Genomic DNA, 61,512 nt, shown 5'->3' on the forward strand with positions numbered 1-61,512 from the left:
CTCGCACTTCAAAACATGTAAAAACCTCAACTTAACCCTCTTCCCGATGCAAACGTGAAGCAGCAAACTTTTCTAATGGGTAAAGGCATTAAATCCCACTCAAAACAACACCCAGGCTTAGACTCTGAACATTCAGACAGACAAACAAGGAGAAATCGAAGCCAGAAAAGAAAAGTTATCTCCCCTGGATTTTATGAAAATCAGAAAACAACTAAGGCAAAGGAAAAGCCAAGCATATATCAATGAACATCTCACCTCATTCAGGGGTGAACTTGCCTTCCAATGCAGACTCCTGAAAAAGAATCCCAAATCCCCTGTACTTGACACTTGGACCTATGATGGTAACATCTACATCAAAACAGAGGTGAAAGGCAACATGATCAGAGTCAACACCCACAATGACCTGGTTCAGTTTGGTTATAACCCAAACCAATCTATAAACTGAGAAGTGCCAGTGTTGGTCCTTCAGACATGAAGTGCAACCATTTGAGTCTTAATTAATCTTAAAGTGTTATGTCATTTGTCAATATTAATTTCTGCATTAGAAAGCGTGCAGATTTGTATACATATTAAAGGCACATTCTAATTCGTACTGCTCGATTAGAGTCGTGGCTAGTCAAGCGGTAAATAATACCATTGACTGATGAATTATACTAATCGAATATTCTTATTTTATCTACCTCATTTTTGATTTGGTTGCAATACTACGGTATCAAACATATACACGATCAGATTATTTTGAATGTTATAAAAGACACTTTTTTGCAATTACATGTAAACTTAGAATACCAGCTACATACATTGAGCACAACTTTTATTCTCACCATACGCTTAAATATGAAATTACACTTACCCTAACACTTCTTTTAAACAGGGAACTCATCACATTTATTTTCTTGTAAAATGTATTCTTACTTCTATTCACTAACTTACCTTTCACTCTATTCTTTCTTCTTTCTATCCCATGGCGGTACTAGTCAGACGGTTTGTGGATACCCCTCATTCCTAGCACCGTTTGATCCTGGAATCACTTTTATCCATGTCTATTGAATTAGGTACATTTCGAATGAGGGTAGGTTTGTTCTGTTACTATCAATCTCGTGCTAAGGGAATCAAATGCCTCACTCACTTTGAACTTATTTGCTGGCTAGCAATGCTCCTACTCTGTTCTGGAGACGTTCATGAAAATCCTGGCCCTGCACATTCTCTATCCTCTTCCTCTGAAATCCCAGTTGACGTTACTGGATGTCTTAATGTCGTCCACTATAATGTTCAAAGCTTCAGTAGTAAAAAGGATATCTTGTTCGCTGACTTACGCAACTTTGACATACTAGCCTTCACCGAAACATGGCTCTCTTCTAATTCAGTAACCTCCGATTTGATATTTCCGAACTTCCATGTTCCGTACAGAAGAGATAGACTATCCGATGCACATGGGGGTATTATTGTATATATTAAGTCAGATGTTTTTGTATTAGAAAGACATGACCTCGAAATAAATGACCTTGAATGTATTTGGCTTGAACTGCGAATTAAAAATAGACGCATTCTACTTGGAACATTCTATAGATCTCCTAACTCCAATCCATATGTCCTTGAATGTATTACCAACTCAATTTCATTGGCTGTTGATACAGGTATCAAAGACATTCTTATCACAGGGGATTTTAACCTAGATATGAATAAACCCTCAACCCGTCAAAAGATTGATTCTATCTGTCAACAGTTCAACTTGACCCAAGTAATTCGAGACCCTACCCATTTTACCGAATCCTCTGAGTCTCTTATTGACCTATTTCTCGTTTCTTCAAAAGATATTGTTCTCGACTGTGGAGTAGGTGAACCATTCCTCGAACAGTTAGTCCGATATCATTGTCCAGTCTATTGCGTCCTACGCTTCGATAAAACTGTCGGTTCATCATTTAAACGAAAGGTCTGGAAATTCGTTCAAGGTGATTATGCCAAACTAAGGAACCTTATCTCTAATTTTGACTGGCAGTCCTGTGTGCACACAGATATCAATATATATACCGATAATTTCACTAACCACTTCATGACTATGTGTGAGACATGCATACCTACTAAGACTGTTGTAATTCGCAATAGGGACCCCCCCTTGGTTTCACAACGAAATCCGAAAATCTCTTCGACAAAGACGGCGCGCTTATAGAACGGCGAAACGTATAAATTCCAAACACCAATGGTGTATATACAACCAAATACGAAATCGCGTTACCAACCTTGTTCGAACTGCCAAGCAGTCACATTATGACAAACTAGCTACACGACTTAAGGAAAAAAACATTGCCACCTCCGATTTTTGGAAAACCATAAAGAACTTCGCTATCTCAACAATTTCATCTAAAGAAATCCCTCCACTTAGCAATAACGGTACTATCTACGAATCAGATACGGACAAAGCGAACCTATTAAATAACTTCTTCCAATCCCAGACTCTATTAAATATACCAAACAGGCCCCTCCCTTCCTCCACTGACAGTGATAATCCAAAACTTCAAGACTTTGTTATTTCACTTCAAGATGTAATCGATTCAATAATGGCTCTTAAAACCGGCAAAGCAACTGGACCAGACTTAATAAATAGCTATGTACTGCGCGAAGTAGCAATTGAAATTTCTTACCCACTTCGTGATCTTTTTAATACCTCACTTCGTCTCGGTAAAGTACCATGTAAGTGGAAGTTGGCTCATGTCTGTGCTATTTATAAGAAGTCTGACCCTCAAGATGTTGGAAATTATCGACCAATTTCACTTTTAAGTGTTGTCAGTAAGGTTCTTGAAAGAATTTTGCATAAGTACATGTTTAATTTCTTGCGTCAACACGACCGTCTATCATCATTTCAATCTGGTTTTGTTCCTAAAGACTCCACTGTCAACCAGCTCGTATCGATCTATCATTCTTTTTGCCTCGCTCTAGATGAAGGTAAAAAAGTAAGAGCAGTATTTTGTGATATTTCGAAAGCCTTTGATCGAGTATGGCATGACGGTCTTATCCATAAACTTAGTGAAAGTGGCATTACCGGTTCTTTATTGTTATGGCTTCGTGATTATCTCAGTGAACGTAAACAACGTGTTGTTCTTTCTGGTTCTATGTCTGATACAGTTACAATATCAGCTGGAGTTCCTCAAGGCTCAATTCTTGGGCCGCTGCTCTTTCTTATCTACATTAACGACATTGTTGATGATATACAATCACATATTCGACTCTTCGCAGATGATACAACCTTATATATAATTGTCGAAGACCCCGTGTCTGCTGCACAGCAACTTACTAATGACCTAGACAAAATTCATATGTGGGCTGAGAAATGGCTTGTTACATTCAATCCTGCAAAAACCAAATCGCTATTATTCACTAGAAAGTCTAATAGGCATATGCACCCCTCAATATTCATGAATAATACAGAAATATCTGAAGTTACAACTCATAAACACTTGGGCGTCACACTTTCTAGCACCTGCTCCTGGCACGATCATATTCAATCCGTCAAACAGAAGGCTTGGCAGCGAATTCACTTCATGCGATCATTCAAATACGTTCTTGATCGTAAATCGCTTGAGGTTCTGTATTTTACATTCATTAGGCCTTTGTTGGAATATGGCGATGTTGTCTGGAATAATCTGACGCAAGCTGACGAGGATGACTTAGAAAAAGTCCAACATGAGGCGGCCAGAATTATATCCGGTGCAACTCGTTTAGTATCTTTGACAAATCTTTATGTTGAAACTGGAATCGAGCCACTCAAAGAAAGGCGACGTAAACATAAACTTATCCTATTTTACAAGATGTTTCACTCTCTTGCACCAGCATATCTAACTACTCTGATTCCAACAAGAGTTGGCGACACTACTTCGTATAACCTTCGAAATGCAGCTAACCTTCGAAACATTTCATGCAAATCACAGTTGTTGACGAGTTCATTTCTGCCATCAACTATATCCGCATGGAACGCACTCCCGGAAGAAGTTCGTACATCGCCATCCGTGCCCTCTTTCAAATACAAACTTAATAAGAACAAAAAACAAGTTCCTGACTTCTACTACGAAGGTGACCGCAAATCTTGTGTCAATCACGCGAGGTTGCGTATGCACTGCAGCAACCTTAACGAGCATCTATTCTCAAAAAATATTGTCAACAGCCCTAATTGTCAATGCGGTGAAATTGAGGACACTTTCCACTTTTTCTTCACCTGTCCATTGTATAACGTCCAACGAAATTATCTCATTGTTCAGTTATCCACCGTTGGTCATTTTTCTCTTCCACTATTACTCTTTGGATCGAAGGAAGCTTCATATCAAACGAACAAACTTATCTTTGACCACGTCCAGAACTATATACGCCAATCTAAACGTTTTTGAGTGCAAGCTCCAACAAACCTTATCCCGATCCCGATCTGACCAGTCCCTGTATCACCTTGCTTATCACACCTTCCTTTTCTTCAACCTTTATCCTTTCTTGCTTCTAACTAATTGATTACAAACTAAAACAACTTGTTTTTACACAGCACAGTTTGCACCATTCGACTATAAGATTATATTTATTCGAGTCACTGCAACTTGCGCACCAGCCTAGCAGCGTGAATGACATACAGAAGAGAGACATAGTATAAGCCTCAAGGCTTTCTTCTCAATTCTGTGTACACTATTGTTTTGTGCATAATTTACATGTTCTTCTCTTTCAATGCATTACGTATTTGGTCTTTGTGAATTTGGATTATGCTCAAATTTGTTAAACTAAACTAATTGTAAATATTATATCGAAATAAATATTGTTTAAACCAAATCTTTTAGCACTCAGAAATCATTTAATATTTCTGCGTGTTCAGCTAGTAAATACACGGTTTTGATCTTGTTATCAATAATTGATATTTTCCATAAATGCATTATTTGGTAAGTTGTTAAAGGTTTATCACTCAAATTGTTTGTTATTCATGTGTATATATTGATTTTGAATAAGAGTATCACTTTAATGTCCGTGTAATTTACCGCAAGTAAACCAGAAAGTCCTGCCGTAGGATAGAGAGTTCAACAGTCAAAGCCGTTTTCTTAAAAAAAGGCTGTACTATCTGTTGAACAAACAATAGTCCGAGGGAAAATAAACTGTTGAAATAAAAACTAACATTTTACACAATAAAAATATAAACAATTAATTACATAGCTATTATTTTGATCATAGGAATGTTTTGGTATAAATGGTGTTAGAAAAGACGCCGTAGTAGTTAAAACATCCACATGTCACTTAAACGCATCGTCAACAATTGTCATTTTACTAGCATATAATTTGTGAAGAGTACAATGTGTTGAAAATCAAACGAATGCTGCCAAACTCATATTTTAATAGGAGTACGAAAAATAAACGTATACATTTGGACGAAGTATTGTTAGAACGTGTGTAAAAATACAGTATCTAGACAAAATGAGACATTACCGGTTTTTTTAGGATTATTGAATAATAGTAACTATATATGGCTACTTAAAAAGTTAATGCATTTGTAGGGAGTCTTTGATGTTTTGTGACGTTTCCCTTTTGCTTTTTCGTTTTTTTAGGATTTAGGATTAAATAATGTCTGTTTGGTCATTTACCCTGTGGACCTCACAAAATTTGATTACCCCAGGCTTTTTCCAGTAGTTAAATACTGCTGAGTGATTTACCATCGCTCTAATTGTATTAATAACTGGGAGTAAACATTTTAATACCATTAAATTTCACCATTTTATAGATAAACGACACACAATACATTCAGAAGAAGAAGAAGAAGTAAAAGAAGAAGAGGGTGAACGGATATACACGGATATTGACGTAGCTGAACTTGATGTAAGTTTAACAGTATTCTCTTAAGTTATGGCGGGATAAATGATCAACTTTTGGTGGCGTGGAGGTTTCGTCGTCTAAAATCCCGTGTATCTTACTCAAAACACGCTTTTTGCGATTTAAACGAGAATCAAGCCATCGCCAAGCAGGCCAGAAAGACACACTTAACAATGGATGGGTGAAATAACACATCGTAAAATGGCCAAGTTTTATGAATGCGCAAAAACCTTTTTGGACAAAACGAAAATTGAACGATTGATATAAATTGGTTAAGAGTGTCCCCTGGCCTGTTATTTGCGCCGCTGTGAAGTATGCGTCTCTTTAAAACGAGAATTGGTTTTGCAAATGGTAAGAACTGTATTATTACTTAAATGTAATTTCTTTTCATGATTTTTATGTTATTTATTCGCTATTTTATTTTTCCGTATTGCATGGAAAACATATTCATATATCGCATTATCCCACTGATGTATCATATTTATATTTAACTACTGTCTATACACAAGAAACTATTACGGATATAGTAATTACATACAAAATGGAGGGAGATTTGTATTTGTCTCCGCCGATTGCTCAACGTAGTATTTCCGAATGCATATGATTATCGATCTTGATTTGTTTTCGCCTCGAAGACTCAACGTTTGACCATTAGTTCATATAGCCACTTCTCGCAGTTTCGATGACAATTCTATCCAACAAAATGACTGAATGTGCTGTGAATGCAACTCAGATTCCTTCTTACAGGAGGGGCGTAATCTGGTTGCATGTTTAGAGAAATATTCACACTAGCACATAGTGAGGCGGACCTCTCAACTATAACACTAAGCGAACTTTCATACGTGTTAAAGTTCATTTAGAGTCGGCACTTGTATGGTATGTAGAGCCGATTTATATACCGTCGGTGTAATTGGAGTTGTATAACCCCTACCCTATGTCCAACCGGTGTCTCCTTTATGTAAAAATATGTGCTCCTGAAATTTCTACTGCTACCACAGACTGGAAACCGTAGAGTGAAAAAACAAAATTTGCTCTGAATCCCGCACTGCCATTTCCAGTGACTCCCCCTAACACAAACCTGCTCTGTTTATCCCCATCCCTCACACCCTCTTACTGAGCATGCAGTCTTCAATTCTTTAGCTATTTTCAGTTTACTTTTAATACGTTCCTCACAGTTTGTTTAGATCGGGCGTGAGTTTCATGTACTTTTTTGGAATGTCCCTTAGAATTAATTACGTACTATTGCGTTCCCAGGACTAAGTTTCCTGGCTACGACTTCCTAACGCGTTCACACAACTTAGTATATCGTTGACACCACATACTACCTTGTGCCAACGACATAATTATCTTTTGGCCCAAACATAACTCATTCATGACCAGGAGATAACTTTGTCGTTGGAACGATTAAGAAAGTAGTGGCCATGACATAACTAAGTCATGGGAACGAGAGCGTAAGTCGTGGCCACGAGATAAAAAAATAACTCTTGTCACCTCTATGCCATTGAATGTTTAGTTAACTATTTGTTGGAACATATGCTTTAAAGAACGCAAGAAATAAGGTTCTTACCTAAACAAACGCCGAGATTAAGTCGTAAACGTTTAAGTTGACTCTAAACTGTATTTTCATATTCAGAAAACCCGACAATTTATTTACGGTTCGATTACATATTTTCGGAAAGTTGATTCGAAATGTCCTAAAAGGATGAAGTATGAACATCGATTAAACTACTTTCAATCTCTTTAAGAAAATTTTTTGTGCTGCTCATTTTTATAAGTACAAATGACGCTTTGTGTTGATCTTTATCATAGTAATAATGAGTGTAATGGATACATTTGGGAGTCAAATGCTCATTCACATTCCATTGTACTGGCTTAGAACAACGTGAATTCAAAGAGACATTCAAGTATAAGGAAAATTATTGTGGGTATATCCATGTTCTCATATTAAAAGATGAAGCATCGTTATCCCTTTTTAATAACAACGTTTACCTGTTTGTTTGTTTTCTGTTGCGAAAACGGTTACGTCATTTTCAACCATATTACTAGTGTACTGTTTCTTGTTGCAGCAGAAAACAATTTCTTAATTTGTACGGTTATGACTGTCCGCCCTACTGAAAATAAATCTAGTTATTTCTTAAAAAATAAGAGAAGAAGACACTTACAATAATCCGATATATTAACAAAGCCCTTTTTGTTTTCCAGAGGCTTGAGGCAAACATATATTCAAATAAACCTGTGCTGATGAGGAAAATGCGCGATGAGGTAATTTATTTAAATATTAATGTATAAAGAATGATCACAAAGTGGTTGAATTTTACCGCGAGGTCTTACGCTGTGACTTACTCTATTCAGCGTTTACTTAATTTAATTTTTAATTTGATGATATATTTCAATTAATAAAGTTCAGCTTGAACAGTTGTCTCAAACTGAAGTACTGCATATCTTAAGGTTTTCTATGAAACTATACTCAATTATTGCAAATAAAGAACTAATTTTCAAAATTTATATTGCTATAAAATTTATATATTTAAATCCAGTTTTTTTACGTGGTGGCAGAGATCATTCCTATCGTCAAGGAGGATCACCTCGTAGGTGATTGGCGTTGTGAGTCACGATTGGTGATTAGAACACTCGGGTCAAGTTTAAAACTTTCAGTTTTATAGACTTGTTTTCATCTAGCTTTTGGGCTGCAATATAACTACTTAAAATTTGCCAAGGGGTTAACAAGCTCTTGAGAAGTTCATAACATGTACTACTCGAGGTTGTACAAAACCCAATATTGCACTTTGTCCGATATGTATTGTGCATATCTACCTCGATATTGTGAAATTAGCAATTGTTAACTAACCTTTAACATTTTAATGTGCGGTTGTTAAAAGTTTGAAAAACAGACCTTATGCAGTTATCTTTCCGTTTTAACGTTGGTCATTAATGTTAATTCAAATAGCCTAAAGATTTGTAATTATTTCTACTCTTAATTTACAATATCGAAAAACAACCCCTCAGAACAACATGCAATAAGGGAAATACGGAGAAGTTTATATTGCGATACGAATTTGTGATCAAAGGTAGCAATAACAGCGTGAAGTAATATTTTCCGCTAGCCGAATCTGCACAATGTTAATACCACCCATCAGTCCAATTGGTGTTACTCCAGCAAACATTTATACTTACTGCAGAAAATGGTTCCAAAATAATCATGCATTTTCTAGCTACTGTTGTACTGGTTTTATTTAATTTTGTGAAACAAAATAAAATGAGCTAGTTTTAGAATTGTTTTGTCAATGACTTTATTAAAATACATGAACGTCTCCAGTCCTGCGTCGCTGGGTATGACTTTAATAAGCTATTCAGTAGTTTCGCTGAGTGTGTGTTTGCACAAACTAAAACAGGGGATAAAACATGTTGATTTATATGTCCAAATTGAAAGATCACACCAATGCAACAATTTTAAACATTCAATCATTTCTCACACAATTTAACCATTCATTTGATTCAGAAATCCATCGTTTTATCCGCAAAGGCTCTTTATAAACACATTGTTCATGAAAGTGGCCTAAATCTTGAACAATTTGGTGACTCATAACGCATGTAACCTTTAAAGAAGAAAGTATCCGAATAAAACAGGAAATAATGTGTGTTTACTTAAAATGTCAACTTCTGTAAATAGTTAATTATTTGTAGTAAACATTCAGGTAGGTTGGTTTTATGCTATCAATATTGCTATTTATTACGGTTCGCCCAATCCTTTGCATGAAATTTGTTTAAATGTTTTAAAATGATTAGACGTTAGATTAATTAGTGTAAAAGTTAGCAACACGAGCGTGTGTTCCATAACTGTTGATGAGACAAAACAACGGCACTACGTCACAGCTGTAGAGGGCAGCTTCACTTCTGTGTCTTGGGCAACAACAACAAAAAGATGCAATATACGCCCTAACTTTTATTCCATCTAAATTGGAGCGTAGACTATACTAGCAAAGTGGTTATCTGAAAGTTAAACATTTATACTCTCAGTTTAACATACAATACAAAACAAAATGTATACAAATTCATTCGTGCATATGAAAATTAACAAAACACAATAGATGGTGTGTTAACAAAGAATTGTGGGACTCCTGCAGCTAGTGATCGAGATACAGTTTTATTTACCTTAACAATGAAATGTAATTGCATTTTATCTTAACAATAAGAAATGTAATTATTTTAGAACAAAATTATTTAAACAAATGATTCCTACGAACGAAGGCAAATAAAACAAAAGTAAACTTACTAAACAATGATATATGTGCCAAAAACGTAGTGAGATCGATTTAAAAATTCGTACTTAACCTTCCGAAATCTTAACTTCAACTGCCCTTGCAAGGCGGCAAATCTTGCATTTGCATATAATTATTATTCCAAGGGACAGTTCTGACCAACCAAAATGCAGGAAGCGCCCTCTGACAAAATAAATTTAAACGTTCTTTTTCTACATATGGAAGAGTGACCCCTACGTTTTGGCAGGAACCAAAACGCACTGAACTAACACTGCGCTGGACAGTTGACATGATGTATTGCAATCAAAACACAGTAAACCCCGATAACTAAAAACAAGCTCAAACATTCGGAGTCTGGAACAATTAGTATTTTATATTGTATTTAAGCACCAACAACACAATGGTCAAGGACACATGTAGTGATCAGACTTGCAATTCATGATTTTGGATCAGCTGATCTGTTACAGTACGTCTAGTTGTTCTGGTGTCCTGGTTCTCTGTGCTCATAAGCGTGACCCCAGAGTTTCCCGGCAGCCAATCAGGAGTATCCTAACACTGGATCACATTTCGGTCACTTGATCATAAAACTCCCCCCCCCCATTTTATTTATTAGCACCCCGGCGTCTTTTAAACACTTTGACCACAGCCTAATCACAGGTTACAACCGACCTTGGACTACAGGGTTAAAACTCTATTAAGAAACGGCAATAACCACAGGAACCCATTGCCCTATCTCGACAGTCCAACAACTACACCAAAGGAAGATTGATGACCGGAACTCCAAACCACATTATAATTAATTATATACGTACAGTACCGCTTACTTGAGCGTGTGATTGCAAGTATTGGAATTCCATTGACAACAAGACTCCACAGCATGGGAAAATCAAACAATAAGGAAAAATACAAAAGGACCACGACTGTAACTTAAAAAAGGTTTCTATGACAAGTTATACCGTGATGGCAACTAAACGAGTGAATGAATTATGAATGTAATACTCCCGTTAAAATTTGGTTATTGTCTCTCATGGTCCTACCAAACCGCCTCAAAGGCTCATATGGACGCTCTCCTACATCCCTGATCCAAAACCCTCTGATGACCATACCCTAATAACCCCCATTGATGACCGACCCCTCCTAACCCATGGATGACCGACCCTTCCCGGAAAATGGAGACGTACATGTTTGAGCACCTGGGGACATTTTTTTTATCCTTTTGTACATTTGGTCAGACATAATGGTAATTTATGTCGCTGTATCGGTTATGGTAGAAACTTCCCACCCGACTTAACCTAAACTAAGCTGAGGACGGTCAACCTGACCCTTAGAACAATAGGTTCAAATAACAAAGATGAGAAGGAATTAGGTCCTGCCAGGGAACCTCCCGAAATAGGGACATTTTACACCCTCTGGGTGGAACACGTTTACTTTACCGACTAGGGAACTAATTGGAGAAAAGCCAAGTCTTCACATACTCAAGTATGCTCTCACAGTAAACTTATGACGGAAGAACTTCTAAAGCAGGGTTTCAGATATCATAAATGAAGCAAAACTTTCTCTAAATTTGTCTTAAATCGCTGATTGCTAACAGTATTGCTCATCCCGATTTTGATGGTGATGTTATAAAGAAAATTCGTAAAATAAAAATGTTTCAGCAGCTAGTTGGGCAGATAGACTCAATGAATTGCTTGGATTTTATCTAAACCTTTGATATAACCGCAATACTTTGAAGACTACTTGCCTTCCTGTTTTCGATGATGAATTCCTCATTCAAAATTTAAGTTGAATATGGCGTCCTTACATAACTAACTTTCAGTGCATTGATTTTATGAAAAATTTGCAGATTCATGTTATCTTTAAAACATTTTTTGGCTGGCTAAGAATATTCCGGCGTGTGAAGACTCTTTCTTTTAAAATTTTACTGAGGTAATCATTTGGAAGAAAGGTTTAGCTAATACATATCGTTTTTATTTTTAAAAATGTTTTCTTTATTTGTTCCCAGTTTAAGTACAATGCTGCTTTTTTATATGAAACTCAATGATCACACAGTTTTAAACCTTTTAACTTAAAAGGCAGACTGTGTGTGATGCTCATAGTTTCAAACAATGACTGCATCGTATCTTTGAAAAGTTTTTGCAGTAAGTGCTCTGAATTGTATCCCTCCGTCTGCAGATAGGGTTGAGATATCTAATCATAGAAGTACTTGGAGTTTACCTATAAGTTTATTATTATTTGTTTTATTGTTAAGTTTCCTCAAGTTAAAGCATACTTTGATAAGATTTATCTTTTGCGTTTTTTCTTTATTTTGGATTGTTGGGATAAGAGTGAGGTTTTTGCACTTACACTGGTTTTAAACCCCCAGTAAATTTACATTTTACTGACCGTTCCAAGGCGGTACCTAACAATCCTTGATAAACATACCTAGTTATTTATATTTAGTATGTATGTATGTGCTGTTTGTGGAGTTTTGTGCTGTTCTTCCATGTTTCTTGTTTGTGATTTTTTGTTTTTATGTTCTATGTCTTTGGCGTTTGCCCAGTGCCATTAAACCGGGTTTATGTTTAAACTATTTGCTACCAAACTTGTTTCTGTAGTTTTTGATAAATATTCGGAGAATTGTATAGCCGCTTTGGTTGTCACCAATAGAATTTGTGCTATCGTATCTAAGATCATTGTCCTTTTCGTGTTTAGTTGGCTTTTATTTCGACAAGGCCACTTCGAGGGCATTTGAATCGTTCCTACCATTCCTTCTTGTTTATATTTTGACAGGTGGCCCCTCCTTTTCCAGATGACGATGTGGACATTTATGAAGGTATTTGTACGTATTGGATGTATCTTCCATTATAGAATGGTCACTAACAGACTTTAATTTAGTTTTGTGCTAGCTTATTAAGTATGTGTAGTATGTTTTTAACGAATGTGTGGTCTGTCTGTGTTATATTGTATGGTTTGTAAGGCCGTATTTCTTATTCCTCTGACCAGGTTCTTCTGTTTTCCTACTGCATAATGTTTACAGATATACTGATTGTATGACCTTAATTGTCGGAAAAAGCATTTGAATTTTGCATGAATTGCTACCATATAATCAGTTAAGCGGCACATACGAGATCTTACATGGTGTGTTTATTTTTCGGTAATACATTTGAGAAAACATGTTCTTAACAATTGCTATTTTAAGTTTATTCGTAGTTTAGCAAATTTTATTTATTTGATATAACATAAGTTTGGAATATGATTAACATAATATATATTCCAGGATTTGTTTATATGCAAGTCGTTAAGAAATACAATCCGAAATATGTAAGTATTTAAAGGAACGCGCTTACAGATTTAATTTTGGCAACACTTTTTTCAAAAGTTGTTTAATTACAGATGTTCTTATATGCTTATAAACAAACAGCAACCGGCAGATACTCTTTTTCTAGAATTGTGTCATGGAAGCATTAAATTGTCCATAGCACATTTTCTGTCCCATTTTAACCCTATACCTAACATTAAAACTCTGATTTGAACATTTGACGATAACTTATCATTGTTACAAGAATTTTGTCAACATTTAACACACATCATCAATTAAATATTCTTATAAAATTAAATGTTATTTTATCCCCAACACATATATTGTGTTTACGTAATTTTGAAACACAATAATATTATTATAATATATAATGTAACTGCAGTGGCACTATTTACTAGCCATGTACATTGGTTTCCGTGTTACATAAACACTAATGTAGCTTCACAGAATTTTTTTATGATAATTTTAAATGACGTTACGACGCTATATTTTCTCATGCGAATTTCATATTAACACCGCATACAAATTACATGTTTTGTCCTAAAGATATCATAAGCGTATAAGAAACAGAAACAAAGTTAACTTTGGATGTAATAAGACTGACTCATCGTGAAAATATTTCTTTCTGTTAACACTCAGCATAATTATTTCACCGAAGTTCAAATATCCTTTATTCTTAAGAGCGGCCATCATTCCCTCAAAATCGGAGAAGTATATCGCATTCAAAATCCCCGACTTGTTGGAGTTGATGATAGCTACTATCGTTCGTTAGAGGGCAAACTAATTCCAAAAGGCAACGGTAAGTTTACACATACTATTGCACAGAACATGTGGTTTCTATAACTATTCCAAGGAAAGCGATGCCAAATTATCTAGTTTACGTCCATAAGAATATTGGCAAAACAAACCATAGTAATGCGGCGGAACATACCTTATATATTTGAGAGAGTTATTCGCAAAGCAAGAACTTTGAATTCGCAAATTAATTTTAAATTGAAACTTTCATTTACAGTGAAAACCTTTCACAAGAAGCCAATCCCACCGCCGAGAAAAAGAACCTCTTTGGCTCATGGAGGTACGGTCAATTAAGCAGTCTGATTCATGTACTGCGTTTGTTCTCCTTTATGCACTGTACATCCTTATAATAAATATATACTAACCAAGGATGTATTTACTTTACGTTAAAGATGACGGTTACACGTAAACTCCAAAATCCGATAAACCATATAAACTGATATTTTCACTGTTGTTATTTCACAACTGAAACTCCATATTTCATCGAAAATAATGCAAAAATAGAAATTTTAACGATATGGTGCGACACGTTGCCACAAGTGTACGCAATAAGTTTGACTGAGTTCATGTATAGTAAGTGTTATAAGTGTTTAACGGCATATTGGTTTAAAACAATGATGAATAAATAATGCTAAAAAGCATCTAGTTTTCAATTTTTTTTATAATGAAATGAATTCTTTAAAACGATTTAGCTCTGCTAAACGATATTGTATATATACGGGTCGAGAAGAACTCCCACCCAGAGTCAAATAAACTCGAGTAAAAACTCCGCACATACTGTCGCTGCAAGACGTATTTTATCCGTCAAGTCGTTCTTCGTCGCGTAACTCGGCGTTTGTTCTCCGACGAAAAGAAAACTTATTTAACTGTACTATTGATTGCCGTGTAATGAAACCGTCATCATATGTACAACAAAATTAAATTGGGCCATTTTGTTCCGATTCATCATGCATAACGCCCGTAAAATAAGTCGGAGGAAATCGGGGCTGATTTCGTGACAGTTACAGCCAAGCCTATTGTACATTTTCGTTTACTCGAAACGTATTTTTTTATACTTTTGTCAACTTCTTTACAAAAAGCGATTTCATATCTTAGGTAGCCCATAAGTCATGCTTTGCGGTAGATTATTAAAAAGCGGATTGTATAAACTCATTATTTAAAATATAGTTACACTATTTCGTAAAGTTACCCCGAAAAAAGTAATGCCATTCCGGTATAACGTCACTTAGTTTGCATATGTTGCGGTTAGAATACAATTTCAAATAAATATCAACTTTGATGAATCTTGGTTCATAGTAAAATTGCAATATATAACACACATGTTTTCTATCAATACTTTATAAATACATTATGTGGATTAGTGACTTATAATAGCCAAGTTACTTTTTCACTACAATATATAACACTTGTCCTTTATAGATGATAACCAGCGACCGCAACTAGACGATGACTACGCAACCTGCGAAGACGAAGATGAAAAACATTATTCGGAAGCTGGCTCAGGTTTGTGTCACTCATAACAATTTATAGAACAGACCATCGTTAAATACTCTAGAAATTACCGTGTTTGATTCGTAGTGTGGTGATCTATTGCTTGACTGTGAACCAGTGTTATGCACTATGCCTACGTACCAACAGCACTGACATAAAATGAAAGTACACCCCCAACACCACAGCAATTTCCAATGACTGTTAAGCCCTTGGCATTATCAATTGGAGAATTTGTTGTATAAGCATCGATGATCAATGCATAAAAAGAGCTCTAACTAGGATATTAACTTTGTTAATTATATTTAATTGTGTTTGGCTATGAAGCGCGCATTGTAGAAGCACAAACACAAATTATCGAATAAATGCGTCCAAGACAGTTAGAATGAAGGGTCAATATGTTTTATTTAATGCGTTGTCCATCCGGAATGAGTCTTAACTAGTATCCGAATGAACATTGCGGCGACCTTGAAATATGAGTGTAGACCATCCATTTGACTTTAGTGGAATGATACACGATACGATATCATATATTTAGCACTTGTAGTTCGTTCAAGTTCTATTTTGTACCAATCTTAAATTTATTTAATGTTTCATGAATCATATATCTGATACAATGTTAGGCTTTTAAGTTTCTTTTTTTCATGGCCATTTTCGTTTATTCAAACAGCACAACATACACAAACTATGCAAAGTAACATTCATACGCAGATAAAAGTATTTTACTGTATGGTATTAAACACTGTACAAAAAACCATGATTTAAAAGTAATGAAAAAAGGAAGAAAAATAGACATGCAAGTATATCACATATTGTCAACATATGCTTTATATTGAAATATTATCCTAGTATAATCCTTTGAAAACGTTCCACAACTGGCCAATTACTGTTTTTCTTACCTGATATGTTTGTGCAATTATAAATATCCAGAGCCAGTCTAAGGCTATTTATAAACCCAGGCACTGTTGGAACAATTGTAATTTTTACAAAGAAAGGTGAAGTTTTTGAATTCGAGGAACAATCAGTCAAACCTAAAATGATTATTTCCAGAGCCTAGTAGAAGCAAACAGACTATTTGTGACAATAATCGGACCAATTGAATACAGTAAGATATGCTGTAGCAAAGGATATATGATTTACAATCCCCAAAACAGATGAAGAAGAGTTTTATTACAGCGTTCACAAAAACAACGAAGCTATCATCAACTTATTTAATTTGATATAGTAACGGTTTTGTTTGTTGGTAGTATTTTGCGAAGTATTCTTGTTTGTAACAATAGAATGAAAAGTCTCTTGTGCAATAGAAACCATAGCTTAATGCAACTTTCTGTTTTATATTGATATTTTTATACAAAAACACCCACCTTTGTTGACTAGTGGGAATATCATTGTTTTTAAGGTCCTGTTTTACCAAAATATGATACAAATAACCATCAATTCTTCAGCACTTAGACCATGCATTTTACCATTTAAATCAAATAATATCTATAAATACCGTAACCCCTTATTTTATAAGACGTGTATAACTGCTTTTCATTTTTAAAGTTATTATATAGAATAAAGGCATATGCTTAAACTCTTTTACTTTGTCCATACATGTTTTATGTATATATAACGTAGTTGCTCTAATTACATTAATTCAAAATGTATTAACGACATCAAACAAACTAGCCATCACTACGAAACATTTACATTTATAATATACTATATAATCATAAGCCATTTAATTGTTATAATATACACATCTATCATATTTATATTACCTTCTGTAAAATCTTTCACAAATACGGTCCTTTTTATTTTCGGTTTTCCGTCCCCTACTAACTCAGAGAATAAATCATTGAATTGTTTCATAAAACCATTTGATGGATTGAGAAAGCTAATAACTAACTGTGTAAACAGTGGTAATAAAATTGACTTAACTACACTGTATTGCCACATACGTACTCCTGTGAGATCCGGGGCCTTGAAGAAAATATTGATTGCATTGAGAGAATCCACTTATTATTTTTTACATGAAATCACCAAATCCAGGAAGTCTACACCTGCGTACATGTTTTATGGGGAACTAAACAGATATCCAATGAATATCATAATCCAGACTAGAATGATGAATTATTGGAATAAATTAATCTGATGTGATAATAATGAGTTCTCTTTCTTTGTATATTATGCAATGCTCCATTCCCCGATACAATTTAAATGGCTAAATGCAATAAAGTATATTCTTAACAGTACGGGAAACTCATATCTGTATGAAAGTAAGCACACAATACGTAACAAGAAAAGAAACAAGATTATTAAAGGAGCTTTATTGGACCAATTATGTATGGTCAGAGTCCATGACAATTTCAAATAAAGGGAAAACATTGCTATTAAGGAGCATATACGTTTGAGGCTTACTTTAAACTGATCTCATCAAAACAAGCAATATCCTTTTACAAACTTAAAAATTCCAATTCAAACAGGACGCTAGAAAGGTTTTTCACTACCTCCTTGTCTGTAGGAACTTTAATGATCAAAGTTTAAAGTATATTATTAGATATTTCCGTTCGCATCCAAACATATTAAAATATCGGGAGTTATTGCAATCAAATTATCTTATTTATAAATAAATTGGGTGCATTTGCAGAGCATTTTTTGTAAACTTTCAAATAACACTGACCTATCAGTATATCTGTAATTTCGTGAAGATATTCCATGGACTTATAAAACAATAACAAAAAACAATTACAAATAACACGAACATATCACATCGCATTGAATTACTAATCCATATGTACACGTTTATCTTCGCATATATGTTTTCTGTTTAGTTCCTCATTTTCTTTTTAAACATTCGGTGATTTTGTATAAAGTTTAAATTTAATATAATCCTAACCTGTCTAGTAAAATTGTCTAATTCATAAATTTCATTCATAAGCTATTGAAAGTGGCCCGTGGTCCTCATGCTTATAATGTCTCCCCCATTCATGGGGAGACATATTGTGTTTGCCCTGTCCTTCAGTCAGTCCATAAATCTGTATGTCAGTATGTACGTCACACTTCGTTTCTGTTCAATAACTGTAGAACGCTTAGACCAAGGAACTTTCATTGATAGACTATTTGATCATGACTAGTAGATGACCCAAATAGATTTTGAGATCAGTAGGTCTAATGTCAAGGTCGCTGTGATCTTGATGTGAAGAAACGGTTTCCGCTCAATAATTAAAGATACTTTGGGTCTAGGAACTTCATTCATGGTATGCTAGTTGTTCATGAATATGAGATGACCCCTATTGATTTTGAGATCAAAAGGTCAAAGGTCAAGGTAACCTTCAGGTAAAAAATGTTATGTTGGCAGTGACCTTAAGCTTAAAAGGTTTCTGTTCAATAACTGTTAAATACTTGGTTTGCTAGTTGGTCATGACTATTAGATGACATCTATTGATATTGAGATCAGTAGGTCAAAGTCAAGGTCATCTTAACTTTAGGTGATGAAACGGTTACCGCTCAATAATTAAAGAACGCTTGCACCCAGGAACTTCATACTTGGTATGCAAGTTGGTTATGACTAGAAGATGACCCCTATTGATTTTGTGATCAGTCCATTTGTCAGTCAGTTAGTCTGTTAGTCTGTACGTCACATTTTGTTTCCACTCAATAAATAAATATCGCTTCCACCCAGTATTTTTTGATATGCTAGTCGGTCATGACTAGTAGATCACCCCTATTGATTTTGAGATCAGTTGGTCAAAGGTCTAGGTCGCTGTGACCTTGAGGTGAAGAAACGGTTACCGCTCAGTAACTAAAGAACGCTTGCACCCAGGACGTCAATGCTTAGTATGCAAGTTGTTCATATAGATTATTCCTAATAATTTTGTGATCAGTAGGTCAAAGGTCAAGGTCACGATGACCTTGAGCTGAAAAATAGTTTCCCATCAATAATCAAATAACGCTTGCACCCAGGATCTTCATGCAATACAAACTTCGTTTACATTTTCCAAGATTAATCAACAACACTTTTTTCACTATTTGACACGGGTGAATAAACCAAGCTTCACTGTTGGTTCGTCTCCGGTCCAAAATTGCAACTTCATGTCCATCATTTATTTTTTCTCGGCTACGACCACACAATAGGGGAGACAAGCGCTTTTTCTTAAAAGAAAAGCACTCTCTAGTTTTGTTACGATTCACTTTTTACCAAACATTGAGGCCAAACAATTACAGACACTTGTTTTGTTGTATGTAGATTTTAAATTTGTTTTGCTTTATGAATAAATCCTGATGTATGTCGACTATGTAGCCGGTAGGGTGTCCTATCTGTTTTGATGAATTAAATAAACCATGTCTTATTGCAAAATTATGCGCTATATATAGCCGTCTATTGTAACAAAGTATAACATTAAATTATTAATCTTAATTAATAAAAAAACGTCTCGTGATTATAAGAATAATTATATTTTAAGCTTTTAACAAAAAAAATGGGTCATTGTGTTCCAATTCATCACGCGTAACGCCCGAACTTTAAGTCAGGGGAAATCGGGGCTGATTTCGTGACAGTTACAGCAGAGCCTTTTGTACATTATGGTTTACTCGAAACGAAAATATTTTTTTACTTTTGTCAATTTCTTTACAAATAGCGATTCCAAATCTTACGTAGCAGATAAGTCATGCTTTGCGATCGATTATTAAAAGGCGGATTGTTTAAACCCATTATTTGAAATATAGTTACACTATTTCGTAAAGTTACCCCGAAAAATGCAATGTCATTCCCATTCCATGTCTTCAACGACTACTTAGAAATAACAAACGAGTCATAATAATTTAAAAAAATCAATGATATCAAATATTGAAATGCAGTTGAGCACTTGGACATTGACTGATGTACATCATAACATTACTTATACAATTAAATATAACATATTTTATCAAGTCACTCAATAATATCATTAACTTACAATATATGTAAGAAATTGTAAACATTTTATATACATATTATATCCATCAGTGATAATCCACGTAACAATATTTTTATGAAATTTCAACTTAATCAAAACATTGTTACTCAGTCAAGTGTCCAAAGCTACATGACTTACAGCGCCAAAACTCGTGCAACTTGAAACTATGAACGCCACATATCGGACATTATTTTCAATAAAGGGAAACTAATTTTCTTCTTATTCCTTTCATTCAAACTTAGAAAATTATATTTCTCGTTATAACATCATTTAGTTTGCATATGGTGCGGTTAGAAAACAATTTCAAATAAATATCTTTGACTTTGATAAATCATGTTTCATAGGGAAATCGCAATATATAACACACATGTTTTCTTCAATGCTTTATTAATACATATGTGCATTAGTGACTTATTAAAGCCAAGTATATTTATCAGTACAATATATAACACTTGTCTTTTATAGATGATAACCAGCGACCGCAAATAGACGACGACGACTACGCAACCAGCGAAGACGAAGATGAAAAACGTTATTCGGAAGCTGGCTCAGGTTTGTGTCACTAATAACAATTTATAGAACAGACCATCGTCAAATACTCTAGAAATTACCGTGTTTGGTTCGTAGTGTGGTGATCTACTGCTTGACTGTGAACCAGTGTTATGCACTATGCCCACGTACCAACAGAACTGACATGACATTAAATGAAAGTACACCCCCAACACCACAACAATTTTCAATGATTGTTACACTCTTGGCATTATCAGTTGGTGAAGTTGTTTTGATAGCATCGATGATCAATGCATAAAAAGAGCTCTAACTAGGATATTAACTTTGTTAATTATATTTAATTGTTTTTGGCTATGAGGCGCACACTGTAGAAGCACAAACACATACATTTCTGAAAAAAGTGCGTCAAAGACAGTTAGACTTAACGGTCAATATGTTTTATTGATTTGCGTTATCCATCCGGAATGAATCTTAACTCGTATCCGAATGAACATTGTGGCTACCTTGAAATATGATGAGTGTAGACCATCCACTAAACATATATCCAATACATATCATAATTCAGGCTAGACTGATTAATTATTGGAATAAATTAATCTGAGGTGATACTAATAAGTTATCTTCCTTTGTATATTATGCTCCACTCCCCGATACAATTTAAATGGTTAAATTCTATAATTCAAGTATATTCTTATCAGTACTGGAAACTCATATATGTATGAAATGAAAGTCAGCACGCAATACATAACAAGAAAAGAAGAAAGATTATCAAAGAGCTTTGTTGGACCAATTAGATTATTTATGTCGAATCTGTGAATGCTAGTTTTAACAAAGCTACAAGGCAGAAATATACGAAAATAAGCTTTAATTGGTATTGAAGTTGTACGAGTGCTACAGTGAATTGCAAGATTCGGACAAGACGTTTCTGAACGGAGGATATTGAAATTAGTTTAAAACTTTTGAGGCATATCCCGACGAGACGCAAGCTGCGATGACTTTAGTCCGGCTTCATATAAGATAAAGTGACATTTCGTTTATTGTACAACTCGAAAGACGTAGTTAAGTCGTAACAGTGGTATAAGTGATGTCATCATTCAATTAGTCATAGGCTTACATGCATTGGATATGACATTCCGTTCGTGATCTTTGTAAGCATGGTCATGGCTGTAATTTTTTGATTCCCTACAAATAGACAGGAATGATCGCATCTATTAAACAATATGCTTTTCAATTAAGAATTGAATCAGATTTTTGAGTTTTCGTGAGAAATCGTCTGTAGTCGTACTAATTTTATTGTATTTTGATTTGTATATGATGTAATCTTCATCATTTGTACAACAAAATAATTTGGGCCATTTTGTTCCGATTCATTACGCATAACGCCCGTACGACAAGTCAGGGGTAATCGGGGCTGATTTCGTGACAGTTACAGCCAATATTTATGCAAAAAGCTACAGCCTAGCCTATTGTACATAAACGTTTACGCGAAACATAGTTGTTTTACTTTTGTCAATTTCTTTACAAACAGCAATTCGAAAACTTTTGTAACCTATTTGTCATGCTATGTGGTAATTTATTAAAAAGTGGATTGTATAAAACATGATGAACCCACTATTTGAACTATAGTTACACTGTTTCCGATATTGTACCCCAAATAGAAATAAAGCCATTCTCGGTATAACGTCATCAAGTTTAAATATGGTGCGGTTAGAATACAATTTCAGCTAAATATCTATTTAAGTGAATTTTCTTATATAGTGAAATTGCAATATATTACACACACACTTTTTCGTAGGATATTCAATACTTTGTACATGAATTTGTGGTTTAGAGATTCATTAAAACCACGTTAGTCATTACAAAATATAACACTTGTTTTATAGGCGAATTCCAGCGACCACAACTTTACGGTAACTACGAATATAGTTACACTATTTCGTAAATTTACCCCGAAAAAAGAAATGTCATTCCCGGTAAAGCATCACTTAGTTTGCGGTTAAAATACACTTTCAAATAAATATCAAGTTTTGTAAAACATGTTTCGTAGTGAAATTGCAATATATAACACACATGTTTTCTTCAATACTTTATTAATACATATGTGGATTAGTGAGTTATAATAGCTTAGTTACTTTTTCAGTACAATATATAACACTTGTCTTTTATAGGCGATAACCAGCGACCGCAAATAGACGACGACGACTACGCAACCATCGACGACGAAAACGAAAAACATTCGGAAATTGGCTCAGGTTTGTGTCACAAATAACAATTTATAGAATAGACCATCGTCAAATATTCCAGGAATTACCGTGTTTGGTTCGTAGTGTGGAAATATATTGCTTGACTGTGAACCAGTGTTATGCACTATGCCTACGTACCAACAGCACTGACATGACATTAAATGAAAGTACACCCCCAACACCACAGCAATTTCCAATGATTGTTACACTCGGGGCATAAACGGTTGGAGAATTGTATTGTTAGCATCGATTATCAAAGCATGAAAAGAGCTCGAACTAGGATATTAACTTTGCTAATTATACTTATTTGTTTTTGGCTATGAAGCACGCATTGTAGAAGCAGAGACACATACATTGTTGACAAAATGCGTCCATTAAAAACAGTTATACTTAAGGGTCAATATGTTTTACTGATTTGCGTTATCCATCCGGAATGAGTCTTAACTAGTATCCGAATGAACATTGCGGAGACCTTGAAATATGATGAGTGTAGACTATCCATTTGACTTCAGTGGGATGATACACGATACGGTATCATATAATTAGCACTTGAAGTTCGTTCTTATTCTACATTTTACTAATCTAAAATTTATTTTATGTTTCATGAATTAAATATCTGATACAAATTCATGTTTTTAAGTTTCTTTTTTATGGGCATTTTCGTTTATTCAAACAGTAGATACAACAACATACACTAAGTAAACATGTAAAGTAACATTCATAGGTACATAAAAGTATTTTACTGTATGGTATTAAACATTGTACAAAAAACCTGATTTTAAAGAAATGAAAACAAAGAAAGAAAATTAAACATGCAAATATATTACATATTGTCAACGTATGCTTTATATTGAAATATTATTCTAGTATAATTTTATTGAGAACGTTCTACAGCCGTCAACTTACTGTTTTTCTTACCTGATATGTTTGTGCTAGTATAAATATCCAGAGCCAGTCTAAGGTTAATTATAAACCCAGGCACTGTTGGTTATACATGTGGTTTTGTTTACAAAAAGGTGAACTTTTTGAATTCTAGGAAAAATAAGTCAAACCTAAAATGATTATTTCCAGACCCTAGGAGGAACAAACAGACTATCTATGACAATAATTGGATCAATGGAATACAGTAATATATGCTGTAGCAAAGGCTATACTTTTTACAATCCCCAAAAGAAGACTTTTCTCACAGCGTTTACAAAAACAACGAATCTATCATCAACTTATTTCCTTTGATATAGTAACGGTTTTGTTGGTAGTATTCTGCGAAGTATTCTTGTTTGTAACAATAGAATGAAAAGTCTCTTGTGCAATAGAAACCATAGCTTAAGGCAACTTTCCGTTTTATATTGATATTTTTATACAAAAACACCAACCTTTGTTGACTAGTTGGAATATCATTGTTTATAATAAAAGTTTTGTAAAGAAATCTATTAAGGTCCTGTTTTACCAGATTGTGATATATATAATCATCAATTCTACAGCACTTAGTCCATACATTTTACCATTTTAATCGACTAAGTCCTTTAAATTCCGTAACCTCTTATTTTATGAGATGTGTATAACTAGTTTCCATTTTAAAGTTATTTTTATAGAATAAAGACATATGCTAAAACTATTTTAGTATGTCCGTACATGTTTTATTTATATAATAATACATGGTTGACCATCGCTTTTATAATTGCCCCAGTGGAAGGAATAATTACCCCGAGGGCATTTTTTTCACTGGGGCAATTATCAACCAAAAGCCATGGCCAACCATGTATTATCCTGTATAATACATATGTTTTGTCATTTGTCAATGATTTTAAATGGATTTAAAAACATGATTTTGTGGAATAACGAAGGGTATGCCATATAATAAGCATGTAGTCTTAAACTCTTAAAAATGAGATAAAACAAAAAGGTTTTGAATGACATTTAACTGCGTACAATTACGAGTGACTGGAAATCAAAATAGCAAACCTTTTCGTACGTGTTTTCAGAATTATCAATAAGCCTGCAATTTTTCCATTCTTCAAATATTTCCTGTTTTACATCGGCTGATTGTGATGTTCATTTCAATAGGTGAGCACAGCTAGGGTCGATCAAGCATAGGTCAGTTTCATAAGAATCTCAGCTTGAATGACCCTAGCCATTTCGCTGGAACAATTGACATTTCTCAGCGAATAAAATAAAACAAAACGTTTCAACAAAATGTTTTCTTGTCTCACTGCCTAAGACCTTTACCGAATGTAAACATCCGGTACGGTTTCGGGTAGTACTCGTTACTGAAAGACGGAAGGAGTGATTATTGGTAAAACTAATTTCACTGTTATTGCACCGATAGTTCCATTTTAAACTCTTTAATTTAATGCTTTTAATGTTAAATGTTTCCCTACCAAGTTTACGGCGGCCATTTTATTTTCGTGAAAATGACGTCAGTGTGCACGTTTTTTTCATCGTTAGGCAATTATGGCATAATCGCCCTGACGTGCCGTGATAATCTCACGGGCGGAGACGATAATCATTTATATTGCGGGGACGAATTTCTATAGTAAAATGTTAGTATTTATAGTAACATGTGTATTATGTATATATAACATATATGCTCTTATCACATCTTTCCAAAATGTATTTGAAAATATTTCCACAAATAATTTACCTAAATTAAATCTTAACCATATCAAACAAACTAGCAATCATTATGAAACCTTAACATTTATAATATATTATATAATTTTAAGCCATTTTATTTTTTAACTATACTTATAAATCACAACATCTATCATATTAAAGCCACCTTCTATAAAATCTTTCACAAACACTACTCTTTATTTTAGGTTTTCCATCCCCTACTAACTCAGGGAATAAATCATTGAGTTGTTTCATAAAGGCATTTTGTGAATTAGGTAAGCTGAAAAATAACTATGTAAACAATGGTAATAAAACTGACTTAACGATACAATAGTGCATATCTTAGCATACGTACTCCTGTGAGATCTGGGGCCTTGAAGAAATATATTTTGCATTGAGAGAATCCACTTATCATTGTTACATAGAATCACCAAATCCAGAAAGTCTACACTTGCGTGAATATTGTATGGGAAACTAAACAGATATCCAATGAATATCATAATTGAGGCTAAAATGATAAATTATTGGAATTAATTAATCTGAGGTGATAATAATGAGTTCTCTTTTTTTTGTATATTATGCAATGCTCCATTCCCCGATACAATTTAAATGGCTAAATGCAATTAAGTATATTCGTAATAGTACGGGAAACTCATATCTGTATGAAAGTGAGCACGCAATACGTAACAAGAAAAGAAGCAAGATTATTAAAGGAGCTTTATTGGACCAATTATGTATGGTCAGAGTCCATGACAATTTCAAATAAAGGGGGAAACATTGCTATTAAGGAGCATATACGTTTGAGGCTTACTTTAAACTGATCTCATCAAAACAAGCAATATCCTTTCGCAAACTTAAAAATTCCAATTCAAACAGGACGCTAGAAAGGTTTTTTCACTACCTCCTTGTCTGTAGGAACTTTAATGATCAACGTTTAAAGTATATTATTAGATATTTCTGTACGCATCCAAACATATTAAAATATCGGGAGTAATTGCAATCAAATAATCCAATTTGTAAATAAATTGGGTGCATTTGCAGCGTATTTTTTGTAAACTTTCAAATAGCACTAGCCTATCAGTATATCTTTAATTTCGTGAAGATATTCCATGGATTTACAAAAACAACAATAAAACAATAATGAATAAGACGAACATATCACAACGCGGAGAATTACTAATCCATATGTACACGTTTACTTTCGTATATATCTTTCTGTTTAGATCCTCATTTTCTTTTTAAACATTCGGTGATTTTTGCATAAAGTTTAAATTTAATATAATCCTAACCTGTCTAGTCAAATTGTCTAATTCATAAATTTCATTCATAACCTATTGAAAGTGGCCCTTGGTCCTCATGCTTATAATGTCACCCCCATTTATGGGGAGACATATGGTTTTTGCCCTGTCCTTCAGTCAGTTCATCAGTCTGTATGTCAGTCTGTACGTCACACTTCGTTTCTGTTCAATAACTTTAGAACGCTTAGACCAAGGAACTTCATACTTGGTAGACAAGTTAAACATGACTAGTAGATGACCCCTATTGATTTTGAGATCAGTAAGTCAAAGGTCAAGGTCGCCGTGATCTTCAATTTAAGAAACGGTTTCCGCTCAATAACTAAAGATCCTTTGGGTCTAGGAACTTCATTCTTGGTATGCTAGTTGTTCATGAATATTAGATGACCTCTATTGATTTTGTGATTAAAAGGTGATAGTTGGTCATGAGTAGTAAATAAACCTTTTTGATTTTGAGATCACTAGGTCAAAGGTCTAGGTCGCCGTGACCTTGAGGTGATGAAACGGTTACGGCTCATTTATTAAAGAACGCTTGCACCAAGGAACTTCATACTTGGTATGCAAGTTGGTTATGACTAGAAGATGACCCCTATTGATTTTGTGTTCAGTCCATAAGTCAGTCAGTCAGTCTGTCAGTCTGTACGTCACACTTTTCCACTCAATACAAAAATAACGCGTGCACCCAGTATTATTTGATATGCTAGTCGATCATGACTAGTAGATCACCCCTATTGATTCTGTGATCAGTTGGTCAAAGGTCAAGAACGCTGTGACATTGAGGTGAAGAAACGGTTACCGCTCTGTAACTAAAGAACGCTTGCACCCAGGACGTTAATACTTAGTATGAAAGTTGGTCATGTAGATTATGCCTAATGATTTTGTGATCAGTAGGTCAACGATGACCTTGAGCTGAAAAGGGTTTCCCATCAATAATTGAATAACGCTTGCACCAAGGAACTTCATGCAATACAAACTTCTTTTACATTTTCCAAGATTAATCATTAACACCTGTTTTCTCTTCACTATTTTATACGGGTGAATAAACCAAACTTCACTGTTGGTTCATGTCTATCATATTTTTCTCAGTTACGACCACACAATAGCGGAGACAAACGCTTTTTCTAAAAAGCACTCTCTAGGTTTGTTACGATTCACTTTTTACCAAACATTGAGGCAAAACAATTACAGACACTTGTTTTGTTGTATATTGTTTTTTTTTATTTGTTTTGCGTTATGATTAAATCCTGATGTATATCGACTATGTAGCCGGTAGGATGTCCTGTTTTGATGAATTAAATAAACCATGTCTTATTGCAAAATTATGCGCTATATAAAGCCGTCTATTGTAACAAAGTATATCATTAAATTATTATTCTTTCTCAATAAAAAAAGTCTCGTGATTATAAGAATAATTATACCTAAAGCTTTTAACAAAATTGAATTGGGTCATTGTGTTCCAATTCATCACGCGTAAGGCCCGAGCTTTAAGTCAGGGGAAATCGGGGCTGATTTCGTGACATTTACAGCCAATGTTGTACATTATGGTTCACTCGAAACGTAAATATTTTTACTTTTGTCAATTGCTTTACAAATAGCGATTACAAACCTTACGTAGCCCATAAGTCATGCTTTGCGATAGATTATTAAAGGCGGATTGTATAAACCATTATTTGAAATATAGTTACACTATTTCGTAAAGTTACCCCGAAAAAAGTAATGCCATTCCCATTACCCACTCCATGTCCTCAACGATTACTTAAAAATAACAAACAAGACAAAATCATTTAAAAACATTCAATTATATCAAATATTGAAATACAGTAGAGCACTTGGACATTGACTGATGTATATTATAACATACAACATTACTTATACAATTAAATATAACTTATTTTATCAAGTCACTCGATAATATCATAAAATTGTAATCATTTTACATACATATTTGATCCGTCAGTGATAATCCTCGTTATACTATCAATATTATTATGAAATTTCAACTTAAACAAAACGCTGTTACTCTGTCATGTGTTCAAAGCTGAATGACTTGCAGCGCCAAAACTCCGCGTGCAACTTGAAACTATGAACGCGTCATATCGGACATTTTTTCAACAAAGGGAAATTAATTTTCTTCTTATTCATTTCATTCAAACTAAGAAAATTATATTTCTCGGTATTACATCATTTACGTTGCATATGGTGCGGTTAGAATACAATTTCAACTAAATATCAACTTTGATAAATCATGTTTCATAGTGAAATTGCAATATATAACACACATGTTTTGTTGAATACTTTATTAATACATATGTGGATTAGTGACTAATAATAGCCAAGTTACTTTATCAGTACAATATATAACATTTGTCTTTTATAGATGATAACCAGCGACCGCAAATAGACGACGACTATGCAACTTGCAAAGACGAAGATGAAAAACGTTATTCGGAAGCTGGCCCAGGTTTGTGTCACTAATAACAATTTAAAGAACAGACCATCGTCAAATATTCTACAAGTTACCGTGTTTGGTTCGTAGTGTGGTGATCTATTGCTTGACTGCGAACCAGTGTTATGCACTATGCCTACGTCCAAACAGCACTGACATAAAATGAAAGTACACCCCCAACACCACAACAATTTCCAATGACTGTTACACTCTTGGCATTATCAGTTGGAGAAGTTGTTGTGTAATGCACCAGTCAATTGTAACCACGGCCCACCAAGTCCGAGGGCATACCGGGGATAGCCAGGGAAATGGGCCGTGTTTTTACCTTTCAGGCGGCACCGCAGTGCAGGGTTAATGCGGTGGTTTTGTCTTCGCTTTAAATATAGCAGGGAATGGGTATTACGTAGGGTCCCTGGGGTGCGGGAGCATTTGGCGGAGCTTTTAACATCTGTTCTTCCCCGCAGGGCTGGGATTTTAGCCGGGATTGGCTGGACCGAAAGTCCCCGCTATTCCCCGGACCACGGGGGCCGTGGTGACAATTGACTGGTGCATAAGCATCCATGATCAAAGCATTAAAAAGCGTTAACTAGGATATTAACTTTGTTAATTATATTTAATTGTTTTTGGCTATGAAGCGCGCACTGTAGAAGCACAGACACATACATTGATGAAAAAAGGGCGTCGAAGACAGTTATACTTAAGGGTCAATATGTTTTATTGATTTGCGCTATCCATCCGGAGTGAGTCTTAACTCGTTTCCGAATGAACATTGCGGCTACTTTGAAATATGATGAGTGTAGACCACCCACTAAACAGATATCCAATAGATATCATTATTCAGGCTAGAATGATTAATTATTGGAATAAATAAATCTGAGGTGATACTAATAAGTTATCTTCCTTTGTATATTATGCTCCACTCCCCGATTCAATTTAAATGGTTAAATTCAATAGTTCAAGTATATTCTTATCAGTACGGGAAACTCATATATGTATGAAATGAAAGTCAGCACGCAATACATAACAAGTTAAGAAGAAAGATTATCAAAGAGCTTTGTTGGACCAATTATATTTTAATGTCGAATCTGTGTATGCTAATAAATAAAACTACAAGGCAGAAATATAGGGAAAAAAGCTTTAATTGGTATTGAAGTTGTACGAGTGCTACAGTGAATTGCAAGATTCGGACAAGACGTTTCTGAACGGAGGATATTGAAATTAGTTTAAAACTTTTGAGGCATATCCCGACGAGACGCAAGCTGCGATGACTTTAGTCCGGCTTCAAATAAGATAAAGTGACATTTCGTTAATTGTTCAAGACGAAAGACGTAGTTTAGTCGATACAGCTTGACAGGGGTAATGGTGATGTCGTCATTCAATTAGCAATTAGTCATAGGCTAACATACATTTGCTATGACATTCCGTTCGTGATCTTTGTTATCAAGGTCATGCCTGTTACTTTACGACGACTCTTTACAAATAGACAGGAATTAACAATTATCGCGTATTTCCAAGTTATGCCTTTTATCGGAAGACTTTGTTAAATATTTATACAAAACAAGGCGAATTCTCCCAAAATCAGCCTCTTAAAATTCCCATTTTCAGAAACAATTCCAAAAAAGCAACATGTTTTGTCAAACATATCCGAAACATAATCGAACAATTTTAAATCTGCTGTGTTCTAATTTGTAAACTAAGCGAATATATATATATACAGCAGTAATCGCTTAGAGAGTGGTATGTTTCTAGTACGTACCTTTTTTGTTTTGATAATAATTCATCATATTAAGTTTTAGACTATCAGCTGATCAAGTTGGTAAAACTCGTAATTTTTATCATAAAGTTAGTTTGGACTGACAGCTAAGCGATTTACTTCCACCATTTTTTCTTCTTAATATGTGTTTAACAACAAAGAGATGCATAACGTATCTGCACTGACTATCCGTCCGTGCGTCCGTCGATACTACTGCGTGTTTTAACTGTTTTTTACTAAATTAAAATCAAATATAGATCAAACTTCAGAGAAATATACAACTGCATTTATGAAGGTATGTGTATATATCTGACACAAATCTAGTTTAGTGTTTTCTTATCAGGAATGTGAAGTGATTTTATGGTTAAATGTTTATTTTATGTATGTAACTTATGCTGATTGGCGCTTACATTAATATCACTTGAGTGTAGTATATTGGAAAAAACATGTTATTGACAAATACTATTTTAACGTTTATAGTTTTCCAAACAAAAATTGATATTGATCGATCACGCTCTAATTACATTCTCATACTTTATTACATTTGTCTTAATATAAGAAAATAATATTCTTTCATTCACTGGTGTAGAGTCCGGTTGTGCTATCTACCGGGTTTATTGTCCTATTATGTGTGATTGAAGTAAGATCTCATTTCTGCTTTTATACATCTATACAGGGTTAGGGTAAACGTACAAATGATATATAATGAAATGAAATAATATATAAGAAATACATAATAATATATCATTTACCTACATACATAACACGAAAGGTGAAACAGATTTGCCCTTATACAGGAGCATCAGTATGAGATTATAATTTCAGTAACGAGGGTTGGGGCTGACATTACTGTTGTGTACCATATTATCAAAGACAGGGTTAAATAAATAGCGTTCAATATAGATGAATATAGTTGTAACGTTATCGAACGATAATGAGTGGATATTTAATCGCTGGCTTTTGATATGGTATGTTTAGAAGAAAGAAAAAACCCACTAAAATGTGGTTAAATGAGGGAACAAATCATTTCAATTAAACAATAGAATTATCACTGAGTAATGTTGTAGACAAATACAAAACATTTATCAGATTAATTTACAAAGGTCAAACATAAAAATAATTTCAAATCTTATGATAATGTAAGCATCGTAAAGGAATCAATGAACATATTTTGAACGAACAATGTGGTGTACGTGGCATCCATTACAGATGATACATCTCGGCAGACTCTATGAACACTTGTTTATCAGAACTTAACATAAAGTTTGTTAACATGACTGTATGTATGTTCATAATACATGGGACTCATTTATTCAATAATAGAAACAAGAATGATCTTTAAAAAAGATAACCGGCGATCAATTTGAAAACAAAATCATGAAGAATGTATCAGAAACCAGTATGACCGAACATGTGCATATTGCTTTTTTAAATATCAAAAGTGTTCCAGTATTGGTGAGGTAGACAAAAGTTTAGATTTTACACACATTTCTGGCTTAATAAATATTAATGTCAGTGTTGTTTTTTACTCTGACATGGTATGTGCCACGTTTTATTCTAATATAAATATATAGTTCCTTTTGTGGCTAAAGCAAAACGTTTGCACAACTAAGTCAATATCATGCAGTGCTCCAGCAAGCCCGTTTTTAGGGCGGTCCGCCCCTGCCCCTATTCAAACTGCCTGCCCCCGTTTTGAATAGTGCCTTTTTCACAAATGCTCTATTAGCGCCGTCTATCCCGTTTCGTGCCCTTGTTAATATTGCAATCATCACATAAGATCGAAAGCCCTTGATCCGCTGTCATAATTGAGACATATTACGCAATACTTATAATAATAGTTTTCCCGCTGGGTGTCACCATGCTGCCCCATTGAATTACTTCAAATATGTCATACTGCCCTTTCATCTTCCCATGTGGCTTTTCCGTGCCATATGACAGCTTATTGTGTGTTTGTGTAATAAGAAGACGATCTGTGTATTCATAATCGGTCGTCTTCTAATCGGATAATAAGGTAGAGTAACAGCCAATTAGTGGAATATCGCCAGGAGGCGGAGCTATGGAATGTCAGCCAATGACATATACATTGATAACTCGTTCATTAAATCCTGTTAGTTCGTTAGTTCGTAAAATGCAATAGGAAATGGGAAGGGATGGCGAAATATATTGTCAAGCACTATTACACCTTTTAAAGTAATTGTTAACTGTATTTTACAAACCAGACTCGCCATTTTAAACATTGTTGATTTGAAGCAGACGGTCATTGCATATTTGTATACATAGGACTGCTGGCGCTAAGGCAATTAGATAAATCACTTATTAAAATATGTTTTGAAAGTTTATTTGTATAATATTCATAATGAAAATATCTTTGTTACCTACAAATATATTTTGATGTTTTATGTGGCATTTACCTATCATGTCTACAATCATGTCAGAAATCGCCAAACCACCATTTGGTCAGAACGATTGTTGGAGTTATTTTGTTATGTTCCATTTCAAATAAGTGATTTTCCAGCAAGGGCAGTGATTTTACTTTCATTTGATTCTAAAACATCAGCATATTAAACATAACTTTACCATGACATGGTAATCACAATTGCATTAATCTTACTAATTATAATGATGAAATGCATCGCAATTATGTTGCTTTGTCTCTAGGGTGTCATAAATGATATTTTTAGGATCAACAACATCTCTTTTATATACGTTACAGTTTATTTTTTATAAGTTTTGGGTTCAGCAGGAGTAACTATTCCGAACTGAAAAACGCATTATTCGTCAATTTGTAGTTAACTGCTTGTAATATACCATCAGTAATTGGCATGCTTGTCTTCGGCCAACTTCATTAGACGCGGTCCCTAGTGTTCACAGTTAAACGAACATGCAACCATTACAGACTAAGCGATAGTTCCTGAACTGGAGGCTGATTTTGGGAAGAATATAGATCCTTGTTTTCTAAAAAAAAAAATACCAAGGTCTTCCGATAAAAAGCATACATGGAGAATACGAGAGAATTGTTAACAATAAAGCAGATACTTGAATCACTATATATGCAATCATTTCTCGTGAACATTAACTTTTCGGCATTCCGGTAAATAAATTGAATTATACACTTAACATTTAAAGAATAATTTTATAATGAGTTATGCCTTCTCTTTAAGATACTCGGACAACACCAGAGTTTATGAAAAAGGACGTCGGAACCATGGCGGTATACAAAGGTAGAAATATGTGCATTTAGCTTTAAAATATAAAACAACATAATCACAAGCATCATATGCACGGCAAAAACGTTTAATCTCTATATAAAACTTTCTTGTAAAAAAGGAACTCAACCATTTAAAAAAACGCCAATTTATTTCTTAAAATATTTAGATTGTAGATCTCAAATGGACTCTCTGAAAACTGATTTGTTGGAACCAAACGTAAACGTTGGTAAGTGTAACAGTGAGTGTTTAATTATACGGTGATACTTAATGCTTATTCTTGTTGTGTGCACTATTTAATAAGGTGCTTCTCGCGTGCATGTTTACAAGTATTTTTTTTAATATCCAGTCATAAGGCAAATGATACAATGGAAACATTAACTTTCGTAGGGTTCTCTTATATTTGCAATCATTTGAAATTTGTTTGAACATAAAAAGTGAAAAAAAATTAAAATGATTAAGTAAAACGGATTATCCTATATTCATTTAAATAATTGAAATATTTCGATACGTTTATATATTATTAATCTAAATTAAGTTGTTTACTATTTCACCTAGACCAATTGAAAGACCACAAAGAAGCCGCAAAACCTTTTGCAGTCATCAATGAAACACTGTTTACTCAATGGCAGTTGAACGAATTGTGCATTCGACATGGTAGGAAATCAGATATTGTATCTCGTGCATGTGATGTGATTGTAAGTCATTTGAAAGAAACATTTGATCACATTTTTAATTTGAACAATGAGGTACTTCATATATATCCAGCATTCAAGGTCGAAAAAGAGAACGACATTATTTTTGTTGTAACTGTTAGCAAAGCGGCATATTCATTCGTTCTATGCGATTCGGTGTCATATTGTTTAGAGATACGAGTTCTCAACAAGTTTAGCAATGAATTGAAGACTTTATTGGATACGGTATATGAAGAAGGTCATAGTATTTCAGACGAATGTCAAGAAACTATCGCACTTACTATTGCACAATGTTCTAAACACTTACTAGAGACACATACGTTATTGAGTGTCATCACAGCTTCTCCATTGAAATCTAAGAGAAACAAAGAGAAAAAGATTCATTCGTTTGTGCGAGAATCTGAATGTTGCATCGTGTTCTGTGTTCATGCCAAGGACTTTATTCCTATAAGGGAGGAACCACTTCCGGCAAGACTGAATGGAATTAGAACAGACGTAATGGAGGGTGCGTTTGTTACGTTTGGACGTTTAGCGCATGAGCCACATGACAAATTACCGATTGGGTGTGAAATAGGAAGAGGGGAAAGCAAAGATATTGGAACTCTTGGTGGTTTTATAGATCATCCGGAATATGGAATGTGTGGATTAACAAGCGGGCATATGTGTCTGGATCGTGCAGAGTATGAAGCTTGTGTTAAACACGATGGACGGCTTATGTTACAACAGTGGCCTGAGGGCACTCGTGGGCGAGGAATTTATCAACCTGCAAAACTTCAAAATGGCGATGAGGTCGGTCAACTTGTGGAAGTACTTTATAAAGTAGGCGGCCATTTGGAATCAGGTTTTGATGTTGCATTGTTCCAGATAGAGCAGAAATATCCAGCAGACGGAATATTTCCAGCTGAGAAGATCGATGGTAATTACACATGCTAAATATAATTGCTTGATTAAGATGGTTTAAGTTGCATTCTTCTGGAGCTGTTATGTGACGTTTTCGAGCCCCGACGAAATTACGGGTCCAGTTTTTCAACACCCTGCCCGTTCGTCCAGCACTCTCGTTCGCACCGTGTTATTATATTTTTTCCTCATGTATTTTAAGCCATCATAGACATCAAACTTTAAACTAAAATCTAACCTAGTTCAGTAACAATACGATTAAGTAAACAAGAAACAAACAATAATATGAATATTTTCAAATCCATAATTGCCATTTGTAAATTTTGATATTCAAATCAATATACTTTTCATCAGGGTTTGAAATGTTTTGAGTGGAAGCGAAAGCTCTTTGAAGTTGAAGCCTTTATTGATGTAATGTCGATTTTACATAGTTTAAAACCATAGCTGTGTGGTTTATTGTTCCCTTGCTGCCTCTTTGTAGTCATAATGTGTTATGTGAAAGTTGTTTTGATAGCAATATGTGTTCTATCCAGTTAAAAAACTATAGCCGGGATATCCGTACATCTTTAGAAATCTCTAACTCATATATATTAAAATTTGCGCCTTAAAACATTTGGTTGATCTTTGTTAAAATAAAATGTCGTTCCGTTTCCTCGGACCGGATAAAATGAGCATGTGTAAACAGTGCTAGAACTTCAACTCCTGAATATGCCTCTGCATAGTGTCTTTAAATAAGGTCTATATTGAAATATTTTGTAACTGAGCTTGTCTCTGTAATTTGCATGATATTGCCATGATAGTGCTGATCATCTTCCCTTTGTTAAAGTTTACAGAGCCTTATATTTCATTTATTTTTTAGTAAAATTGTAAATAGATAATGACAAAAAATAAAGCATTTCTACCAAATGTTCTTGATGTACAAAATATTGTACTTTATGACAACCCAATTTACTTGATATGTAGGGTGATTCAAAATTTATGGATATATTCGACCGGTATCACTTCAAGATTTTAACTTACTCGATGGAACACAGACCCTATTTCACAAAATAAACTGTATGTAATGAAATGTGAATTGACCTTTTACACATCTTTTTTCCACTACTGATAATAGTAATGGGTGAGGAGACACCAGTTCGATGAATTTAATTACTAACAATTAGTTTTATTTCAGACCAGTGCCATGATGTTGCGTATAAGTTTAAGAGCGGAAATGTATGTGGTGTGAGCCGCACAGCCGACAAGCCTTTGTGGAAATTTGGGCGATCAACTGGTTCAACAACAGGAAAAGCGCTCTTCAAAACTCCAATAACAGCTGTAAAGGAAGTTCGTCTGTTATGGAAAACACATGATAAATTCGAAATCATGTTACTAAACCAATTCGCGGTGTCTCCATTAGGCACTGATCAAAACAAGAAATTTGCTAATTATGGTGATTCAGGAGCTCTCGTGTTTATTGACAAAGACATAGACGATTTAACGTGTGTTGGAATGGTGGCAGGAGGGGAAGTTGGTAGTTCGATTGCTATTATTTCTCCGATTTGTCCGATTCTGAAGCACATCAATGTCACGAAGTTTCATTCGTTTTACAACACTCCCAGGCAAAATAGTGAAGCTTTACAGAGACTAGAGACCATGTACTCACAGCTAGATCAGCGAATGGCACGAATCGACAATAATGTTGGGAAATTAGTTGCATTAGTAGAAATGATGCAGCAACAAAACAACAGTTCCGCCGAAATGGACAAAAGCAATAAACAATAAAGGACATATGTATAAGACATTTAACAAAGACAAACACTAACATACAAATATAGTAAATTGATCTTAAATCTCTATAGCAAACATGTTTGTCGTATACTCAGTAAATTAAAGCAAAATATCATTACATACATATACAAACAAGAACACACAACAACCTGTTTTAACTTTAACGTTTGTTAAATGTTTCGTTTATGGGCATGTCCATGTAGTATACATTTTTGAATTAATGAAATTGTTTAAACTGGTATTACATTACGTGGTCAATATTAATTTTGGGAAGTTTGCATAATCCAGAGTTAAACTTGACAGTTATGAACATATGATGTATAGTATGTTGACCAAAGAAAAGGACATATCGAGTCGAACGATTTCTTACATAACAAATAAAAAAATATCATTTGACCCTACCTATGTAATCACTGGAATAAGTGAATCAAGGTACTTGTCTTAACTAGATTCCAATTAGTCATTGACACTTTCACATTTCTGTATTAAAATTCATTTTTATACAAACCCCGTATGTTATTCATTAGTATCGTTTAAAAAATATGTTCACCCTTCTTGGTGATTGTATGTTTGTAAACCTATTTGAATACGTTTAATTTAAGGGGCCTATCATTATGTGCGAGTATCTTATTTAAATGTTTATGTTACATTTTGATACATCATTTTATAGCCATTGTAATGCATTTTTCTTATTGACCATATTGTTTTGTTACACTTTAGTTAATGATAATTCTGTTTTATGGTTTTAAATGTTTGAATATATGACATATACAATGTTTCAATGAGTTTACGCAGCCTTTAGATATTGTAGTTGTAGCCGGATCCTTCACATCATCTGGCGCATGATCGGGGACCTAGGCGGAGATACATCGTTCATCTCCTTCATCTGTATACACTAAAAATGTCAGTGTACAAACGCTTGATTTGTATAGCAATGTATATTAATAATAATGTGTTTTCATCGCATAACTTTTCTACTTAAACGGACTCAAAATTTAGCTGTTTGACCTGTCTCTGTATATTTCATCGTATTATGAAAGCACGATATAGTCGTTAATCGACGAAAATGACAAAACATAAGTCGCCGTCCTGAACATCCGGTCATGTCAGTAACAGGATACAAGATACAAGAATCTTCGTTTATATGATAACAATAAACATTAGTTCAATGAGCTATTTTCCGACATGAAAAACAAACATACATGCCTAAAAAAAACACAACAATGAATTGGTGACCTGGAAATAAAAGCCTATAATTTTAAATAGGTAATATTATTATAGGTTATTGGCAAAAGTATTTACAACCGCCGTTTCTTTTGATCTGCATGCAAGCAATTACAAAAAGTAAGCTGGATAAGCATACATGATTCCTCTAGTTGACATACCACTGTTGCATGGTTAGTTCTGTCATGAGTATAAATTAAGGATAATGAAACCATACATTTTAAACAGAAACTTTTTAAGAATTATTATGTACATAGTGAAAAATAGCATTGATTAGTAAAAAAAGTTGGTAAAATAGTTATTATTTAACTTTTTACCTTAGCTTGCTAGAAATGTTTCGAAAAATATTGCTTAGAGGAGGTACTAAATTGTATTGTAATGTAAACTACAATTATTAAAGGATCTGCCTTTTGCTAAACTCATACGTTACTTGGTACCATCAAAGATCAATCGGCTACGGCTAAGGTCAACCGCTAATGGCTATTGTAAGTACTGTCTAGAAATAAGTTTAATTACCTTGTTTACTAAAATCATATTAAAGGGGTTTTGTCTAATTAGTTTTGACGTCACTAAAACTACTGATTGACAAGCTCCTTTTTGTAGCGATAGCCAGTTACATACTTTGGAAATTGTCACGTGAGATTAAATGTATCACATAATATCGTTAAACTTTTAAGGGGATTAAGAAACACTTTTGAATGATCAACTACAATTTGGGCCAATAAGGGAGTATAAAACCTTAGTTTGGGAGGTCGAGGAGGACTTTTGCTTCTGGTTAGGGTTCTGATAGTCGAGAATGTAATTGGGTTTAAATCTCCAAGTCTACGGACCGAGTTTAGGCAGTCTGCCAAAACTTGTATCATCGGACGTGGTTGTTTTGACTTTATAAATATACGATTGAAAGGCATAGTGTACATGAAGGGAATTGGAGTGAGGATGCTACACTCGTCAAGTTTTAAACATCCGGTTTAAGGACATTCCATCGTCCAGCTTTTGTGCTATTACAAAACTAATTCTTAACAGAACTAATATTGATTTGGTTATGGGTTAACCATTCACTACCATATGAAAACATAAACCTTTGTTATCTTTTTTCTGTCTGAAACTGCCATATGTGTATGGTTTAGACATGTTCACCTCCATCTCGGTGTTGTTAAATTCGGATAAACGCACATTTGAGTGTGTATGGTTTATATGATTAACGGAGGTATCTCTGCGAATAAATGGAGATCATTTAAAGTTCCTGGTTCATTCCGCATACACTTAAAATCGCTGCATACCATAAACATTTCCCAGCATTTAAATGCACGGCATAAAATAATTAGTTACTCTGGACTATTGTACAAGTACCCCGTAGGCCCTAGTCCCGGTGGCCGTTTCAATAAAGATCTAAATAAATTTAAGTCGTAAGTTGAAACTATCATAGTGTCATATTCATTATTTTGCTACCTATTTGTTTGAATAGCCAGTACAAAACCTGAACTGAAAGTGGAAGAAACAATGAACAATCAACAATGCTACATGTTCAAACAGATGAAAATTAATGAAGTAACGACTAAGATCCTTTATTGACACAAGCCGCCATCGCTGTGATTTTTAAATCAAAACCATTTGCAGCATTCTAAACTCAGGATGTATCTTTGCTCAATGTACAATGCGCTAAAATTAAGCCATAATTAGGAAAAACGCCTTAAAACGTTCATTGACGTCGCGTTGAAACGCGACGTTAGTTTGAGATAGGTCTCAATGGTGTTCAATGAAGGATCACGTGATCAAAATGGACCAGCCAAATTAGTATTGTAAATTTGTTTTATAAAATTTGTTTGATAAAAAACCTTTACAAATAAACAATTGTAAAAACTGATAAAGAAAAGGGAAACATCAAGATGCAAAAGAAACGTATGTCTTATACCGTTATTACAAACTTTTGGGCACAATTAATGGGTATTTAATAACTCGCCCCCAAAATCGTAGGCTACGGTTTTTTTACAGCTTGGTTTACGAACCTTAAGACCTGATTCATCAAAGCTCAGAAAAAGGTTTCGGAGGATTTTTTGCTTATTTGAAATAATCTGATTTTTAATAGGTGGTAAACTTATAAATTCATTACATATAACAGTATTGATGATAAAATGTAGGAACTGTACGTAACCCAACAATTACTTAAGCCCACACGATAACCCGTCATTCAACCAAATCGCAGAAATTTCAGTTAAGATCCATCCGGCGGTGGTGCTAAAACCCGATTCCTTATATCGAAATTGGGAAAAGCCGGTATCACAGTTTATGGTACCGTATTATGTTGATAAATGTTGATAATGGGTTTTTCGTCACAGTCGGTACCTGGTAATATAATATTCTCTTAAGAAATCTCGGTATCGATAGGCCCGTTATTAATGTCCACAATAATATACTATGTCTTCGAATATGTTATACAACCTAACTAGCATGTATCAATGCTAAAAGGTAAAATTACACTCTTTTAACATACTGTAAATCCTGAGTATATTAGCTATTTACTTTAATAAATATTGTTTTGTGTGTGTTTTTTAATGTAATAATTAGGAAATAGTTTGAGATCTTTTTTTATAACACTGAATATTTTAAAAAAAAAATGGGATTAATACAGAATCAAATTCACACACTCTATAATTAATCTATGTTTAATGGTTTTATATGTTTTTAACATTGCCTTTTTGTGATTATAAATAAAGAGAGTGCATACATTATGATCGTGCAGTTTTCCTTTTCTCCTCTCTTCGTTTGTATTTAAAACTAATATGATTATCATCATTATTTTTTATTGTATTTATTTGTACTTTTATAAATGTATTTTGTTATAATATAGGTAGGAAATATTAACCTCTGTAGGCGCAGTTTGTCCAGCATTATCGTCTGCTAGTTCCGACGTTTTAAAAGGATAAAGCAAGTTCAAAGGTCGTCCAATAGTTCGACCAGGTTTAACCTTTGCGGACCTGAACTCACCATCTGTGCTTTGTTGAAGATTTATAATGCGCCAGAATTTTCAATTCCCTCTGGGAATATCGTCTTTAACTAGTACAAAATCACCTGTTTTGGGAATTACATTGAATTGAATTCTACTACATTTAAGTTCAATTTGAGTTCTCTCCCTCAGATTGAGTAGATAATCATCCCACCGTATTTTCCAAAAAATGTTAAGTAATTTGTTTCCCTTACGCCAAATTTCCAGTAAACCTTTTTCAGAGCTTTCGTATTGACAAAAATCTGTATCCTCTTCCATTTCTAATTCTGGCATAAGAATGCTTGGGGTTAAAGTTAAAAAAAAACTTGCTGGTGTATGTGTAATGGAAGACTCTATGTCTTCCCAAACATACACCAATGGGCAAGAGTTCATGACTGCCTCTGCTTCCTTCAAAATTGTATTAAATTGAAAATTATTCAATTGATTACTTCCTATTGTTTTCCGCAACGATCGTTTTAATATGCCTATCAACCTTCCGTAGAAACCACCCATTCATGGTGCAAGCTCTACTATAAACGTCCAAGTTATAGTTTCACTCGATACATAGCCCTCAACATCATCACATTTTATCATTTGTTTCCAAATGTGATCTTATGTTTTATCAGCAAGCTTAAACTGGGGAGCATTATCGCTGATGATTTCAACAGGTGTCCCTCTTTGAGCTATGAATCGTTTCAAACACAATATGAATTCGTTTGCAGACAAATCCTCAACAACCTCCAAATGTACAGCTCGGGTCACTAAACACTTGACAATACACACCCAAACTTTCAAGTGTCCATTTATTCTCACATAGATCGGACCAAGATAGTCAAGTCTCGTTCGAGAGAAAAGGGTAGATTCTGAGACTCTCTTCTCAGGCAATACTGGCATTAGTGGCATTATATATGGCCCGCCTTGGTATCTTCGACATACTGCACAGCTATTTACCATAGAAGGCACTGATGCCCTACCATGTGGGATCCAGAATCGATGTCTAATTTGACTAAGTGTGTGAGGTATGCCACTGTGAAGTAAATGTCTGTGAGATTGTTCGATCAAAAGTTTAGTCTATGTCTCGTTAGACGGTAACAAATTAGAAAATTGAGCAGCCTCCTTAAGATTTGCATTTTCTAGACGCCCCTTACAGCGCAGGAGACCATCGTTGTCAAAAAAAACAACAAGTTGTGTTGTGAGATTATTGTCCTGTTTGTTCTTTATTGGTTTAAAATCTCACCAAAATTCTTTCCTTGAATGTGCAACAGCCACATTATTTCAGCGTTTTCTGGCTCTTCTGAAGTAGGTGAGCTACTTTCATACTTCTGACCTTTTATTTTGTTATTAAATCTCAGTACCATTGCAGTCACACGAATTATTCTCGTCAACGAGGAATAGTTGTTAATGTTTATTTCGAACGGGGCTGGTAAAGGAACTGTTTAACTTTGTGTTTTATTTGGCTTTGTCACAAGATTTGGTTCTGCGTCAACAACTATACACTCTTGCGCACAGTGGTCAAAAACTGGCTCAGTATGAGCATTATTTGATAAGCTCATAGAGAGCTGAATTTTCTACCTTCTGTACCCTGCGCGTAGGAGTGTATAGATAATATTGTATTCGTACTTTCATCAGCTATATCTGTTTCACTTGGCTACTCCGTTATTGATTTCACTAGATAATCTGGTCCATTCCACCAAAGTATGTCTTCTTACAAGCAATGGAACACACATCCCCTACTTGCTAAATCAGTGGGGTTTCCATTAGTGTTCACGAATTTAAATTGAACATTGTTATGACGCTTAATATCTTTCACTCTTTTTTGAACAAACACTGGTCACTGCTTTTCTGAATGTTTCCACTTTAACACACACTGCGAGTCTGCGAACAAATCTACTGTTTCAATTAGCTTTTAATCTTGAATGAAATCAGTGCATCTGGCCTCGATAAGTGTAGCAATCAATTCAAATCTCGGAATTGTAATTGGCGATGTAGTTACAAGACGTGTTTTGGAAAAGATCAGTTCAGACTTTTGTACATCTGACCCTAATTGCACTAGATTAAAACATGCTGCAAACGCTTTTGCAGACGCATCACCAAAACATACTAACTTTATTTCGGTTTTAGTTTTGTTAGATATTGTCACACATCTGTTTAACCTTTGTTCCGATATTTTGAAATTGTCAACTCTTATTTCCACCCCACGTTCAACGACAGCGTCTTCTAACTTACAACCCAATCTAATCGGTTGATCCACAAGTTTTGCACAAACAATGTTCCTTTCAATGTCAAGGGCGTGAACAAACCTAAAGCACCAAACACAGACGCTATCTGTTTCAAAACGGTTTGCTTTGTATGTGTTTTCCAACCCTCTTACACCCAAGTCATGCCTAGTACTTTCATGCACTCGTCGGTGGCTCTGTCATATTTCGGTATCATTTCATTCACTTTGTCCTCGTTCGAGGCCCATTCACGAAGTTTATACTGGCTTCATAAAACATATGCTTCGAAAATTGATACAAATCATTTACTGCACTACCTGAATCAACACCTGTAATCATTATCCATATAAAGGTCTCCTTTTTATTTGATTTGTCACAGAATTATTACTAACAATTACTCTCTCTGATTGAGCTTCAAGTTTTGGTATCAACTTTTGACAGACACTGTTACTCTTGACAATGTTTCACTTTTATCGACCGTATCAAAGTCCATCTGTACAAATAATGACCCATTAGCTTCTTCTTTTGATAAACTATTGAAATATCTTGTCCTTACACTTTTGAGAAATTTAAGTGGTCATGATTTAAGGTGGATGAAATAAACACTTTACCTTTATGTTGAATATCACGTGAACAATAACAATATCACTGCAAGATATCCATCAGCACTTGAGAAACTTTACTTTTACAGCAATAATGAACACATTATATCTTTCTAACTTTTACTATTTAGCATATGGTTAACATTATCTAAATACATCCAATAATAGTTATCATAAATTCTAAATATCACCATTTAACTAATAGACAGTTTCTAAATATTATGAAATCCCAAAAGAGGCCTTACTGCTGAAAACTCTGACACATTATTGCTATGGCATATCTATATATTCTGCAGCAGACAATAACAAATCGTAAAGCACGGACTACTGTATCAGCGGACAAATTTCAGGAGTTAATCAGGATTCAAAATTAGGAGTAAAATCAGAAGTCAAAATACCTTATAAGTATAGTTATTAAATAATTGAACTGGTAAAATATGACAAACATACTAAAATTCCTAATAATTCGCGATGTTCGCGTCAAACACTCTTCGTTTTGAAAATGTCCACTTTATAGCCTGATGTTTTTGAAATTACTCATTGTCTTGATGGTCAAGTTTCCATCTGCAAAAAGAAAAGGTAATACAATACTATGCAAATGTTAAAGAATGCATAAGCCGCCTTACATCATTCATAGAATACGTACAAACGATATTTATAAGAAACAGAAGATAACTGATGGTTTCTCGGGATATCGATTAAAAAATTTACCGACAGGGTACCGAAAGTTAGAAATCTATGAATCATTTTTGAGATTTTACTGGAACAATTCATATATATAAAGCTTTATTTTAACACTTCAAACCTATCCAAATGACACCAATGATATTATATCTAAAACATATATTATATGCGTCACGCTATTTTGAAAACGATTGTCCAAGATGTGCACGCGTTGATGTTCGATTTTGTCTAGCAATATGGTGACTCGTGATTTTAAATAATGCAGTGAGAATATCTGCATCTTAAAGCTATCATTTTATTAAAACAAAAATAATTTCCTCACCAATATCCCTACTATTAAATCAGAACACATCGGGAAGTAGGCATGCTTAAAAACGCTGAATTGTTATAAATCAGCTTAAATCTACATAATTGTCTATTCATGACTCAATCTCATTTTTATATAAGTTATATACTATTAAACATGATTTTTTCATCTATTTTTTATTATTTTGATGTCACGATACACATATTTTATAAATTTAGTTCTGATTTATATATTATAAGTATGTTCATTGCATGTTTAAACCATTATTAACCGTGCAAGATATTTGTGAGGCACAGCTTTTGTTGGGCTTCAAAATATGCTTCAGTGCATTTGAATTTTCTGTATAGCACATGAGATTTTGGTTGGCGGTCACCAAGCAAGATTAGGGAGCTTTTCCAGGTTCTCCGGACTCCCCAACAACTCAACAACGCCCTCTCGCGAAACTTCGTGCTTACACGAGTGGCCTTTGTTATTAAAACTTTTGCTCAAAATCGTTCTACAATGTATCAAATCTAAACTAGTATGTTTATCTATAAAAAGATATCGAGTCATTGTCACAATCATTTTCATAACTTCAAACATTCGTCAGATTTAAGACAGTGTGGAATTGCATAAAATATAATGTGCAGATGCGATGCAAGCCTATAAAATGTTTATTGGTTAGAATGTAGTTTTAATTATACCCGGTATAAAATGACGAAAAGAACGAAAAATAATAAGGTTTTGATTATATGAATATGTTAAACACATACAGTACAGCTGTAATCTGAAGACAAACGTCCGTGACAACGTTCAATAGATAAAAAGCCTTCCGTAATTGACAATGCACGTTCAAAAAACATTTTTAAAGGGCAATGCGAGGGTAAGTGAAACATGAGAGGCCTTTTTAAAACTGCTTATGTCATTTCATAGCCTAAATACTGTTGTATTACTTGCGTAACTTATTGACCATTATTTATATTGACTTTATTCAAAATACTCACTTTAATGTTCATACAATTATTCAATTCGTTTACATTGACCGATACAGACTTAAATTATGAAATAACTGAAGATGTTCTATGAAATGTATACCTGCGTCTGCTTCGACATAATGATCGGATTCCTCTCCGCCGTCATCGAGGGCTGGAACATCTAGGCAATTAAAAGGTCAATTACACAACATAATTGTTAAACAAATAAAGAATTAAAGAAAAACATTCTTTGTGAACATCCTTATAATATGTAAACGATGTTTTTAATATGATATACCATTTTAATGAGTACATGCTTCAATTAAGCTATAACCCTCTGATATATATCTTGTAACATGACACTGATAGGTACGCATAACAGGGCGTGGTGTGTACGTTTATTATACGACGGCACTATACATCAACCCAAGTGTGAGTAGCAGAATGTTGGCATAGTGCATAGACTTGATGGTATTCTGGTGGACAGTCAAGCATCAGGTCACTAGATTATGGATCCGACAAGGTAACTTTTTGATATATTTTATGAATTTTATGAGTAATACAAACCTGGTTCAGCTTGTGAATACAGTTCATCGTTTTCGTCTTTGCACATTTCGTAGACATCTTCTGTTTGCGGTAGCTGACATCCCCCTATAGAAAAAGAAGTGTATATAAAATAAAGTATTGGAAAAGTAACTTGGCTATTTAAATCACTAAACCACATTTCAAAAAATCATATCTATCTTACTCTTTGTTTGTCACATCCGATTAGCATTTGGGACTTATTTTCTACAACAACTACAACAACAACTTTTAAACTATTCTAAATTGTCATGGCTCCGCGGTTTTCACCAGAAATAACTAAAACACCTCAAGGTTCAACCTGATGCAGTTACTTATGTACTTAAAAACTTTCCAGTTTCAACAAGATTTTGAAAAAAAAATGAGCAATCAGGGATGGAATCTTTACAGTAAAAGCCAAGATGTTGTCGAGTTTGAGGGTTTTTCACTTACTATCCAGGCACAAAATAACGAGTGTTCGAATGAAAAATGCCCGAAGTATAACACAAGTAAATTATAGAAACCATTTTTTTATTATTCTTAATGCTGAAGACAATATACGTAAAATTGACTTGACATCAAGCTTCAGTGTAACGAATATGAGCGGCATAAAAGTGTTGCTCCAACGCTGGTTCCCGTCCGGAAATTGTAAAAAAAAAACAACAACAAAAACTGAAAAAGACATTTAAAGAGGCAATTACCTGTCTGTGTTGAATTGTAATACTCCTGGTAAACAGGTGTTTCACACACCACATTCAGTATTTTCTGATGTTCTGCAAGTGAAGACTTGATCTCATCTTGGGATTCCAATATCTTCCTATTCGCTTCTAATAGATTCATCAGCAGTTCCCTGTCGGACGTTTTACCAGTATCGTTTTGTTGTGATTTTTCTGATGGAGGCAACTGTTTATCGGGTTTGGGAATTTGTGTGTAACCGGTATCTTAAAAATGAAAGTAATTAATTATCCCGTGGTTATTTGTTTCGATTTGTATACTAAAGTATAGAGTATATATAGAGAGAGGGAGAAAGGGAGAGAGAAAGAGAGAGAGGGGCGGGTATGAATAAACAAAACAAACACTGTGCCAGTCTCAAACTGCCTTAAAACCCGTACCTTCATGAGGGAAAATAGTCCTCTTTTTCGGCGTTGGTATTGGTTTCTTTTGAAAGATTTTCACTGCAAAAAAAATCAGTTACAAATTAATGTGCAATTATGATTTAAATTTCATTCTTGCCAAATACATGTGATGATGGACGCAAATTTGAGAATTATGCTTCGCATTTTAACATAAGTTATAGAAACAACATTTTTTGTAAAATAGTATGCGTAAACTTACCATTGTCTTTTGGAATTAACTTGCCCTCAATCGAACGATAGAAGCCGTCGTCATCTCCATCTAGTAGAGGGTTTTGAATGCGATACACATCTCCGACTTTCAAGGAGTGCTGGCCGCTCTAAGGAATGAAGGATTTTTTGAACTTCGGTGTAATGCAAACGCTGAATTACTTTAAAAAGTAATATTCTACGACGAGTGGCTCTAGTATATACAAAAAAAATTCTCTTTCGTATATGCTTATAATTATTAAAGACAATACATGTTATTTATATGAGGCGTTTATTAGAAAATCATGAGTGAGATATAGGTAGTAACGTTACTCAAAAGTATTAAACATGGCATAGCGAACGATACGTTAGGTTTTTTGCAACACGCAAACCAATCAACAAGGCCAGTTTGCCAAAAGGCTCAAAACGTATTATTATGTTTTAACAGGACCGAAATGCATTATTTGTTTCGGAATAAAGTGCTTCTGAATCTCATAAGGAGAACTGCTGATGAGTGTTAAAGGGTCTCGCTCACCTTTTATAGCGTAATATATTAAAACAAGTATTTCGTATAAAAGGTTAACAAAATCAATGTTAACTCATTATCAATATTCAAAAAAGAGCTCTACTGTATAATTAGCTATTTGGTTAAAACACAACTATGTTCAAATTCTATTGAAAATTGAATGCATTCATGATTTACAAAATTATGTACAAATGAGTATAAGTCAGTTTTTATTCGGAGTCTGTTTATAAAAAGTGCGGAAAACAGCTTAGTTGTAACAAACGTTGAAAACACTTTTGCCAACACCAAATCAGTGAGCGAGGCCTTTTAAATACTTACATATTTCGGATCGTATTCTTTTACAACTTGCACATAGTCGAACCCTAGAAATAGACGATATTAATTATATAGCTACATTTTACCCAAGCTAATTAATATCGAATATATAACATTTGAAAAACAATCAAACACGCTTATTTTTCAAATATACTACACAATTATGTTTTGTATGTATACGTCAATCAGCATCGAATTACATTAGAATTATAGTTGAAATAAAAGTTCACGAAGATCCTGTTTAAGGGAACAAGTCGTAGGCATCGAAAGGCACACAACATATGAAACTACAAAAACAGAACAAACATTCCATAAAATAAACAACAAACTACACATGCCTGATGTGATAGCAAACTACTTTGTGTATGTCAGTCAGTGAACAGTAAATTTTTATGAACAAATATCCGATGTTAATAAAATATAAAATAATAAAATACCTTCATAAATTTCATCATCGTCATCTGGAAAGGTATTGGACACCTGTCAAAACAATTAAGAAGAGGAAATGATATATACGTGTCAGATGCCTTTAATGTAACCTTGTCGGCGTGATAGCCAATTAGCTCCTAAATGTGACATTGACCTTTGAGGCGAAAGCACGAATTCTATGGGCTACACACCTTCTAATGCAGCGGTACATTTCTATTAAGTTTGATCAATATTGGATACAATAGCTGATTAAAGTCTTAAACTCAAAATTGGAAAATAACACCGAAACAAAAAGTAATGGTACGTATTACGAATAGAATCTGTACCTGATCCTTCATTCATTAGTATGTGTGTATCATATATACCATATTCAAATAAAGCAATGGGAACTACAGGTACAACGTATGAAGTCTGTAAATGTATGTTTTATCATATGCGTTGTATATTGCCTTCTCAAAATCATATTTAGATAGTATAGCATTAGTTTATGCGTTCGTTCTGTTAAAGGTGTGTGTTGATTAGTACAAGCCGTGGCAAATGCTAGAAACATGTATTTTCAAGGTAATGCATTCGCCGTTAAGGATTGGGTTTCGATTAAATATCTACACCCACGCCCAGTATTGATTAACTTGATACATGAATCATCTGTCGACATCCATACTGTCGACTCCATTTACATAAAGCATTAAAATCCTACTGCACAGCCATACAAATGTTTTATTACAAGCTTGAAAAACAATATAACCATAATGTAAAGTAACATAACATTACATAACATAACAAAGTCCTTAAACCTTGGAACGTAAACACGGTTAGTTTTTTTTGTTTAGCTACTGGGCTTGTTCCTGTATTTTCAACTGTTCTATTAAAATATATATTTAAATTTAAGCAAAAGCACAGCAATCAGTTCAGTAATTCAAATGAAATAGTCTAGCATATTGAGTTTGTATCCATACAGAGACCATCGTATCGTACGAGTAGTTATATATCCTAAATCGTATAACTTAATTGATTAGGTAATGCCGATTGTATTTTGCAAGTATTACATTTAATTTAGTTTGTGACATCTATCTAATATTTAGTTCAAGCTCTTGATCTTTGATCCTTGCTCGGTATTTTCTCGAGCGCTCGTTCGATTATAAGAAGGCCCATTATAAAACAAATAAATCCGAAAGTTTATATGAGTTACAAAAGCGTCATTTAAAACAACTGAACAATGGCATCAACATTGTTTGAGTTATTTTGATTGAAATCCGTGTTTTACTGACCGTTCCAAGGGGTTAATCACATCATGTATTGATAAAGCTATTTTAATGCGTATGTGGTATATGTTTGGTATATATGTATATAAGGTTCAATACGTGTTTATACGTTTATGTCCCTGGTTCATTGTCGTTTGGGCCATTGCTATTTATCTCTAAACAACTGTTTTACTATAGGTATTGTCCCTGTAACAAGACATTTACATTTCTCGAGTCGCGTACCACGAGTGAAATATTCACTTTTTGGTCTTCACGAAATGAAATAAATTGCTATCCTACACTGAAACAAACAATTTTTCTTTCTATTAGATATCTTTAATTAAAAACAAAAGTCATTTAGTTACACATTTTTAGAACAACGCGTCAATTTGTATGCGCACGTAACGTCATTTCGGAAATGACATCGAAGCCCTGTACGAGCGGACGTCGGAACCTAGACCGGGCTTTAATTTCAAATTGTGAAAAATGTCAACACATTTATTGTTTTGATTCATGTACAAATATACATCTTTGTGAAAAACACTGTTTTAAATCACTATTTTTCGAACATTCACCAGTCAGATATTAGAACATTTTCAGTCGATTATTCGCAAATGTTCAACTACCAACCAGTCGGGAGTTGGGGATTCAGATGTTGTCTTGTTTTGTTGTTGAACTCTAAACATGTTTTCAAAAAAAGTAACTACTATTACTATTAAAAGAAGTCATGATAGTTGCATTTTCACTGGCAGTTTATATAACGTATTTCACTGATAAAAAAACGGTATTTTACTGCAAAACATAAAATATAGGTGTATATCTCGTTTCACGGACAAAAGACAAGCGTTATTTACCGAGAAGAAATTAGATTGTCAAAAGGTTGTTATAAAAAAGGACGTTAGTCACTAGAACAGTAAAACAATTTAGTTTATTGTATTTTTAAACGGCGCCACAAAGTAAAGCAGACCTATTCCTTAATAAGTATAATACCGATTTACATTATTACAAAATTTAGTGAAGATTTAATAAGATAGGTTACACTATCGGCAAATCTCGCCATTTCACGGACCATAATAAAAAAGAGTGATAACAACAAAATGTGACAAAATATCGTTATCAAGCTTTGTAAAGATGTGAAAAGAAATGCTCAAAATTGTCAAAATCAAACGTGATACATATGAATGTCATGCTGTACAAACAGATTAACATTGTTTGTTATATTATATACACTGGTACGCAACATTTATAATTTTTCAAACTTTTAATCACGTTACTAGCATTTTTACCAGATCCGGCCTTGTCCCTGTAGTCCCACGGGGTGGGAGCAATGGCGGCGTAGGTGATCTCAGGCTGTATATCTGGGAATTCATATCAAATTACCAATATTTAAACTGTTTATAGGAAAGTAAGGCAATGTTTACATTCTGAACAAAATGGTACTGTAAATATTTTATTAAGGATGCTGTTTATACGATATACATTTGGATTTTTTTATCCTTAATATATCAACTATAAAGACACAACAATGTATACGCATGTACATACTTATTCATCATCTCTAAACATACAAATTAATGGATATGCTGTTGAACAGCGCTAGGTAAAATCAAAATATCTACCTGTGTTCGTTTGCTCTTATCATCTTCATTGGCTTGAAAAAGAGAACAGAAACACAGTTACTTTGCAATAAGAATGATGTAAAGTTAGGAACATTTTGTCGTGATGACGACGACGAGGCTATGCATACATTCGAGATATAAAGGAATATGAGGGGCATTTGAAAACAATATACGCACAAACTGCTATGAAACTGTATCAGGCATAATTTACTCATGTAAACAACTAGATAATATTTTAAAAAAAACCTACACGTACAGCTTTTAAATTGATTGGTGAGGGCAGTTTTAACGTATTTTGGGCATACTATCATGCGGCGTTGTTTTTTATCAGTACTCCTTTCATTTCTGCATTATAAAAAATGCAGGTCTGTTCTTAGTAATGATCGATATAATACTATGTAGGGAGAATATAAATCGTGCAATAGTAAACATATATAATCTGTCACGAGTCGTCATGTAATACATGGACGAGTCAAATAAAGTTGTGTCTTATATGATGACGAATGCTCGTTATATAACATCAATTTTATTGGTAGAAATAACAAAATGGACCTAATTATTTCACCTTAACTGATGATAAGCCCAATTGCACAAGCTGAAAATGAATTACATTTCAGCGCCATAAGCATTGCAGGAATGTAGTATCCGGAATAATTTGAGTTGTCCAACCACTGCTCATTGTCTTATAGACGATAATTATAAGAAAGAAAAAAAAAGAATATAATTCAAACTGCGTTTATTTACACTTAAAGGAAATGGCCTAACTTGTATGTTTTCCATGGATTATTATAATGTAACACCTTTAATCCAGGAATAAAAAGGACTTTTTTATGTAATGAAGATATTTCCATGATGTTTGCTATACAAAGTTGACAACATTGTCAAACGTATAATATTAACAAACCATATGAACATGTACACATACAAATAGTTTTGAAATCATGTCACAGTGATACGTTCGATAAAAAATACAAGTATTTTTCACGTTATGGTAAAGTAATAACCTAACTAAGCAATTGTTTAAAAGCTTTTCATGCATCTCGAACGCATTTTTCTAAGATAAATGTTCTGTTATCTTCGTTGCAATAAGCTGGCTATTTAAAATGTCTGTTTAAAAAACATATATATTTCAACGAATCAAATGTGTTCCACGTAATTGTCATAAAAATATCTTACCTGTATCATCATAAAAGCCCTGAAATTTGAAATAAATTATAAACAGTGTCATAAAACCCTATCTAAAACTAAACAATGTGTCAAGTGTGTGTTTCTACTACTATAACTACTGCTTCTATCGCCCCCACTGCTGATGTCCTTCTGCTGCTACAGCTCATGCTACTACGACTATTACTTTTTCTCTTTTATTTTGAACATTGATATTATAACAAGTGAATAACAATCTCAAAGATATTATTAACCAAAAGCATATCTATAGTGTTTCATATTTTCAGACGTTAAAAACTAATCACGCACGCGCACGCAAACACCACGCACACACGCAAGCACGCAGACACATACACACACCCGCACGTCCCTTTCACTTATTGGTGCTTTTTACTATACATGGTTGTGTAAAAGGAATATGATATGCATTTTGGTTCTACATACAATCAGTATTTTAATTATTTATAAAAAAATCATAATTTTTAATACATTCCATTTGAGAGTGTGGGAATCATATCTATCGTTTTGTAGTTCAATATCTCCTTCAAGTTTTTGTCGGAGAGTATTGTAAACAGGCATTGAATGATGGGATAGTATTTCGATATTTCATTGAGAGTATATAAACTTCCATTAATAAGATAAGAAATACCGAAAAAGGTTATTTCTGTCGTTATAACGATATGGATCGTTGTTTAATGAAGTCATTTCAGGCATTCCATAGTGGTTTAACTTTCTGAAAGTCCCAAAATAAGTGATCTTGTAAGAATAAGAAGATTTGTATGTTACGAAAATCACATAAGTTAGGATTTTTTATTTTATATTGGGCAAATATGTATTTGAGTGGTATGAAATGAAATATTTTGAAGTAAGCATTTCATGGAACACTTTTTATAAAAATATACAACACTGTGTTGATAATTTATTCTTCTCGATTCCAAAAAAGGGAGATTCATCAAACCAAGATGGATGTATTATTTCTGTTTGCGGTACGGGCGGTGAAAAAAAATACCATGCTTGGAAAATAATTTCAAATACAAGAAATTACAGATACTTTGTCTAGTATTGTATACTCAGAAACAAGACATCGAAAGTGCTTATTGTTCTACGAAGACATTGCATAAAAGCTTGCAAACATCCGTATACTTGATCCTATATCAAAAATCATACAAAAATCACAATTGTAATGATTAGAATCACGGTGATTAAATAGACATATGAATAATAATTTTGGAAGATTGGACAGCATCATTGGATGAAACATTGATAGTTGAATATATACGAAAGAATTTGATAGTATAGCACACCGTCGTATTCTACATAAACTGAAAGCTTATGAAATTGTTCAAATGGAGCAGAAGATTCCTCTCGGTATAAGAAAAAAAATAGTAGTAGGAATAATAATGATGGATCTACATCTCAGTGCAGCAATGTTATACATGGAGTGCCTCAGGGCTCAAACGTATGTTCCCTCATGTTTGTCATTTATATGAATGATGTATCAGAAGTAGTTCTAAGAATGCCCCGTCTCCTTGCAGACCACACAAAATTATATAGAGTCCTTAAAAGCAACGCTTATGTAAGTATACCTCAAGAGGATGTCCATAGCATGTGAAAATGGAGAAATACATAACTTGGCTATAGCTGTCCATGATTAAGCCAAAATGCAGAATTTTATCATTAAGTCAGCTACGGACAGAGCTGACGAAACGAAAAGCAAAGCTAACAGGAAAAATGAAAGACCTGATTGAAAGTTGCCAAAGTTGTTGAACTATATGAATAACATTTTTTGCTCTTTATCGCCTCTCTTCGACAGATATGTTTGACTTCAATACAGTGTAAACATTTAACTTAGAAGGAATCGTTTTGTGAATGAGGCACAGTGCGAATGTGGTTGGAGGGAATGTGGTTGGAGGGAAGGACCTACAGGGCAAGCACTTATTAACGGAAAGTGTGCCTCACTTTCAAGATTATATGCGAAATTCCAAGTTTTCAAACATTTGAACTGGGTAATAGTTTGGTTTGGAAGCAGATCTCGACTACTGTAAAGGTACTCATAAATAAACATTCTTCGGTCAGTAAACTCGTGAGTGTCACTGACAGTGAAGTAGTAGCAATAAAGATGTGTGCAGAGGACAAACGCAAATCCATAGGTGGTTTGAAGAGAGACAAAAACGAATCGCGAGCTCAAACTACTATCGCTTCCGTATCGCAACAGCGAAAATGAATTTAGAATGTAAGACAAGCCATTTGTGAAAAGCAGATATATAGAGCCGAACGAGTCTATTAAATATAGATAGAAAGTTGAAAAAGTCAATCCATGCCAATGAAATAAACAAAAGCATAGTCTGAGAAACAAGAACAATTTAAACCTACTTTAATTATATTAAACCACCTAATTTTAATAAAGTGCAGTTTTACGACCACTTTTAAAACTGTACTGACTATTAAAGGATTGTGACGAGCACTTAACCCTTGACTCAAACAAAGACCTCTTACACGCACTAGCCATGCAACTGCTTTTGTTGGGGATTCAAAGGCGCCTTTACTCTTAATTCTTAATAAGTAATGAAACGCGTGGTTCGGAATACGGTTTTGGTAACGTTTGCTTATGTTTACTGGACTGTGCCCTATTCACATGTAAATATATTTATTTTTTATTGTTTCGCTTCAAGACAAATTTACTTTAAGTTAAACAACATATCGTTGATTACGTCTCTTAACATTTTTTAATTGTTAACCTCATCTGTTCTTCTTAAATCTAGCTAGGATGAAACTATCTTACACGAACGGCCATGGTAAATGTTTATTCTACCACCCCATTTAAAACAAAATAGAATTAAAATGCATTTTTTCGCTGGAACTCTTTTGTGCGTAGTGAAAACAATCTGCGTATAGATATGTGATAATTAGTGGTTGTCATGGATATGCACGCATTGATTAATATTTTGTCAAAAGTCATGCCGTTCTTTAAATAGTTCTAATGAGAGTGCAGCATTATTTCTTAAATGCGTTGTGCAAACCTTTATTTGTTGTCATTTGAAGCGAGAAATAACTAATTTGGAATTCGAATAATGCCACAAGACAATGTTTCGATGATGCTTCAGACGACGGTCTTCAGCAAGGGAGGAAATTGCTTGATGACAATAAAAAGGAGTTCCAAACGGGTACTTGTTTTTTGCCCGTGGGCAAGATTATGATTTCCAGTCTGAGCAAATTTGGATTGTTTTATCTGAGTTGGGAGAAAGTGAATTATCCTTTGTCATAAAACAGACTAATTAACGATATTGACATCATCTCGGTTTGAATGTTGTGATAAACATGTGGTTAAAGGTCATCACGTTTGGCACAAGAAGACCTATAACAAAAGTTTTCAGAAGCAAAAAAATGCTTAAAACTAATTGTATTTCCTTTGTTGAATATATACCTATTTGATATTCATTTTTTGGTGGTCATATTAGGTTTACAATAGCTTTCAAAACTTGAGATTCATAATTATTATAGTGGTTTATGTATTTCTAAAACTAGAATTTTTCTATTTTATCTTGATCTTCACTATCTAACAATATATACCGAATAGTCTATGTTATATGTAAATTATTAAAGACTGAAATTTACGCTTACAGCTATTATTAGTGTACATACATCACTTTTTGTACCAAGGGAATCAAACTGTTTGCCCCAAATTCTTCAAGTGGAATGTTACTTCACATATTTCTCTGAATGTGTAAAGTGGGAGCCCGAGTCCAATATACACAACTAAGTACTAACGTGCATGACAAATCAGATAAAAACTTACATATGCATATTGGTAGGCTTCGGCAGCTTTAAACTCGGAGGTATATTGGTTACCTAGAAAACAACAACATGACAACAACAGTCTTTTAAGAAGATTTCTGCGAAAATGCATAAAAACATAGCATTTTATAATAATGCTTCCCCTCAAATAGTTTTGTTTTTGTGCGTTTACGACCGCAATATATAACACCAAATTATTTTAAACGCTCAAATTTGCGATTCGTGTATACAAGAGTGATTTATTTACTTGTGGCGTTCACACGATGATATTTTCGGCGATTATATATGGAAACAAACAGATTTTTGTTTAATAATATGCTCAAAATAAAAATAAAATGACAGTTCATTGCAGATGTTTAGGTAAATGCTTCAAGCCATTCGGAAATGACTTCATTGAAATTGTGTACCAGCCCTGTGCGTGCTCAAGTTTAATTTGAGCGTGAGAGCCGGCCAACATTTATAAACACGAACGATATTTATTGTTGAAAGAAAAAAAATCGTTTGTATTTAATTGACAAAATTCTACAACCAACCTCAAAGCCCGTTTTAAAAGCTTAACCTACCTTCCTCTGAAAAGGTTGCTCCACCACTGAAATGAACTCTTGCTTCTACCTGAAAATAAAATATTTTTAAAATGATAGCAACATGTTATAACGAAGTTTTAAGGCATTGTATTCATTTTTGCATGACACGTGATTTCATACATTAAGCTCAAAATAACCTTATTATTTCTAAGCATTTGTTCAGAACGCGCACGTACATGGATGCAAAAAAAATGAAGATCATTGTGTCACCAATCATGTCTCAGCATCGAGCTTGTCTACACAAATAAATTCAGACATAACAGGTAAATGGAAATAATAAATTATCATTCGATTGTGAGATCAACAACTCCATTGTCGTAAGTCAGTTAAGTCTCGCCCGGACGTGATTCATCATTATTGATTTTTTAAGTACATTGTACGTAAAGGCAAAGTTTCAGCCTGTATTCTGGCTTTCCTTTATTCGAAACAAAACTGATGACAGATGTTTTTTTCGGTGTCCTGGTTCCCTTCGTCCTAAATTCCCTTTAACACTAAACTTGAACCCTTTAAACACCACAGAATAACTCTATCGTTGCTTTTCAAGTTCTCTTATTTCGAGAACACGTCCATTGTGCTCTAAGGCATTCATTCAAGAGAGCGTATGCGCATCACTCAAAACCCTACCTTACAGTCGGCTGCGTTACATACGACACACCATTTCAGGATGATATTTCACTAGAATGAACATTGTTAATTTCAACATGTAGTTTATATACTTATTACTTTCTGCTTAAATGAAGTAATTTTAATTAAAAAAAATCAAAACGATTGCTAAGTAATTCCTTGTTTAGGACCGACGCAGTACTTGCACATTATAAAGTGATTAATTTTGTAATTCAATGTAATCGTATGCGGGAATAAACAAGAAACTTTAAATGCTCTCGATATATTAACAGAGATAAGCCTCTGAGTTATACGTTATACATGTCACACTCGAAGATATATATATTTCCTTCAAGATTATGTTAACGTTCAAAACTACTTTTGAGTTACTCACCCCTGATCCAAACTAAACACTTTTCCTTTGGACCATAAAAGGTTGCAAAAGATAATTTAAAATTAAAAAACTTTGCGGAGGTTTAAATAAAGACATAATTGGAAATACAAATCGGTAATCCTGTATTTCAAACATTTTCTTGAACGTTGAAGTTGAACATTCGTTTTCACACTAAACAAATAACAGACGAAAACAACTGCTCGAGCAGATATACAAGTTTATATCATCGTTAAAATATGTTTTTGAACTATGAGTCGTTTTTTAATACGCAAAACGAAACAATTAACATATTAACTGATCTTTACCCAACCCACGCCTCAAAATGTGTCAACAATCTAGCGTGGTCTTCACGACCTGTCTTCAAACGAATCAGGCTGGTGTCTGACAGTGAGGGATGATTGAATACACATGCATCATGAAACAAACTTTAGAAGTAAGAAAAATGTTTCGCCACTGGTAAAAATATTTATTAATATTACCCTCGTGAAATAAAATACGATCTGGCACTGAAATCAACACACACACAAACACACACATACTCTCTCTCCCCCCCCCCCCCCCTCTCTCTCTCTCTCTCTCTCTCTCTCTCTCATATGGTGATGTGTGCATATATACATTAATTTCAGTATGTTAATCATTCGTTGACACTTACAGCCAGCGTCAATCTCCTAAGCAGTAATATCCATTGACGAGAGATGAATTCTGGTACCATGAACAAAAATGGCTGAATTTCAGCTATTCTATTTGATTGAAAAACAAATAAACAAATAAGACGTATGAATGCAATATTGTAATTAAAGTGCCATTAACTAACGTTGTTTTCAAAAAATAACAATTTAAACTTTTGGATTACGTCACGTGTTTTTATCATCATCGTATGACGTTCGTGGTTGTAGCAATTACTGTATGGCAAAGTAGCCGCTGAGTAGATATAGGCACAATATAAGTTCTAACAGTACATATATAATTGAATATAATACCTCATTGCGCATTTTCACTGGTGGTTTCGTTGTTACGTATCTGTCTGACGATGATTTGTTAATGCCTTCATCTTTAAGCCCACGTTTATAACAATATCTGTTGGCATCTAGACTCTGGAAAAAAGAAAGGAGTTTTATAAATATATTGGAATATTGTTGTGCGCTTAACATATTCTAAACATTCATGAGAGGAAATTGTAAAAAAAAAAAACACAACTGTTTTCTGCTAAAGACACATCACCATTATAATATGGCGTTCTAAAACAAAAATTCATACAAGGACATTGATAACATCACAAACATAATTTTGTCACATATCACATTGAGAATAAGTTGGAACTAATGTGAATTAATAAAACTGACTTTAGTTTTACCTTGTAGGTACTATAAGGGAATAACTTGTCTTTAAAGCTCTGTTTAATATATTTGTAAGTCATGAATGCAATATTGTATTCAGTAGTATTATAATGAGCTTTACATAGATTTAAGGACTTTCTAATTCATAAGTATTATTTCAGATCTTGTTTTTGTTTTAATTGATAACAAATAAGTAGTATTATGTAAATTCTTTAATTAATTTGTATTGATATCTTTTTTTTATTTGTATAACGCCATTGAATAGGTAAATTTTGGCCAAAATAGGCGTTTTATCAAATTTAAAAAGTTTAAAGTTATGAATTTCAACACTCCAATAACGCCGACGCCGCCAAAAGTTGTATTTTTATGCTGCTTTTTTCAGAAGGCGCAAATCAGATCTGTAAAACTTACATCAAGATCACCTTCTCCAATATCCGCGTATAGCCGTTCATCATCCCATTCATCAGTACATGTTCGCTAATGAAAAAAAAACAGATAAGCAAATTTGTAATATCATATATAAGTTAAAAGGTTTATATTTAATATACAGGAGCATTCAACAAACACGGACTACAAATATACGTAGAAGAAATACTCACCAATTCATTATCAGTAT

General features: G+C 34.0%; 2 protein-coding genes across 2 annotated transcripts; one reads left to right on the top strand and one right to left on the bottom strand.

Moving 5' to 3' along the window:
* Nucleotides 1-14,573: 14,573 nt before the first annotated feature.
* On the top strand, nt 14,574-38,060 carry LOC128238059 (uncharacterized). The gene is made up of 9 exons (XM_052953635.1): nt 14,574-14,586; nt 15,601-15,684; nt 21,075-21,161; nt 23,288-23,371; nt 29,648-29,731; nt 34,631-34,690; nt 34,845-34,904; nt 35,234-36,286; nt 37,442-38,060. Exons 1-9 carry the CDS (start codon nt 14,574-14,576, stop codon nt 38,029-38,031), a joined length of 2,115 nt encoding a protein of 704 aa, XP_052809595.1. The 3' UTR covers nt 38,032-38,060.
* A 7,196-nt stretch (nt 38,061-45,256) lies between these two features.
* Nucleotides 45,257-60,647, bottom strand: LOC128239315 (uncharacterized). Its single transcript, XM_052955913.1, has 14 exons — nt 60,540-60,647; nt 58,542-58,590; nt 57,980-58,032; nt 54,196-54,214; nt 53,020-53,051; nt 52,687-52,758; nt 50,168-50,210; nt 49,734-49,777; nt 48,903-49,020; nt 48,680-48,742; nt 48,269-48,508; nt 47,574-47,657; nt 47,128-47,187; nt 45,257-45,626 (listed from the first exon to the last, which is right to left on the bottom strand). Exons 1-14 carry the CDS (start codon nt 60,549-60,551, stop codon nt 45,574-45,576), a joined length of 942 nt encoding a protein of 313 aa, XP_052811873.1. The 5' UTR covers nt 60,552-60,647; the 3' UTR covers nt 45,257-45,573.
* Nucleotides 60,648-61,512: the final 865 nt, after the last annotated feature.

The sequence above is a fragment of the Mya arenaria genome, chromosome 6, assembly GCF_026914265.1.
Source record: "Mya arenaria isolate MELC-2E11 chromosome 6, ASM2691426v1".
Lineage (NCBI taxonomy): Eukaryota > Metazoa > Mollusca > Bivalvia > Myida > Myidae > Mya > Mya arenaria.

Bases quoted from the DNA above. Each gene is read 5' to 3' on its own strand.
- LOC128239315 (XM_052955913.1), bottom strand. The intron at 52,759-53,019 runs GTAGATATTTTG...ATGAATTCCCAG, and splicing joins ATAAGAGCAAACGAACACAG to ATATACAGCCTGAGATCACC. The intron at 45,627-47,127 runs GTATACATTTCA...TTCTTTTTGCAG, and splicing joins TTATGTCGAAGCAGACGCAG to ATGGAAACTTGACCATCAAG.
- LOC128238059 (XM_052953635.1), top strand. The intron at 15,685-21,074 runs GTTTGTGTCACT...TGTCTTTTATAG, and splicing joins TTATTCGGAAGCTGGCTCAG to ATGATAACCAGCGACCGCAA. The intron at 34,905-35,233 runs GTAAGTGTAACA...TATTTCACCTAG, and splicing joins GGAACCAAACGTAAACGTTG to ACCAATTGAAAGACCACAAA.